At 45.3% G+C, this 64,458-nt stretch overlaps 2 protein-coding genes and 1 non-coding gene across 3 annotated transcripts; 1 reads left to right on the forward strand and 2 right to left on the reverse strand.

Annotated features, from left to right (window-relative positions):
- Nucleotides 1–499: 499 nt before the first annotated feature.
- On the reverse strand, nucleotides 500–574 carry TRNAI-GAU (transfer RNA isoleucine (anticodon GAU)). The gene has a single exon. It is a non-coding gene; the product is annotated as a tRNA-Ile (tRNA).
- A 3,792-nt stretch (nucleotides 575–4,366) lies between these two features.
- Nucleotides 4,367–48,810, forward strand: TTLL9 (tubulin tyrosine ligase like 9). Its single transcript, XM_063089932.1, has 15 exons — nucleotides 4,367–4,401; nucleotides 9,854–9,925; nucleotides 14,569–14,661; nucleotides 20,366–20,477; nucleotides 21,207–21,392; nucleotides 29,923–29,991; nucleotides 30,694–30,768; nucleotides 31,928–32,018; nucleotides 33,676–33,716; nucleotides 34,567–34,654; nucleotides 41,132–41,190; nucleotides 42,023–42,219; nucleotides 43,721–43,834; nucleotides 45,078–45,202; nucleotides 48,734–48,810. The coding sequence occupies exons 1-15, from the start codon at nucleotides 4,367–4,369 to the stop codon at nucleotides 48,808–48,810; spliced, it is 1,434 nt and encodes a 477-aa protein (XP_062946002.1).
- A 1,717-nt stretch (nucleotides 48,811–50,527) lies between these two features.
- PDRG1 (p53 and DNA damage regulated 1) lies at nucleotides 50,528–57,311 on the reverse strand. The gene is made up of 5 exons (XM_063111313.1): nucleotides 57,136–57,311; nucleotides 55,243–55,318; nucleotides 54,102–54,176; nucleotides 52,046–52,126; nucleotides 50,528–51,444 (listed from the first exon to the last, which is right to left on the reverse strand). Exons 1-5 carry the CDS (start codon nucleotides 57,220–57,222, stop codon nucleotides 51,362–51,364), a joined length of 402 nt encoding a protein of 133 aa, XP_062967383.1. The 5' UTR covers nucleotides 57,223–57,311; the 3' UTR covers nucleotides 50,528–51,361.
- Nucleotides 57,312–64,458: the final 7,147 nt, after the last annotated feature.

Below are 64,458 nucleotides of genomic sequence, written 5' to 3' on the forward strand. Positions count from 1 at the left end.
AAGGTACTCCATGGGGTTCTGCAGCTGTTTTCCCTGTGCCTGTAGGATATATGTCTACTAATGAAGTTGCTGGGTTGTGAGTGTGTGCATTTCCAACTTCATGAGATATTGCCAAATTGCCTTGCAAAATGTGAGGGTATGAGCAGCATATGAACGTTCCTGTTTCCCCACATCCTCACTAATATTTGGCCTCGCAAAAACATTGATATATGTTTTTATTTTTATATATAGCTGATGTATTTCAAATCATGTAATTGCTTAAATTTACCTTTCTCAATTGGTTTACTGGTCACTTGAATTTCTGAATATTCTCTATTCATATCCTTTGTTCATTTCTTTTTCTTTTGCAAGCGTGGAGGTGTCTTTTTCTTAATGATTTGTAGAAGATTTTTGAGCACCAGCTCATTGTTATATACGTTGCAGGTATTTTCTCCTAGTCTGTAGCTTGTTTTTTTTTTTTTTTTAAACATTTTATTTATTTTTTTACTTACTTGGTGTCTGGCCAGTACAGGGATCTGAACCCTTGACCTTGGTGTTATCAACACCATGCTCTAACCAACTGAGCTAACCAGCCAGCCCATGTAGCTTGTCTTTTGAGTTTACCATGACTTTTGTTATATGCCAGTTTAAATTCTGAGGTAGTCACAGATCAACTTTTTTCTTTATGAGTAGTCCTTTATTATTGCTTATCTTAGAAATCCTTCTGCACCTTGAGATCATAAAAATAGACATATACATCTAAACTATTTATCATATTTACTCTTTAATCCACTTGAATTCAGCATGTATTTTTCAGCCCTATGGAAAGTGAGTTTCTCAGTGCCATTTACTGTGTCCTCCATTCTTTCCCCACTGATTTATGATGTCACCTCTATTATACATCAAATTTACACACACACACACACACACGTGTCTGTTTCTAGGCTTCTCATTGTTTTCCACTGCTATTTGTCTCTCCTTGAATCACAATAGGACTTGATGGCACAGAAGTGTCTCCCTGGTTTTGACAAGATCCCTCAAAAATCCTGACTGGATTTTGGGAAAACATGTATTTCTAATATTAGTCTTGTCATCCATGAACATGGAATAACCTTCCATTTATTCAGGCCTTATTTAATGTCCTCCAATCACATTTTTAAATTTTCTCTATCAGAATAAAAACTCCACAGGGGCAGGTGCATTGTTGGTTTTGTTCATTGTTGTATCTTCAGAGTCAGGAACAGGGCAGGACACAGAGTAGATGCTTAATAAAATTTTATTGTTTAATGAAATGTCTTACATATATTTTGTTAAGTCTATTTCCTACATATATTTTGTTGCAATAATTTTTTTTTTTTTTTTTTTTTTTACAGCTGGCCGGTTGGGGGATCTGAACCCTTGGCTGTTGCTATAAATTTTTAATTACAGTTTCTAATATGCTGTGATTGGTATATAGACATTCAAATGTTATTTTTGTATTAATTTTTTAAAAAGCTCTTTCCTTTGTTCTAGTAATCTCTCTGTAGATTCTTTTGGATTTTTAAATGCAGAGTTCTGGTAGACATCTGTCTCAGAAGAAGGGAAGAATGGATATTGTATAGGCAACAAGCAGCATCTTCCACACTTCTAACTGTGTGAGGTAAGAAGAGGCAAGTACACTGGCCTTGGCAGGTAGAGCAGAGTTTGTGAATCTGAGTTCAGTCAACTATATGCTCTTAGCAAAGAGGACTTTGAATCTGAAGGAAATAGTACAAGTAAACAGGTGTCTTTTGAGAATTCACATGGCCAGTACTGGCACTAGCAGGGGTATCTATTGAATAGAGGTGCTGGTACCAACAATAGCAGCCAGTGTTCAGTGCCATTTGCAGCAGTCATATCAGTAGTGGTGTCCAATGTCCTGCAATAATTTGCGAAAGCATTCCAAACAAAGTTTCTGTGAACCCTGATTTTGACTATAGTTTTTGATCAGCTAGACTCCCTAGATTCCTGCCCCTTTTAAAATTCTGATTATCTGAATTTCCTGTCAATTCTGTGACTCATCTAATATCCCACCAATGAATTTCATTTCTAGTTTAATCAAAGATAGTTTCTGTATTTTGTAATCAAAAACGGTGAACAGTACAGCTCTCAAGCAATCTGCAAATGACAACTTTGTGTCTTCCTTTCCAAATCTGATACCAGTGATTTATTTTTATTTCTTGTGTTATTGCATTGGCCAGTATTCCCAGTTTAATGTCAAATAGTAGCAGAGATAATTAGCATTCACACCTTTCCCTGACTTTGGTCAGCATGCTTCTTAAATGTCACCATTAATGGGGAAGCTTGCTGTTGGATTTTTTTCTCTTTACTCGTTTTTTTATTGAGATAAAACTTACAAATAATGAAATGCATAGATCTTCACTTTTCAATTCAGTCAATTTTGATGCATGCTATACACATGTAACCCACATCTTTATTAAAAGATGGAAATCTCCATCACCCTTCTGTCATTCCCAGTCAGCCCACCCTCAATTACTTAAAACTACAATGAGCTATCACTGCAACAGCAAAAATGAAAAAGATGGATAAAACCAAATGTTGATGAGGATGTGCAGCAACCAGAACTTATCATGCACTGCTGGTAGGAATGTAAAATGGTACAAACACTTTGGAAAACATTTTCATAGTTAAGCATAACTTATATACCAATAATACATGAGGTTAAGCATATACTTACCATCTGACTGTGCAGTTCTTTTTTTTTTTTTTTTTTTTTTTTTACTGTGCAATTCTAAGAGACAAGAGCATTTCCCGGTAATCACCAATCTGTTTTCTGTCTCTATGGATTTACCTATTCCAAACATTATACATGGAATCATACAATATGTTGCCTTTTGTATCTGTCTTCTTTCATTTTGCATAATGTTTTTGAGGCTCATCCATGTATCAGTATCAGTACTTGGCATGTCAGCATGTATCAGTACTTCATTCCCTTTTATGGCTGAATAATATTTTATTGTATGTATACACTATGACTTGTTTATCCATTCATGGACATTTGGTTTGTTTTTACCTTTTGGCTATTGTGAATTGTGTTCTATGAACATGCATGTACAAGTGCTTGAGTACCTGTTTTTAATTCTTTTGGATATATTTCTAGAGTTTATTGTGTTTTCTTTCTTTTTTTCTCCCATAGTTTGTAACTATCCATTTAATTAATTTCTTATTTATCCATTCAATAGACATTATTGGCCATCTGCCAAGTCCCAGGCATCGTGCTAAGCTCTGGGAACACAAGGGCCCCAAACGAAACAAAACAAAAACAAGAAAACCCACAACTCAGTCTTTTCTTTCTTGGTGCTTGTCTTCCTTGGGGTTAGACATTGAGGACTTAAAACAAAGGAACCTGCTTAGAGGAGTGGGTAGTCAGAGAAGGCTTTTTCTGAGGTAAAATGCAAGCTGAAATCTGGGCAGAGAGGGTGACAAGAACCACCAGCTAAGGGAACCTCAAGCTTAATAGAGATATGTGTGTCTATGGGAGTGTGGGGATGAGAAATAAAGGTTAAACTAGTAACTGAAAGAAGGTCGGAGACTGGAGTGGGGAGAGCAGGGGGCAAACAGCAGGACAGAAGAGGCTGGCAAAGTCCTCAGGCGCCAGATCAGTAAGAGCCTTGTTGGTCAAAGTGAGAAATTCCATCCAGTCCTTATATTAACGGTGATGGGGAGCCATGGAAGGTTATATGTAGGGGAGAGACATAATCTGTTTTGTGTTTTAAGGAGCTCTTTGGCTGCAGGGCACAGAATGAATTAGAATGGATAGGGCAAGGGTGGGCACTGGTAGACTGGTCAGGAGGCTGCGGCAGGGGTTGAGGTGTGTTCTGGCACACAGTTGGTGCTTAAGAATTAGAAAGTGACTGGGAGAAAGCAAAGCTGACTGATGGGGCGTGTTACCGACTGTCCAACCGACTACGTGACTTAGTGAGGGACCTTCCTTGAGTAAGGAAACTTAGTACCAAGCTAGCAACTTTTCAGACGCAGCGCTGTTAGGTCCAGGGAAGTGTAGTTAGGGTTAGAGTTAGGTGCTGGGTGGTAGGTGTCCGAGGCACGCAGGCAGCCTCTGGCCAGGGGGCGGAGAGGTGGGGCTGGAAGAAGGTTGAGGTACCTGAGGGGATAGTCGCCCAAGAGACTCCAGGCTCTCGAATGCACCTGAGCCTGCGTACTCCGCTGAGAGGAGTGTCGTTGGTTCATCCAATCCAAGAGGCGGATTAGCCCTTCCGTCGCCTTGGCAACGAGACGCACAGAGTAGCCCCGGCCACTGGGAGTTTGATCGGGCTCTGGGGAATCGTGTCATGTCGCGACTGAAGGTAGGAGTGGACCCAATCCAGATGCTTTCATCGTCCCTAGAGAGATGACGGGAAGCCGCAGAGGGATTCGGAACTGGGGGTGGGTGGGTGGGGGTGGGGGTCCTCGAGGAGGGACTCCGGATGAAGGGAGAAGAAAACGTCGAATTCAGAGGAAAGACTACAAGTCCCGGCATGCCGCGCGCCACCCGCGCTGCTGCGCATGTCCCGCGAGCTCAGCCTGCTGGCGGGAAGTTTACATCAGTCTAGGATTTTACGCAGAACTCAGCGGTTTCTGTAACCCTGGAGGAAGCTCAAAATTTCAGATTTTCTGACCTGGAGAAATCCTAATAGATCTATTCATCCCGCCACTCGCCTCCCTATATTTATCCATCCATCATCTATCCACCCCCCAAAACGCTAATTAGTGCCTTTTCCGAGACGAGCTAGGGAACACAAGTGAATCAGACAAGACCCTGCCCTCTAGGAGGGCACAGGCCAACTCCTCCTTTTTGAGTGCTAAAAATGAGGCCCAAACACGGGAAATTAGTTACTCTAGAATCCAGCTTCCTCATCCCAACTGGCTTCTTATCCCGTGTTTCACCTTTCATGAATGGCACCTCCTTACTTTAATTCTCCCTCATAACCAAAAGCAAGTTTATTTGCTCTTAAACTTCGCCTTTTTACTACAAATCATTATTCATGTGATTATTTGTTCAATGTCTGTCTTCCCTGCTAGACTCTGAGATCTCGTCTGACTTGTTCTTTCCTGTATCCCTGGCACCCGGCACAGAACTGACATACAGTTGATAACTGTTAAACGAATGACTATTGTTGAACTCCCCAGCTAGTTGCTCAAGCCAAAAACTGGTACTCTGTCTCGACTCCTCTATCTTCCTCACCGCCCATGTCCAATAAGTCCTCCTTTAACTTTAAAAATATATCTTGAATTTATTCTTCATTCCACCTCAAGTACCGTTATTCTGATCATGATCTAATTCTCAATTTTAAAAAAATCAATACTCTTTAAACACACGGATCAGGACACATATCACTTTTTAAATTTTATTTATTTTTATTTTTAAAAAGATGACCAGTAAGGGGATACTAACCCTTGACTTGGTGTTGTCAGCGCCACGCTCTCCCAAGTGAGCCACGGGCTGGCCCCATATCACTTTTTAAAATTACTATTAGAAAAACAGAAAATAAACGTGCTGAAATAGTCCCTTCCCATCAACCTGACTGATTCCTTTGAAAGGAGGGACAAACTGCAGTTGCTGAAAGATGGACATACTCTTATATACGGTCTGTACTGTGAATATCAGGCTGTGGCAGACCCATGTTGGATGAGGGGGGAAAGTAGCAGACTGCTTCTTTGTGACACTATGTATTTTGTTCTGGTTGCTGGAGAGGGAGGCAAAGGTCATATATATCATGACTTAGGACTTTGTGGTTTCTTTCAAATGACTCAGTGGAAATGGGAATATGAGTTTATTTAAGCAAGAACATGAATGTTGGTCTTAAGAGAGTGTGCTAGGATATATTGTGTGTATCCTCACAAAAATATGCCCAGAGAAGGCCAGAGGTCAGAACAGTATGTATCCTAATCTTTGATCTCACCTCCTCAAGGTTGTGGTTCCCAGGGCCTCAGCTCCCAGGGATGGTGGAAATTCTCCAGAGGGATAAGGGGGAAGTGAGGAATGGGATCAGGGCTGAAGGAACAAGTTGAACAAGGAAGCTAGTCTCTGGTGAAGTGATCAAAGGCCAGCCTTTGACATTCTTACAATGTGTAAGCTGCTGTGGCAAACTGGTTCCAGTATGGATGTCCCCACCTGGCAGGTAGGACCAGGGAGCTTGAAGCAGGGCTTGTGGCATAGAGGCAGGAATGAAGGAAGCTGGCTGTGTCATGAGCAAATGCTCCCCTGATTCAACACCAACTGCTGCCATTCATGGCCTCCTTCCATTTTTGTATGGAGCAAAATAAGACATAAAATTAAAGTTCTCTGTAGCCCACAAAAGCAATTGAGCCATCTCTGAGTCATTTTCTCTATAAGACCACTTTTTAATAAGTCTTGTAGCCTTGTCTTCTAAATGCACTGTTTTAGTTATTCGGGGGAAATATTCACATCCCTGGACTATTTTTCAGGAGTTGAAGGAGTGAGGCCCACTGAGTAGGGAGTTTGTACTGAGACCTCTCTATACAGCTGGAATCTTCAGAGGACCCCACCCATAATAATGGTGTTAACTAGAACAAATTTACCCTTCAGCAACGGGAGAAAACTAGGAAGCTAGTCAGACTTACTGTGTGCTCTAAGTAGGGAGGAGATGGGGGGGGGGTCCCAGAGGAGTCTCTCCTGAGAATTCTTAACCTTGGATGAGCCCTCAGGCTACTCCGGGAAATGCTAAACCAAGACCTTACCATAAAATTTATTGTTCTTGAGTGTCAAGCAGAAGTAAATGTTAAACATTTCTGAAGAACTATTATTTTGACCATGATAATGATTGCATTATATAATAATTATGTAATAAGAGATGCTTTAAAAGAAATAAAAATGAAACACCTATTCATGATAACCCTCAAAAAACTAGGGAATGAATGGTAGGAAATACATAGGTAGAACCTATAGCTAATATCACTCTTGAAAGTGGAAGTAGAGAATGCTTTCCCCTTAAGATTAGGAGCAAGATAAAGATGTCTGTTCTCACCACTTTCAGTCAAAATTGTACTAGAGGTTTTAGCCAGTGCAGTAAAGCAAGAAAAATAAATAAAAAGCATAAATATTGAAAAGGAAGAAGTAAATCTGCCTTCATTAACAGATGACATAATTGTATACAAAGAAAACCCAAAGGAATCTAAAATACCAGAACTAATGTGTGTTAATTTCCAGTGGCTGCTGTAACAAAATACCACAAGATTACTGGCTTAAAACAACAAACTTACTATCTTAAAGTTCTTGAGGTCAGAAGTCTGAAGAGGGTCTCACTGGGCTAAATTCAAGGTGTTAGCAGGGCTGCATTCCTAGGTGGAGTATCTAGGAGAAAATATGTTTTCTTGCCTTTTTCCATTTCTGGAGCTGCCTCTATTCCTTTGCTCATGATCCCCTGTCATCTTCACAGACAGTCTTTCTCACATTGCATCACTCTGACACTCTGACGCTGACTCTTCTCCATCCTTCCACATTTAAGGACTCTTGTGAGCACATTGAGCCCACCCAGATAACCCAGAATAATCTATTTTAAGGTCAGTTGATTAGCAACCTTAATTCCATCTGCAACCTTAATTACCCTTTGCCATGTAAAGTAACATAAGAGGGTACTTCAAAAAGTTCATGGAAAACTGGAATTATAAGATAATATGAATCTTTCCATGAACTTTTTGAAGAACCCTCATATTTACAGGTTCTGGGGATTAGGACATAGACATCTTTGGGAGTGACATTATTCTGTCTGTCACAATTTACTGTCATCAAATAATTAGAAAATGAAATTTAAAAATACTGTTTACAATAGCATCACAAAATCAAATACCTATGAGCAAGTTTAATTAAAAGTGTGCAAGACTTCTATACTGAAACTAAAAAGTATTGTGGAAAAAAATTTTAAAAAATTAATGGAGAGATAGACCATATTCATGGATTGAAAGACTCAATACTTCATGATGTTACTTCTTCCCAAAATGATCTGTAGATTTGCTGCAATTCCTGTCAAAATCCCCACATGCTTTTTTGTAGAAATTGGCAAATTGATTCTAAAATTTATATGGAAGTGCAAAGCACCCCTATTACAGAGACAATCTGGAGAAAAACAATGTTGGAGGACTTACACTACCAGATTTCAAGATTTACTAGAAAGCTAATCTTACCAGCCAGCTGTCAAAAAAAAAAAAAAAAAAAAGAAGCAAAAGAAAAAAGAAAAAAAAAATGTGATAATGTCATAAGGATAGGCAAAGAAGTAAACAAAATAAGAGTCCAGGTATAGATTCACATACATATGGCCAATTGAATTTTGACAGATGTGCCAATGCCACTAAGGAAAAAAAAAAGTGCCAACAGGGGAAGAAAAAAATTTTTCAACCAATGGCTCTGGAGCAACTGGGTAAAAATAAGGAAAGTGGAATTGAAAGTATGAGAGAGGATTAGAGGTATAATTTTAAAAAGACTAGAATAGCTTGACTAATGCTGAGAGAGTTGGAGGGACTTGAATAGAAGAATGGAATAAGATTTCACTTCATTTTCAGAGGATTACTTCTGCCACTTTGGTAAAGTGATATCCTCCATTCCCCTCCACTGCTAGGATGATGTGGTTAGCAGCATTCAAACATGGCCCCAAGGCTCTCACTTCTGGGGTACATGCCTTGTATAATTCCCTCCCCATGAGTATGGGCAGAGCTTGTGAATTTGATGGTATTTTATAGTTACTACCATGATCACATTATATGAGACTCTATCATTGCTGACTTGGAGGGAGGAAGCTTGGAAGCCAGAGGAATGTGGTCCAGGTGGCCTGTAGGAAAACAAACATCTAAGTTGTGAACGGCCTATGGGGGCCACGTTGCAAGGAACTGCAGGCAACCTCTAGGAACTGAGAGCAGTCCCTAGCTGACAGCTAGCAAGTAAGCAGGGACCTCAGTCTGCAACCCCAAGCAACTGAATTCTGCCAACAATCTGAGCTTGGAAGAGGATCTCAAGCCTCAGATGAGAGCCATATCCCCAGCTACCACCTGAGTTGTAGCCTTGTGAGACCCAAGCAGAAGATTTAGCTAAGCTGCGTCCACACTCCTGGCCCATGGAAACTGTGAGATAATGAATTTGCATTACTTTAAGCCACTAAGTTTGTGGTAATTTGTTACACAGCTATAGAAAACTAATACAGATGGCAGGTCTCTTCAGCTGCAAAGGTCATTTTTATTTATTTACTTTTTGGTGGCTCGCTGGTATGGGGATCTGAACCCTGGACCTTAGTGTTATAACACTGCATTCTAAACCAGCTGAGCTAACCGGCTAGCCCCTTGGACTAATTTCCATTTCTCTTTTCATATGTGCCTTAGGGATCAGTCTTATCAAAATGGAGGGCCAAGCTGTTTTGGACATGGTTGGAGCACAACAGTACCTACTAGCCACTGAAAATGTGAAAGGTCCATTTCTGATGAAAGGAATGAACGTTGCTCTGAGTCTTTGACCCAGCAACCTCCTGGATCCTGGGTCTAATCAAACACTCAACGTTAGAGTAGAAGGTACAGATCCTTCTCACAGAGACTGCTGAGCTGAGCTATCAAAACTGGGGTTTAGGGTTGACCTTTGTAGCATTGAAAACCAGGCATTCACTATACTGGTCACACTTGTGAAGCAAACCTACAGCAAGGTGGGCTCTTGGATACTTGGGAGTTTATTCCAAGGATAGCAGGTAAATTCTGGACCAATTTGCTGGCACATGGTGACCAATGAGTTTGGAAACTTCATGTCTCAGGACCTATGCATTGTTGAGTCTGATTGTTTGAGCATTTTGCTATCTGTAGTAAGTTAAGCTGAGAAGTCCAGGTTGATATACAAAACCAGTTACGTCCTTTTCCTTTTCTCATTGCAGAATCAAAATTACAAGGGCCATGGATTGTCAAAGGGAAAAGAGCGGTGAGTGGTCCCTGCAATCCAAAAACCACAGAACTAATGTTCTTCCTTCTTTCCCTCTCTTCCTCAATCCATCTCTCTTTTCTTCACTAATGATAATGATAATAATAATGGCAGTAGTAATAATGATAAGCAATTGTTGAGCACTAACCATGTGCCAGGCCCTGGGCTAGTAACTTTACCTGTATTTTCTCATTGAATCCTTCCCACGATCCTTTGAAGTAGATACTACTATTGTGTCCATTTTACAGATGGAGAAGCTGAAGCCCAGAGAGGCTAAATGACTTGCTCAAGGTCATATGATGAGTTAGTGGCAGACCCGTTGGACTCCAGGGCCCACCATCTAACTATACTCACCTGCCTCCTTCAGCAACCCTGTGCGGACTTGATGAGTCCAATGTCAACTCTGTCCTGATCCTCAGTAACCTCGATGCAGAACTCAGCACCTCTTTGGATTCCCTAAACAGAATCCGTTTGTACAAAGCAGGAGTGAACAAAGTAGACTTTACTGAAGATTTTTTATGGAGAGTTAGGAGAGATAGTTTTCACTGCACGCATCACAGCAAATATTTTAGATATTTCTATTCTCTATTTCTCTGGATATTTCTTTTCTCTCTAAGGTCCCTCTCGGCTATACCACCACTGAGCACAGCATGTGTGGTCTTGACCCTTACTCTCATGCAGTATTCATCTTTGCCTTCTTTCTCTCCACACTGACTGTATCCCACCAATTTCAAAATTCTCACTCTCTTATGCAGAACGACTCTGCTCTGTTCCAGATCCTGGCCCTAAACTTACATGCCCACCCCCACCCCAACAAAACAAAGAGCACTTTTGTTAACAGGACCCATCCACCTATTTTATTAAGGGCATATATAGTAGTTTCCCCTTATCCTCAGAGGATACTTTCCAAGACCCACAGTGGATGCCTGAAACTGCAGATAGTACCAAACGCTATATGTACTGTTTTTTCCTATATATACATGCATACCTATGATAAAGTTTACTTTATAAATTGGGCACAATGAGAGATTACTGGACCCCAGAAAGAGAGTTGGGGACCCCGAGGAATACGTGGAACATTCTTCATGACCCACAGCTCTAGGGGATTATACTATGCATTTTTACCTAATCACATTCTACCTTGGATCAATATGATAGCACTTCATGTATAATGTAAGAACCTACAACAGCATGCTTTTGTTTACTCCTCTCTGCTTCTTTGTGTGGCTATTTTTTTTTTTTTTTTTTTTTTACTGGTAAGGGGATCGCAACCCTTGGCTCGGTGCTGTCTGCACCACGCTCACCCAGTGAGCTAACCGGCCATCCCTATATAGGATCTGAACCTGTGGCCTCGGCACCATCAGCACCTCACTCTCTCGACTGAGCCATGGGGCCGGCCCTGTGTTGCTATTTTTGTCATATATTTACTTGTAAATATATTATAAACCCTACATTACATTCCTATTATATTTGCTTTAAATAGCTAGTTGTGTGTTTTTTAAAACTTTAGACACGGAAGAAAGTATTTCATGTTTACCCCACGCCTCATTCCTCCTTGCAAGTCTGAATTTCCATCTGGTATAATTTTCCTTCACCCCAGAGAATTTTCTTTAGTGTTTCTTATAGTGTGGATCTGTTGGCAATAAGTGTTCTCAGCTATTGTTTATTTGAAAATGTCTTTATTTCACTTTCATTTTTTAAGTAAAATTTTACTGGATGTGGAATTCTAGGTTGACCTTTGTTTCCTCGAAGCACTTGAAAGAGGAAGCTCCTTAGTCTTCCAGCTTAGAGAAGTCAGCTGAGGCTCCTGTCGTCTCCCCAGCCCTACCCTCTTCCGTCCATCTTAACTCTCCCCACCCCCAACACACACACCCAGTTTGTAATGTGTCATTTTTTCCCCTGGCTGTTTTTAAGATTTTTCTCTGGTTTTCAGCAATTTGACTATGGTTTGCCTTGGTGTGTTTTTTTGTTGTGTTTATTTTGCTTGGTATTAATTGGGCTCCTTGGATCTGTGGTTTGATAATTTAACTGAGTTTGGAAAAACTTTTAGCCATTGTTTCTTCAGAAATATTTTCTGTCCTGTTCTCTTTCCCATCTCTTTTTCGGACTGCAATTACATGTACAAGGGTACTACAAAAAGTTCATGGAAAGATTCATGTTATCTTTTAATTCTATTTTTCCATGAACTTTTTGAAGTATCCTTGTATGTTAGACTGCTTGATATCATCCCAGTGTTTTCTTCCTTTCTGAACTATGCCCTTTTTATTTCTTTTTATTGCACTGGCCAGGACTTCCAGTACTATGTTGAGTAAGTGGTGAGAGTGGATATCCTTGCTTTCTTGCTGATGTTAGGGAAAAGCATTCAGTCTTTCACCATTAATTATAGCATTACATAGAGGTTCTTTTTTTTTGTTTTTAATTGGCAGCTGGCCAGTACAGGGATGGAACTCTGGACCTTGGTGTTATCATGCTGTAGCCAACAGAGCTAATGGGCCAGCCCTAGCTAGAGGTTCTTTAGATGCACCATGTCAAGTTGAAGAAGTTCCCCTCAGAGAATTTTTATCATAAATGATTGTTTAGGGCCGGCCCGTGGCTCACTCGGGAGAGTGCGGTGCTGATAACACTGAGGCCATGGGTTCGGATCCTGTATAGGGATGGCTGGTTAGCTCGCTGATTGAGCGTGGTGCTGACAACACCAAGCCAAGGGTTGAGATCCCCTTACCGGTTATCTTTTAAAAAAATAAATAAAATAAAATAAAAAATAAAAATAAATAAATGAGTGTGTTTAGTTTTGTCAAATGCTTTTTCTGTATCAGTTGATATGATCATGTAATCTTTCTTCTTTAGTCTGTGTATGTGATGGATCACATTGATAGATTTTCTAATATTGAACCAGCCTTATCTACTGGTAAACCATTTAATTATGGTGTATACTTCTTATATATTGCTGAATTCCATTTGCCAATATTTTGTTAAGGATTTTTGCATCTAAATTCATAAGGAATATTGGTGTGTAGTTTTCTTTTTGTGTACTGTCTTTGTCCGGTTTTGATACCAGGTTAATATGAGCTTCATGAAATGAATTCAGAAGTTCTCCCTCTTCTATTGCCTGGAAGAGTTTGTATAGAATTGGTACTAATTCTTTAAATGTTTGGGAGAGATCTCCAGTGAAATCATTTGAGCTTGGAGATTTCTTTTTGGACAGTTTTAAAATTATAAATTCAATTTCCTTAATAGTTATAGAGCTATTCAAACTACCTATTTCATATTGGGCGAGTTGTGATAATTTGAGCTTTTCAAGGAATTGATCCATTTCATCTAAGTTGTCAAATTTTGGTGTGTAGTGTTGTTAGTAGTATTCCCTTATTGTCATTTTGATTTCTGCAGGGTCTGTAGTAGTCTCTCCTGTTTCATTCCTCATATTGGTAATTTTGTCTTTTCTTTGTCAATTTTGCTCACAAATAGATTTGTCAATTTATTGATCTTTCCAAAGAACTAGTCTTTTGTTCACTTTCTCTGTTGTTTTTCTATTTTTGATTTTATTGATTTCTAACTCTCCACTAGGCCTCCTTTGACATCACCCAGAGTGGGGGGGGCACCTCATTATTGCCAGGTGGGGGAGGAAGTCCATGCTCCACCCATGGCATCCATTGACACAGCGGGGGTGGGGGCATCATTACCACCTGGTGGGGATGAAAGCCCCGGCTCTGTCTTTGGCCTTCTCTGCTGCCATCCAGCAGGCGTGTTGAGATGCCTTGTTACAACCTCAAGGGAAGTCTAGACTCCCCACCTGGCCTTTGCTGGTGTAAGTGGAGGTGGGCCACAGATGTTTTTCATGGGGTTTGGCTGGTGTAGAGCAGTTATTGTCTGTCTTCTGTCTTGCTAGGTTGTTCCTTTCTTGGGCCTTTGCTAGAGAGAGCAGGCTTTTGTTGGAGCTTTTTTGGTCTGTGCCCTTTAGCATTTCTGGATTGCTGGGTTTTTTTTATCTCCATATCTGGGATATATGGGGCAAAAAGAAAACCTAAGAAACTCACCATCATGTTGTTCCTTTGGTCCTGGGTTCCTAGCCAATCTACTCCTTCTCTACCTTTCAGCCTTCTTATATTTGTTTTATTTTTTTATTTTAAAAAAATTGATTTTAGCAGCTGGCTGGCACAGAGATGAAACCCTGGACCTGAACCTTGGTGTTATCAGCATCATGCTCCAACTGACTGAGCTAACCGGCCAGCCCCTTCTGTTTGTTTTATGTCAAATGTCTTGGGTTTTTAATTATATTAGTAGGAAAAACAGGGAAAAGTACATCCGCTCCATCTTCCCAGATGAATGCCAGGAAAGGATATTTGCAAATACTTAGCATTTAATATAAGGATTAGTCATGGCACATGTAAAGCAACCAGACTGTGCCTGGCACATAGTAGGCACTAAGAAAGATGGTTGTTATTTTTCAGTGGTTCAAAGATTCTGTAATTTTCAGTTTGATTATTTTAAGTGTAGTCATGCTATGCAGCTAAATTCCGAAATTCAGTAATTGGCATTTCCAGGTGTTGGGCTTGACCTTTCTTCCTCCTCCTTTTTTCCTATCCCTGGGCTATTCTAGAGAAATCATTGATCCTGAGCAAGTGTTGTGTTTCCTTGTCTTGCAGAGAGCAGAGAGCACCAGTCCGGTTCAAGACTACTCTTGTGAACACTCTCATGGACGTTCTTCGCCACAGGCCAGGATGGATGGAAGTGAAGGAGTAAGGTGCCCCACCCCCAACCTCGTCCCTCCTTCCTTTTGTCTCCCAGGTGCTTGTCTCCCTTTGTTTTTCTCCTAGTTCCCCTGGGTGGTCACTAGAGTTGTCCCAAATTGGTTATGACATTTATGTAGCCCTCACAACATGTCAGGTGCATTACTGATGCCATCTCTGTCTTATTTAAGCCTTACAACCATCCAATAAGATATAACTATGTCCAGAGGTATTAAGCCAATTGCTTAAGGTCACACAGCACATAAGTGTCAGAGTGGGATTCAAACCCAGTTCAGCTTGACCATTGCACAGTGTCCTATGGCTCTTGGTAGAAACAAGGAATGCAGCCACCACAGACCCACTGGCTCAAGTCCTCCAGTGATGGGTCCAGGTCAAGCACTGCTCTTCCCTGGCCACTTCCTAGTTCTGGGACCTAGAATAAGTCACTTGACCTGTAAGCCTACGTTTCCTTTATACAGGGTTCTGGGACAAACAAGCGTACATGGTAGGTGCTAATATTAGTTAGGGTTAAGGTTTGGATGATGAAACGGAGACCCAAAGTAAAAGAGGCTCCAGCAGGCTAGAAGTTTATTTACCTGTCCCATTGAGGTCCATATGTAGGAAGTTCAGAGATGGTAGGGGAGCTCCCCAGAAACGCAGGGCCCATCTGCTTCCGTCTTTCCACTCTGCTATCCCTTGACTGAGGCCTTTGTCCTCAGGGTCCAAATCGGAGTGCCAGCCTTACCTACACACTCCAAGCAGCAGTAGGTTGGAAGGAGGCAAGAAAAGGCGTGCCCTGCCCTGGAGGGACACAACCCAGAAGTCCCTCAAGTCTCACTGGCTGGAACTTAGCAATGTGGACACACCTAGCTACAAGGGAATCTGGAAAATGTAGTCTTTATTCTGGAAAATGTAGACTACGTTTTCCCCTGTAAAGATTGGGAAATCTATTATTGCAGAAAAAAGGGAGAATGGATACGAAAGGTAAGGGACAACCAGTTGCCTTGCCACTGGTGCTCAGTAAATATTTGTCACATAACAATAGCTAAGCCTGCTAGGCACTCATTAGCACTTTACATGCATGATCTCTTTTAATCAAGCCAACAGTTCTTCCAGGTAGGTGCTATTGTCATCCCTATCTTACCAGTGAGAAAACTGGGCACAAAGTAGTGAAAAATGCCATGTTCGAGGTCACTCAGCTCATAAGGGCTGGGGCTAGGATTTGCACCTAGTCTGTCTGTCCATGGAGTCCACAGGCTCATCTCCACCCCATTCTAGCAGCCTCACAGTGAATAAAGGCACAAATGAGCAAATGTTATGAACCTGTGATTCCCACTGCCTTGTGCTGGAGAGACAGATTTTAACTAAATCATCTCATAAAAAATTAGGAGTTGGCTGTCCATGGCAAGCTGTGGTTCTGGTGACCCAAGACAGCAGAGTCCTCTCTGTGGGACTTGGGGGAATATTACAACAGTGGTGATAATGATGATGATGATGGCAGCTACCATGGATTTGTCTTCTTGGTTCTCTGTTGGTCGTGCTAATATTAGAATGAGTTTCCTTCCCTAGATCCAGAAGAACTAATATAATGAAAGGTGAGTGGAAGGAGCTGGGGGGTGAGTTACAAGAGAGTGAGGTGACTGGCAGGTGGGGGTGGTGTATGGGAAAGGGCACTGTCCCCACGTGCTGTGTGATCTCAGGCCACTCCCTGCCCCTCCTCAATGATCAGGTGGAAAAGGGGCTGAGGACTTGTCTGATGCTGACAGTGTGGGAGTCTATGAAGCAGGATGCTCCATGGCTGACCCCAGATTGCTTCAAGAGTCGTTAAATCACAAAGTGCCCAGAGGCCAGGGCCTTCATTCATCCCTTCCCAATGTGGCTCTTGAATCCAAGGCCTTGTCCTTTAGGACCTACCTGGGGTCTGGTATTTCCAGACAGAATCAGGTCTCAGTTCAGACTGTTGGCCTGTCAGATCAGAGTTTAGAACAGTTGTGGCAAGAGCTGTCCCTTCCCTTGCTTCCTGCTGAGAAGACTGTCATGAAGGCTGGAACTGCAGCAACCACATTGTGACCCAAGGTGATGGGCAGGAGGACAACATTTTAAGGATGGCAGGATGGGAAGGTAGAAGGAATCTGGATCCCCACTGGCGTTATTGAGCAGTTTAGTGTCTTCCTGGGTGACTTAAGAACAACTTGACTGCGACAGACATGAAGATGGTTTGTGAATGAATGAATTTTCAGTCTCAGAATAGGATCCAAGGTCTGCATTGCAGTCTACAAGCCCTGCTTGATTGGGTCCTGCCCAACTCATCCGTGTCATCTCCAACCTCTTTCCTTCCACCTGACTTTTCTTCACATCCTTGAGCACATCATTTCCAACTTCAGGGCCCCAGTTTCTGCTCTTCCCTCTGCCGGACCCTCTCCCTGCTGCTCTTGACCTGGATGGTCCTCCTCACCCTTCAGATCTCAGCTGAAAGGTCACTTCCACGGGTGGCTTCCAACACAGGTCCCTCAGCCACCCTGCCTCATGGCGTCTACTGGACTCCTCTGTGGCACATTTCACAGTTCCTTATTATAGTTATTCATTTGTTCTCTTGTCTATTGTTAATCTTCTCTACAGGACTATACACACCTGGCCAGGTGTTTTGTTTCTTCATGTATCACTGGCACCCAACATTGTCTGTGACATGGAGACCACCTCAACACATATGTGTTGGATGAATGAAAGAATAAGTAATGCCTTATTTATTCATTCATCCATTCAATATCCAGATTTTTCACTGGGGCTGGGGAAAAAGTGATGCATTGGTCCAGATCACACCCTTGTATTGCTTAAAAGTCGCTACTATTTTCTAATGAAAACAGAGCCTCAAAAAACAGCTCTTGGATTGACTAACTTCCCTAGTCTTCCTGGTCAGGTGACAGATGCCAGGGTAGTGATGGCAGTAAAAGTCCAAGTTGAAAGGAGATCTAGAGATCGGTTTTGCAACCCCATCCTTTATTTTTTGAACATTTTTTATTTTTGGCAATTTGAAAGAAATATTTTATTACTACATTTTTAGACCTGACTATTTTAACAAAGTGCATGTCAAACTAATTTTTCCTTTTTCTTCTTATTTTTAATATTTCCTCTAGTTCCAGAACATTTTTATCATCCCCAAAAGAAACCCTGTACCCACCAGCAGTCATTTCCATTTCTCCCTCCCTCCAGCCCCTGGCAACCACTAATCTACTTTCTCTCTATTTATCTATTCTAAACACTTCATGTAAATGGAATGGTACAATATACAACCCTTTGTCTGTCTTCTTTCTCTCAACATAATGTTTTCAGGCTCATCCATGTTGTATCATGTATCAGTACTTTATTCCTTTTTATTGCTGACTAATATTCCATTCTATGGGCACTTCACATTTTATTTATTTGTTAATTAGTTGATGGACATTTGGGTTATTTCCACTTCTTGGCTATTATAAATAATGCTACTGCGAACATTTATGCACAAGTTTTGGGTGGTTGCATATTTTCATTTATCTTGGGTATATACCTAGGACTGGAATTGCTGGGTTATATGGTAACTCTATGTTTACCTTTTAAAGGAACTGCTAGACTGCTTTCCAAAGTGGCTTCACCATTTTACATTCCCACCAACATGTATCAGAATGCCAGTTTTTCCACATTTTTGCCAACGGTCATTATTCATCTTTTTTTATTTTAGCCATCCTAGTGGGTGTGAAGTGGTATCTCATTGTGGTTTTGGTTTGCTTTTCCCTATGGCTAATGATGTTTTTAGTATCTTTTCATGTGCTTTTTTGGCTATTTAAATCTTCTTCGGAGAGATGTCTATTCAGATTCTTTTCCTATTTATGAATTGAGTTCTTTGCCTTTCTATTGTTGAGTTTTAAGAGTTCTTTATGCACTTAGATATGACTTGCAAATATTTTCTCTCATTTTGTGGATTATCTTTCCACTTTTTTCCCCCCACTCTCTGTCCCCCAAAGTTTTTTTTTTGGTTTATTGTTCTTTGATGGCTGGTACAGAGATCAAACCCCAGACCTTGGTGTTATCAGCAAGGGGGGTGAAGGGAACAGCCCAAACACCTCTTAATAGGAAAATGGAGAAATATATTGTGCTATGTTCACTCAATGCAATGGAATGTGGCAGTTCAAATGACCGAATTAGACTCGTGTATATTAAATGGATAAATCTCCAAAGCAAAAGGTTGGTGAAAAAATTTGTGAAAGAAAACAGGTAAGAGTGATTTTAATCACAGAGCTTGGACTCTGGAGCCCAATGAGCTGAGTTCAAATCCTGCTCTGCCACTAACTAGCTGTATGAATTTGGGCGAGTTTCTTAACCTCTGTGTGCCTGCCTCGGTTTCCTCATCATAAAATGGGCATGATAACAGAACCTAACATTTAGGTCGGCTATGAGAATCGATGAGTTAATATTTGTAAAGTACTTAGAATAGTGCCTGGGACATGGTAAGCCATTAGTATAACCAATTAGAAAGTTTAAAAAAATATCAAACAATGCCATGTGCTGTGTATAGATATACACTTATGAGGGTACTTCAAAAAGTTAATGGAAAGATTTGTATTTTATATATATATATATATATACTTTATATATATATTATATATTTATTATATATAATATTAACATGTAATATATTAATATTAATATTTTATATTTAAGATATTTAAAATGTAATAAAAATATAATATATATATTTATAAAATTTTATATATAAATTTACTGTATATTTTATATATATATATATTTTTGCAGCTGGCAGTTATGGGGATCAGAACTCTTGACCTTGGTGTTATAACACTGCACTCTAACCAACTGAGCTGATGGCCAGCACCTGTGTTATATTTTAATTCTATTTTTCCATGACCTTTTGAAGTACCCTCATATATACATAGCAAAACTATAAAGATACTGCATGCAACAAATTGAGGCTGATGGTTTCTTTTGGAGCAGGAGAGAAGTATAGAATTAGGCAGAGATATACAGGGGGCTTCAGTTATATCTGTAATTTTTTACTTGAAAAGAATTGGAAGCAATCACGGTGGTGGTATTTTGCTTCCTCTTGCATCTTTTCCAAGCACCTCCTCCCTGCACCCCAGCTCTGGTACCCAGATTTGGTAGGTTAGTCTGGTTTCCTGCCCCTCTCCCTGGCATGGTGGTGAAGAACAGGGCAGAAGTTGGAGTCTGGCAGAGCTGGGAATGAGTCCTGGTGCTGCCGTGTCTTTGGTGAGAAAGGCCATTGTCTTAGAGCTCTGGGATAATCAGTCACCTTTTGGGGCTGGTCTGAGGATTTAGTGAGAGGAGAGCTCTGTGAACTGGAAAGGGTGGCCAGTAGCATGATCAGGTGAGGCTGGCTGGTTTTCACGGGCCACAGGGAGTGGTAGGGACTGTGGTCTGGAGAGGGCATCCCCTGTCCGAAGCAGCGGCAGCTCCTGAGTCCAGCCGATTGGTGCCAGGGTGCATTCTGGGCTCAGTGTGGCTAGACTACTGCTCATAGTTCAGGGAAACCAGCAACCTGGATTTCTGTAGGAACATTTCCCTAGTTTTCATTCTGGTCTCCTGATGGACACACTGCTGTGTACCCTTTCTCAAGCCCCCTCACCTGCGCCTCCCTGGGTCACAGATCCCCCCCAGCAGTGCTGAGGTCCTCAGGTCATGACCTTTGTCCCCCCACCCCCAGCGAAGGGGAGTGGGATTTCTACTGGTGTGATGTCAGTTGGCTCCGGGAGAACTTCGACCACACCTACATGGATGAGCACGTGCGGATCAGTCACTTCCGGAACCACTATGAGGTAAGCTGGGCAGGCTGGAGGGGACTGAGCCAAGCAACTCATGTCTCTGGGTGTGCCAATGAGCAGGAGCTGCTTTGGGGAGTACAAGGACCAGAATGGAAAGTGTAAGGGAATTTGGGGTACATGCCAGGTGGGGAATATGTGAACTAAATATATGACGACCTAAATGGTTTGAGGGTGTAAGGTCTGAGGAGCAGGCTGTCTTGGGAAAGGGACTTGAGGTCACAGACTGGTTGGCATTTCAGCACTAGACATGTGAGAAGCAGGCCGGTTTAGGGGAGCAAGGACCAAAGGAGCACGATGCTTGGCGGATTGTGGTGATTTTAGGGTGGGGGCACATTGACAAGTTTGGGGTCTAGAGATGGAAAGAAGGTTTAGGAGGAACTGAACCAAAAAGATGGGACTGAAGGAACCAGTGGTGGGAGATGTTTAAGGTCAGAGTGGCTTAGTGGTTAAAAACATGAAGTTTGGAGGTGGGCAGGCCCGGGTCACACCCCGTCTGTGCTGTCCGTTGGTTGGATGGTTACCTTTCCCAGCCTTAGTTCCCTCGCCTGTGAGGCGGGGATAATTATAGACTAGAGGCTCTCAGTCACTCTTACTCGTACTGTTATTTTGTGGGCTGCAGAATGGAGGCTGGTGGCGAGAGGAATCAGTGGGATGGTTGTTGGGGAAAGGGAGAGGGCAGTGAGCAGGGGTGCTGATGGCCGGCCCTGCCCATCCTCCTGCCAGCTCACCCGCAAGAACTACATGGTAAAGAATCTGAAGCGGTTCCGGAAACAGCTGGAGCGTGAGGCAGGAAAGCTGGAGGCAGCCAAGTGTGACTTCTTCCCCCAAACCTTTGAGATGCCATGCGAGTACCACCTGTTCGTGGAGGAGTTTCGCAAAAACCCAGGAATCACCTGGATCATGAAGCCTGTGAGTGCCCGGTGCCAGGGGCGGGGGATGGCAGGGCTGGGGGTGGGGGAGGCTGGAGGGCGGCAGCGGGGAGGAGTCCGGGTGCCAGAGCAGGGATCCTTCATGGCCCATCTCGGGACCAGACTGGGCCTGGGAATTCAGCCTTAGATGCACTGCTTGCCTTCTGCACGTAGACCCAGCAGCTATGACTGCTGGCACACAGTAGGTGCTAAGTGTTTACTGAATGTACAAGTGATCCTAAGGACACAGGGCAGGGAAGCCAGAGTGTCTCCTCCTGACACACAAGAAAACAGTGGCCAGGCCCTGCCAAGTACTTTACCCGCATTACCCCAGGCCTCATGATGACCCTTGGAGGTATTACCAGACCCATTTTAAAGATGAAGAGCCTGAGGCCTGTGTATTCAAACATTCCACAAACACTCATTGAGTTAGGTGCTGGGAATACAGCCCTCAGCAAGTCAGAATGGTCTCTCCCTCCTTGAGGGCAGACAATACGCAGAGGCTGCGTGCGCGTGTGCGTGGTAACAGCTATGCTGAGTGTTAGGAGAGTGGCGTCAGCAGAGGGAACCACAGGAGGATCTCCCCAGCCAGGCAGGCTTCTCTGAAGTGAGAGATTGGACTCTGAGGCCAAACCCTTTGGTTCAAATACTAGCCATACCACTTACTAGCTGTGTGACCTCAGGCAGATCACTTAACTTCTCTGTGCCCCAGTTTCCCCATCTGCAAAGTGGGATAACTGTAGTACCTATTGCATGGTGTTGTTGGGTAACTAAATAAGTTAACAGGTAAAGCACATAGTAAGTACTCAATAAGTGATAGTTGTTGATATTATCATAAGAATTAGTACTGAGCTGCAACCTGAAGGATGCATAGGAGTTGGCCTGGAAAAGAGTGGGCATAGGGAAGAGCATTCTAGGCAGAGGGAACTGCATGAACAAAGGCCTGGCATCAGGAGGTAGCCCTTCAGGGATCAAGAAACTAAGTGAAAGACGAGGGTGGCAGAGCACCTACCAGTCACTCAGCCCTTCCTCATGCCAGGGCCAGTCTCTCACCACAAAGCCATGTGCCACCATAGCCTCGAATGGCATCATCAAAGCCCCCTTATGTTTTCCAGGCTTGAGAATGTGCCAGGCCTCAGGAAGAGAGGTGGGGGGAGGAGGGAGCAGCCCTTCCTTGCAGAGCTGAAGACTGGAACCTGGTGTTGGCTGATGCAGATTTAACCAATGGCACAGGGGCTTGAAGGAGGAACCGACTCGGGGCAGACAAAAACAACAGATACTCCCAACGGGGACTGAGCCAGGACACATCCCAGGACATATCCACTTCTCCCTGCTTCTTTCCCAGGCCCCTCCCGCCTCTCCTGTGTCCCAGAAGGAAGGCACAATGAGGAGGGCTCTGGCTGGAGCAGAAGGAATTAGGCATATGAACGCTGTGACCCACCAGGGGCGGATTCCAGCTCCCAGCATTATCCTCCCAGACAAATGGTAATTTGTGCTAATTGGGAACAGCAATCGCATATTAAGTTGATTCCTTTCCCAGCCCACGGCCTTTGTTGGTGGCAGACACAACGACGGCTGTAATTAAGAGGAGGAATCTTGGCTCTGCGTGCGCGCTCGCCCCCAGTAGCAAGGCACCCTGTCTGGAGCGGGGTGTGGAGAGTGGGTGCTCCTAATCAGACTGGCCTGGGCTCTAATTCTGTATCCACCACTTACGAGCCACATGAGCCTGAGCAGGTTACGCAACCCCAAGTCCCTCCAAGTCCATTTCCTCATCTGTAAAGTGGAATTAATGAGTGAATCTACCCCACAGGGTTGAGAGAATTCAATAGTTATACATGTTAAGTACATGAATTATGCAAATTATATACAGGGTTGGCATTAGGTGACCAATCATTGGCCATTGTATTGTTATTTCTGAGAATCCAGGAAACACCCTCTCCTCTCCCTGCCTTTGGGAAAGTACCAGGTCAACGTTTCTCAAACTTTAATGCGTGCACGTATCATCGGAGATCGGGTTAAAATGCAGAGCCTGAGTCAGCAGGTCTGGGTGGGATCTGCAAATCCATGTTTCTAACCAGCTCTCCAGGGAAGCCAGCGGCGCTCCTCCACGGATCCGCTCTGAGAATGGAGGTCATAGAGCAGCCGTTCTCAGACTTGAGTGTGCAGCAGAATCTCCTGGAGAGCTCGTTAAAGCACCCCACCCCCAGTGTCGGAGTCAGTAGGCCTGGGTGGGGCCTGAAGATTTGCGTTTCTAACAAGTTCCCAGGTACACCAGTCAGGGTTCTCCAGAAAAGCATTAGGGTATGTGTGTGTGTTTAAGGAATTGGAGCATGCAATATTGCGGGGACTGGCAAGTCTGAAATCTGCAGCGTGGAAACTCAGGCAGGATTTCTATGCTACCGTCTTGAGGCAGAATTGCTTGTTTTTCAGGAAACCTCAGTTTTTGCTCTTAACCCCTCAACTGATTGGAAGAGGCCCACCTATGTTATCAAGGGTGATATCCTTTACTTAAAGTTACTGTTTGTAGATGTTAATCACATCTACAAAATACCTTCAGTGCAACATCTAGACTAGTATTTGACCAAACACCCCTGCACCATACCCTGACCAAAATTAACCATCACATCAAGTTATGAGAGTGCTACTGGTCCAGGTGCCATACTTTCAGAACCGCTGGGTTAGAGTATTAGTTCTGGGATGTTATTTGGGTTCCTTTGGGGAGGAAGGAGTGTTAAAAAAATAGAATGTTACCTAAATTTGGAGCATAGAGGGGAGAAAGTCCCTGAATCCCTTTGCTCTACCCATAAGGCCTGTCTTTCTGCCCCAGTCAGTCCTTGTCTACCTCCAGGCAAAAGTGTTCACATAATTGCTGTAGCCGGGCCAGTCGCAGGGCAGCACTTGGCGTCTGTTCTGCATGGTTCCTTGGAGTCTGCTGAGCCTTCGTCTTCCCCTCCAGTGTTGGCAGAGCAGCCCAGGGAGGGGTCAAGTTATGTCGTCTTCTCTACACCATCCTGTGGGGACCCTCTTCCATCTCAGAGCTTTGCCGTCACTCTCAGGGAATGGAAGAGCAGGCCCTTGGGTCAGGCATTTAAAGTCCAGTCTAGTAATCAAACTTTTTTCCACATAAGCAGCCTCACCTCCAAGCAGCTCAGGCCTGCTGGGTTGGTGGGGAGGTGGGCAAGACATAGACCATGGGGACCACTTGTTCCTCCAGCCTCCCTCGTGGTGCTCGAGGCAGGTGCTGGGCTGTCAGGGGACCTCCGTCAGTCTGTCTGTGTGTCCCTGAGATAGTGTAACACTTCACACAGGGTGGAGCGTCCTAGGCGTCCACTGGGCTGCTCTCAGCGGTGGGGGTCTCTGTCCAGTCTGCAAGACAGGAAGAGCCACATGTTAACATTTGGTGACGCTAGTGTACCCCAACCAGAGCTTCTTGAACTTTTTCACTGAAAACTTTTAAGAGTTGTGATGCCTTGGTCAGTAAATATTAGAAAGCCCAACCAACAGGTGCTTAAACAAGAGGGCAGGAGTTCTAAAATGTTTTTATACCATGGGCCTCTTTGGCATCTGCTGAAATGTACGGACCCCATCACAGAACAGTGGTCCTTTTTTCTTTAAAACCACTTTATTGAGATATAATCGGCATACAAAAAATTGTACATATTTAATGTACCCAAACTAATGTGTTTAGAAATTAGTATACATCTGGGAAAGAACAACGGCTTTAAAAGCATAAAATAGGGACTGGCTGGTTAGCTCAGTTGGTTAGAGCTCGGTGTTGTAACACCAAGGTCAAGGGTTTGGATCCCTGAACTGACCAGCCACCCAAAAAAATAAATAAAAACATAATTCATTATAAAAGAAAGCAATTATATTGAAAAACAGTTATCAAAACTGTGTTAGGGGCTGGCCCGTGGCTCAGTTGGGAGAGTGTGGTGCTGACAACACCAAGTCAAGGGTTAAGACCCCCTTACTGGTCATCTTTAAAAAAAAAAAAAAAGACCGTGTTAGCCTGTGTCCTCCAAGAAACAGATGCCAAGACAAGATTAAACATGCCAGAGTTTTGCTGGAAGGAAGGAAGGGAGGGAGAGAAGAAAGGAAAAAACAAGGAGGGAGGGAGCTCCTACTGCTAAGCGGCCTAAGGTCCAGCAAAGCCACAGGAAGGCCTCAGGCCAAAGTTGGCTGTCGATGGTGTCCCCTGTCTCTCAGGATGGGTCAGTCTTCATATGCCCCCTGCTTGGACATGGCTGATGGGCTGGGAACAGCCACTGGCAAGGAGGCCTGGTGGGCACAGCATGGAACTCAGCACGCAGCAGCTGGCACTCTCCGTCAATGACTGTCCTGTAGCTGGAGGCCTGCAATGTGCATTCTCACAGCCTCCACACAAACGATGAGAAATGTTTTGTGCTGTAGTGATATACGTGCTTTCATTAACAATTAAACAGAGTCTAACAGCAGGCCCCATAGCTACCACGATTTCAAAGGCATGAGGAGCATAAGCAATATTTTGAGATGCCCACAACAATTATAATGTGATATAAAAATAACCGTGACTTCTTTTGATGGCAAAGTCACAGGCATGGCTAATATGTCTATGATTTGTTGCCTGCATTCATAGTAGAAGGAAATGCAAAAATCTGGTTAGGGCTGAGTGAAAATAAAGGTGAATTTTTTTTTTTCTCATTCAAGTTCACAGACCCTGGGGAACTTCTTTTATTGAAGAAAGGTTGACCCCAGGTATGCTTATCAGGTGGCTCTGCACCATCAGTTCCCAGCCCAGCAGCTGGCCACTCCTCTTAGTCACAACATGGCTGCTGTGGCTCCACCTTCACCTCCTCACATCTCTAGCTGCCTTGGGAATAAAGGAAAGCTCTGGTCTTGTGGCCCTTTTGAAGAAGACACAAACTCTTCCCACAGGTCCCTGCAGCAGCCTTCCCTTGGCATCCCGCTGGTCCATGCCTGAACCAACCACATGGCGGGGGCATGGGACCACCATGAGGGCTCAGACGTCCCCAGAGGGCAGGGCCGCTGGGAGGAGTTGATCCCAGTGGGGATCTGTTGGTGGGGAAGAAGCAGTGGCTGCACAGGAGGCCACCGACTGCATTCAACACCCAATGAAGCCACCCAGTGAGTGCCACATGATGAATGTGGCCCCCAGAGACAGGCCAGGGGGTGACAAAGGGACAAGGACAAGGTGGTCAAAGGTAGTACAAAATCAAAGTGATGGTTTATTTTAATAATCTGTTCAAATATTATTTTCCAACCAAAACATATCTTTTTATAAAAAGCACAATGTAAAAATGTTTTCCTCCCAAATTGTCGAGTAAGATAGATACTCCCAGAAGTAGCATCATGTTTGTCATGTGACTTTGTGTAACCCCTGACACTCTGCAAAAGGTACGATGTCCCCAGGTTTGTGCAGCACAGATTTTACTATCCTGGATTTGTTACCTCTGGCTGGGTGGCCTTGGACAATGTGCTTGGCTTTTCTGTTTATTGGTTTCCTCGGCTGCAAAGTGGGGGTAATATTAATGCCTATGCCATAGGGGATTTTTTTAGAGCTTTAGTGCAGTAATGCATGTAAGTCCCTGTGCCTGGCACAGAGTAAATATCTAAGTGTTAGCTGCTGTTATTACCATTGTTATGAACCATTCTCCTAAAGTTAGTGTTCCAGTTATCTGTTGCTGAGTGACAAACTACCCCCAAAATGTAGTGACTTGAAAGAACAATAGTATCTTATTTAGCTCAGGAGCCTCCAGTCTGGGCAGTGCTTGACAGGGAAGGTTTATGACCCAGCATTGGAATTCACATGTCACTTCTGCCTACGCAGTCAGTCGAGACAGTCCTAAAGGCTCACCCAGATTCAAGGGGAGGGGACATTGACTTTACCCCTTGATGGGGTTCTGGAGAACATACGTGACGGGAAATAGAGTGATTGTTTTTGGAAACTACTGTCTGCTTGAGCTAGATATTAGGTGATTTTAGTCTTAACCACCCTGATACATTAGCATATAGGAAGTTTATTTTTCATTCTTTAGGATTATTCCCTTAGGAGGGCACCTCTTGGAACAGGCATGTCAAGTTACTAACAATGGTTTAAACAATAAAGGCATTTTATTACCTCATATAACAAGAAAGCTGGAGGTAGGCAGTTCCAGGTCTAGGGATATGTTCAACGATGCCATTAAAGGTCCAGGCTCCTTCTTTTTGTCCACTCTGCATCCTCAGTGTGTTGGCTTGTTGTCATCTGTTGGATATGAAATGGCTGCTGTTGTTGTGGGCACCACCTCCGCAGACTGTAGAATTCGAAGAAAGAAGCAAAGGAGACAGGCATTTCTTATTTCTTCCCATTTCTCTCTCTCTCCCTCTCCCCCTCCCACCTTAATTTTCTTTTTCTTTTGGCAGCTGGCTGGTATGGGGCCACCTTAATATTTTTAATAAGGAGGAAGATCTTTCCCAGAATCTCCAAGCAGATGTCTTCTTAGGTCTCATTGGCCCAAACTGGTCACATGGTTTCCACCAGCTGCAAGGGAAGCTGGGAGAAATGGTGTCTGGCCTTTCCAGCCTCCATCATGAGAGGTGGGCTTTGCCAGTACAGAAAAAGCGGAAGCAGAGTAGCTACAGGGAAGGCAACCAATGGGGGTGGGGGTGGTCCCTAATCAAAAGGTATGAAGCTTAAAAAACACTTTTTAATTGAAGTTTTATAAAACATAGATGACTGCCCAAGTTATAGGGGTACAGTATAAACTTTCACCAAGTGACCAGTACCTAGACCATAAGCAGAACATTACCGGCTCCTCAGCAGCAACCTCTCCCCGCAAACCCCCTCCACTCACCACCCTCCAAGTCACCAACAGCATAGATTTGTTTGTGTGCTTTGATACTTTATTTTTTAATTAATTAATTATTCTCCCTTTTTTTTGATGCTTTTGTATTTTATATAATTGGAGTCATTATGTCTGGTTTCTCTCCCTCAACATTACATTTATGCGATTCATCCTACCGATGTGGGTAATTGTAAATTGTTAATTGTCATTGTTGTATCCTATTCCATTGGGTGAATCTTTAACCACTCGGGAGTTTCGAGGTTGGGGCTATTATGAATAGTGCTGCTATGGATGTCCCTGACCCTGTCCATGGATGCACACGTGCACACATTTCTGTTGTGTAGATACCTGGGGAGGAATTGCTGGGTGGTATTATAGGGGGCAACTATGTTTAGCTTTTGTGGATGCTACCAGTTTCCAAAGAGTGTACACTTCCAGCAGCAGTGTGTGATGAGAGTTCCAGTTTCTCCACATCCTCATCAGCACTTAGGATTGTCTGTTTCTAATTTTAGCCATTCTCAGGGAGTGTGTAGTGGTATTATAGTGTGACTTTCATTTGCATCTCCCTGGTGACTAATGAAGTGGGGTGCCTGCTCATATGTTAACACGGGATAATCTTCTTTCATGAAATGTCTGAATCTTTCACAAGGCTGTGAGTTGTTGGGAGCCCTCAATGCACACTGATCAGCTGCTTTCCAAAACTGCTGTTCAGTGGCTGCCCCTGAGCCACCATCAGTGCCCCATAGTCTTTTGGGCACTCCATCTTCTGGGCACATGCAGCCCTGAACTAGGGTGCACAGCACGGCAGCAGAGGAGAACAGAGGGAAACGAGAATTTGCACTTGCTGGGCGCATTTATGCTGGAGAAAAGATGATTCAAGTGGACCTGTTTAGTGGCTGCAGATAACTAAGAGCTGTTCTGGCATCCAGGAATCAGATTTGTTCTAGGAGGCCCTAGAAGCCAGAGTCAGACTGGCAAATTTTAGTTCAACACAGGTTAGGCTGTGAAAGTTCCTTGAGATCTGGGTTAGTGCTATAGCAAAATGCCCAGCACACAGTAGGCACCTAATATATACCTCTTGGGTGACTGCTTAACAAAGCTGTCTTGCAAAGAGATGGGCTGTGTTTGGAGGGTAGGGAGAGGGCAGTGAGCTTCTGCACACTGTGGGTGTGCGAGGCCAGGCAGATGACCGTTGTAGAAGGACCGTTGCAGACCACTTCTCACAGGAGAGACTAATGCCTTTGGTGAGGACCACTCTGCAGGATGTTAAAGATTCTCCAGCCCCTAGCTCTGTGAAGCTATGAATTATCCATGCTGGAGTTCAGTAAAGGCAGACTGATTTCAATATTAGCTGAAGTAAAACCTAATTAGGAAGGCAAATTGGTTTCCAAAAAAAGAATTGGATGATATGTTCCCAGGACTGTTCGAAATGGGTTTTTAATTGTCTGTTCTTTTGCATTATTCATGCAAATGTATGTCTTTGTGAGCTAGTTTCTCACTTTCCTCTCTCTGTCCCTCTCCCTCCGGCTGTACTTAGCACCTTCTCTGTTCCAGCCCCTTCAGGGCTGAGCTGAGCCATTCCTCTAGGGATAGCCCGGGGTCCACAGGGCAGACGGAGACAGAGGAATGCTGTGGAGGGGCCCCAGGCACAGGGGCCAACAAGGAACCATGCAGAGCCGAGAACTGGCCTTTCCTCACTCCCCCCAGGTGGCCCGTTCGCAGGGGAAGGGCATCTTCCTCTTCCGGAGGCTGAAGGACGTCATGGACTGGAGGAAGGTGAGCTTCCTCTTCTCCTTCCTCCCGAACCCCTCCTCCACCCTTGCCAGAAGGAGGGGCCCCTCCTTCCTTCCCTCCAAGTTGAGAGGCGTTCAGAGGACTGGCAGAGAGGCTCTGCCCACAGGCCTGTCCCTAGGAGCAGGGGTCTCTGAAGCCAGATTGTCTGGTTCAAATCCTGACTTTGCCACTCCATAGAGGTGTGACCTTGGGCAAATTACTTTACCTCTCGGTGCCCCAGTAAAAGGGGATAATAATAGTAGCTGCTGAGGACACAACAAGCTAATAAGCATATACCCCAAGAACAGTGCTTGGCACTTGGTAAGTGCTCAGCACATGTTCTTTATCTGGGGCTCCTGCTCCCCTAGCTGGGGAGAGTTTGGCTGATGGACTGTCCCTCCAGGACTTAGACTGAGCCTCAGGGGCAGCTTCTTCCCTCCCCCCACCTCGTCCTTGTCCCAAGTCACGGCCATAGGAATCCTGGTTCAAATCCCGTCTCTGCCACTCAGCAACGGCGTGGGCTGGGGAAAATGACCTAAGCCCTCTGAACATTAGTGGTGATCATGGTGCAGGGTGGGTGGGAGGAGCAGGATGATCCAGCTTCTGCAGGACCAGCACCTACTGCAGCCGCAGGCTCACAGCAGGCGCTCAATGAATGCATCTCCCCCTCTACTCGTGTCCTGATTCCTTCTGTGAAACTGTCAGGGCACTGCTGGGAAGAAGCTCACCAGCATGGAGGCCCAGCCCACCCAGAGTGCAGTCAATCCCTCCAGCAGCCATGTGAGTAGAGGTGGGGGTGGGCTGGGGTCCCAGGATGGCAAGGCCTGGCTGCCAAGGAGGGGAGCAATGGTGGGTGGTGAAGATCTGCCCTGGAAGCCAGAAGCCCTGAGTTCCACTGCTCCCTGCCACTGGGCTGGTGTGTGACCCCACCAAGTGTGTGACCCATGTCTTTGGACCTTGTTTCCTTACAAGGTTACTCTGAAGGGGACAAGGGGTGAGAAAGGACTTTGCAGACTGTGAGATGCTGTGCATGTATGTGAGGGCACTGCTCTCTTCCTGGGCTGGGCTGGCAGGGAGAGAAGGGAGAGGTGTGCCCTTGGGGGCCCTAGGGATGGTCTAGACTGCACTGTCACAGAGCTTTCTACGGTGATGGAAATGGTGTGTACCTGTGCTCTCCAGTGCCGCGACCACTGGCCACATGTTGATATTGAGTGCCTGCAATGTGGCTGGTGTGACTAAAGGACTGGATTTTTAAAATTTCACTTCCTTTTTTAGATTTTGGTAAAATATACATAACATAAAATTTACCATTTTAACCATTTTTAAGTATTCAGTTCCGTAGCGTTAAGTGCATTCACACTGTTGTGCTGCCACCACCACCATCGATCTCCAGCACTTTTTCATCTTCCCCATTTGACACCCTGTGCCCATTAAATGCTAATTCCCTACTCCGCCTCCCCCCAGCCCCGGGCAGCCACCATTCTACTTTCTGTCTCTGTGAATTGACTACTCTAGGCACCTCATATAAGTGGAATCATAGTGTTTGTCCTTTTGTGTCTGGCTTATTTCACTTAGCACAATGTCTTCCAGGTTCATCCATGTCGTAGTACATAACTTCATTTACTTTTTATCAATTTAAATGTAAATGTAAATAGCCACATGTGACCAGTGGCTGCCCTATTGGGCGGGACAGGTCTAAAGGGTAAATGCTCAAATTCTGCCCAGACTGTGTGGATCCACATCCCAGGTGTACCACTGACCAGCTGTGTGACCTTGGGCAAGTCACTTTCCTTCTCTATGCTTCAGTTTCTCATTTGTAAAATGGGAATAGCATTAGTACTTACCTGATAGGGTTGATTTAAGGATCCGATGAGATGCACCATGTAGAGTGCCTAGTAGATGCTCAATAAATGTTCATAATTGTTGTTATGACAAGTAGGACACGAGAAGTTCTGATGACCAGAAAGATGAGATTCCCGTGGAGAACTATGTAGCCCAGCGTTACATTGAAAATCCCTACCTGATAGGAGGTGAGATGACTGTCTCTGCTCCCTGCCCTTCCACTGAACAAGTCAGTCAAACAGTCAGTCAACAAGCCTTGACTAGCAGCCTGCCCAGTCTGACACCAGGCATGAAAGGATGCCAAGGTGAGATCTGTCCTGCACTCTGCCACCTCCTAGCCGTTGCCCCTACAGTTTCCTCTGGCTGGCATGCCCTTCTTGCTCCCTTCTTTGTTCATGAAACTTCTCCTTCTTTGAGAACCAACTCATTCTTTCATGTATTGATCCAACAAATACTTATAAAGAGCCTGCCTGGTGCCAGCCACTGTCCTGGGTGCTGGCTGCCCACCCTGCTCTCATGGATCTTATACTCCAGATGGGCAGACTGCAATAAACCAGAAAACCATAAATAAAATAAAATAATAAAACTATCCCACACAGTGGTGGGTGTTATGAAGTAAATCAAGCAGAGTGATGGGACAGAGTGATGTGGGGATCAGGGATTACCCCTCTGAGGAGGTGACATGTGAGCTGAGACTCGAATGACGATTAGGAGCCACTTGCGTGTAGATTTGGAGGGAGAGGAATGCAGGGAAAGCAACCTGCAAGGGCAAAGGCCTCAAGGTGTAATGGAGCCTCCTCTGAAGGCTTGGCAGGTTTCCCCAGGCGCACGTGGTCTGTGGACTACAGACACGGCAGGCGTGTGTGAGAAGGGGCGTGATTCGGGGGTCTTGTCTGAGAGGGGCAGGCGCTGAGCAGGTGCATCATTGCAGTGGTGTTAATGCCATTTGCCTCTGCCCACCTCCTCAGGTAGTCACCATCCCTGGCGGGCAGTCCCTGGGTCTCTTCTCCCCTCTCCTCTCTTGGCTCCCAGCTTTTTGTCTCGAGCTGAGACCTTGCCCCTGAGCCCCAAATCTTGATGTCCAACAGTCTGTGACATCCCCTCTTGGGCATCTGCTGGCAACTCAAACCCAACATGCCCCAGATTCTACCCCACCCCCCAATGTGGCTCATTCCCCAGCTTCTCATCCCGGATAAGAGCCCCTGTACCCCCTGGTTGCTAAGCCAGGAACCAGTTAATATTCTGGGGCAACCCTCTCTTCCCTTCTCCTCCAGTTCTGCACCAAGCTCCACACAGCTTTGAATCTGTCTGGCCACCCCTCTCACTTCCATCCTGGTCCTGGTCACTGTCCTCTCCTTCCTGGACAGCTGCGCCGACCTCCTCACTGGTGTTCCACTGCTGTCCCTTCTGCTGCACTCCAACACATAGTCAGCGACATCGGACACCCTTTAGTGGCTCCCCATGGTTTGCAGGACAAAACCCAAAGGTGCCAACCTTGCTCACCTCGTCTTCCACTCTACCCTTGACCCAAGCTCTATGCCCCCCTGGGCCTCTGCCCATGCAGTTTCTCCTGCTCAAAGACCCTACCCCACTCTGGGCTAGGCACTTTCTCACCATGTAGGTCACCACTTCCCATCGGTCCCTCCATGACCACTGAGTCTCAGGCCTTACCCCAGCATTGACCGCCCCCAGGGACCCTCTCCTTGTACCTTGTCTGCTTTTAGTGGGAGCACCATGGAGGCAGGGAGTCATATCTCTGTCCATTGCTGTGCCCCCCAAACCTAGCATAGTGCCTGACATTCAATCAATATTTGCTACACAAATATTTCTTTCCTTGCCTGACAGGCTGCAAATTTGACCTGCGTGTCTACGTGCTGGTGATGTCGGTGAGTAAGTAAGGCAAGGGCTCTCTTCCAGAGGGGGTTCTGGGGTGCTGGGCTCAGGGGACATGGGGCAGAGGCCATTCTGGGGCACCTTGTGTGAGCTGGTCTGGTTTTATGTCTGCTTGGGAGAGCCCAGGGGGAAATTTAGGGGCAGGCAGACATACTCAGGTTTTACCATCTCAGATGCCCCAGCATGTGGATTTGCCCTCCACCTGTCCTTTGTTCATTCAGTCATCCGTGGTAACCACAGAAAATGTTCACTGAGCACCTACTAAGCACCAGGCCCTAGTGCTTAGCAGGTTTGATGTTATTTAGTTCTCCTATGATTCTATTATGATCCTCATTTTACAGATGAGGAAACAGGCTGACTGACTTGCCCAAGGTTACGCAGTGGCAGAGCTGGAATTCAAATCCCGCAGCCTGGCCCCAGAGCCTACTCCCTTAACCACAGAGTTGCTCTACCCCCTCCACCCATTCATTCATTCATTCATTCATTCATTCAGCAAATATCTAAACCTTCATGGTCCTGTGAAGCACTGTGCTGAGACAAGGATACGGGGGTGCCCGAGATAGGCTCAGCTCCTGTCCTGGAACTCACTGCAGGCAGGGTGTCACACGTGATGGTGGAGCTCAGAAGAGGTCTATTCATCTTGTTCCTTCCACATCCCTCTCCCTCCAGGGAAGGAGGGGTAGAATCAAAGGAGGTGACTTAGGGCAGATGCTTGAAGGACGATGTGGGAAAGAAGGTGGGGTATTCCAGGTGGAGGTCACAGCAGGGGCAAGAGCTAGGAGGGGTGAAAGTGCCTGTATGTCTTCCCTTTCCCTTTTCTCTCCCTGTCCCGCCACATCTCAGTACATCCCGCTGCGGGCGTGGCTCTACCGGGATGGCTTTGCCCGATTCTCCAACACCCGCTTCACGCTGAACAGCCTTGATGACCAGTGTATCCTGGGGTCCTGCCTGGCCACCCCCAACACACCTGCCTCTTCCTGTCATCGCACAGATGTTTGCTGAGTTTCTGCAGTGGTCTGGGTGTGGGGGACACGGCAATGAACAGACAGGCCAGGGCCATTCCTTCTGGGAACTTCCCAGTCTTGTGGGGGTGACCCGAGGGGAGCAGCCCAGCTCTGCTCCAAACAGCTCTCCCCAAACTGCTTTGCTTGATGATCACTTCAGTGATGCGCCTAACGTTCATATTTATTCATACTCATAGGATCGGACAGTTTTAGCCCCTTTGGAGAACGTTTGCATCCATTCTTGTGCCCTGTTCTTCAGTGCCTAGGTGTTGGCTCTCCCATTCATTCAAATGCAATGCCATTTTCACCCATCTAATCGGCAGAGACCGAAAATTTGATAACACGCCGTCTTGGCGAGGCTGGGAGAATACATATGTTGCTGCGGGGAGTGTCAACTCCCCAGAAAGCAATCTGGCAAATATTATCAAAAGGCAAATGCACACACCCCCTGAGTCAGCAATTCCCCTTCTGGGAATTTATCCTACAGGTGCACCCACAATAGAGAAAAAGACAGGCTCAAAGGTGATTCATTGCACACGTTTTTTGTGAGAGTGAAAGAAAGGAAACAATGAAATGCATGGCTCATTTATACAATGAAACAGTATGCACCTGTTAAAAAGGAACTGGGGAGAATGCTTTATGTACTAACATGAAACCATCTCTGAGATGTATGGGGGTGCTTCAAAAAGTTCATGGAAAGATTCATATTATCTTTTAATTCCATTTTTCCACAAAAGTTTCGAAGTACCCTGGTACTTTTCCCAATTAGCAATGTCAGAGAATGTTGTGAAAAGTCTGTTCCCATTCACGTTAAAAATTATACTTACATGTGTGTTTGCTTACCTGTACATACACATCTTTAGAAGGACAGACAAGAAACTGGAAACAGAATTTGTCTTTAGGAGGAGAAATAGGTGGGCAGGGACAGGGGTGGAAAGGAGATAACTTCTTACATATGTTTTTGTACTTTTTGACTTGAGCCATGAGACTATATCATCTGGTCAAAATACAAGCATCAAAAAAAGGATTTTCAGATTTTTAGGCCTGAGCATCAGAAGAAAAGGGGTAGACAATCCAGAAATATTTAGGGGATAAATCAGCAGGACTAGATTACCTGCATGTTGGTTGAAGAAAGAATTTGTAATGTAGGGAAATGTATAAAGTTGAAAATAAATATTTTCTGACCTGATTCTAATCCTCTGTAGTTTTCAGAGTTAATAGATTAGTGAATAGTGACTATCCTTTCATACTTTTACATAAACAGAACCAGACTTCCTTAAAAGCTTGGAGGACCCAGCCCATGTTTTTAGCCAATTCACAACTCTCTGCCTTCAATTAAGTGTGTGTCCAAGGTCATGCATTTGCATGTAAGACAGAGAGTAGGCCCTTCTGAGTATTTTTTACAATTTGTTTTTTTCTACTTTGCCAACTTCATTTCCAATATGTTTATTTTATTTTGCAATTCTAAGAAGCACCTATCATATGTAAGTCATCAAATTTATTTTAGTTTAGTCTTATTGCCACCTTGTTTCTTGTTAAAATTAAGTAATACATATACAGCACTTAGAACGGTGCCTGGTCCAGAGCGACCCCTCAGTGAATGTTAATGGTCCTCCCTCCCCCATTTAAAGGTCTTTGCACATCTCTGGGCATTATGGGGACTTATTAAACAAACCGAGCCCTCTCCCAGGGCTAGTCTCTATTTTATGAGGCTTCGGTTTTCACAGTGAGTGAATACACATCATTTTCCATCCTTTCTTTTAAATCGTTTTTAATTTTTTAATCTTGGAATATTAAAATAGAAAAGACTATGACAGAAACCTATGCATCTACCATCCAGATTTAACAGATATTAACATTTTGCCATATTTGCCACAGATATTACATACCAATTTTTAAAATAATAAGGTAACTTTGGATCACAAAATAATAAGAAATATCTTTTTAACCTGACTTTTATATATATATATATAGTTTACACACAGTTATTCAAATATATATACATATGTTTTGGGTGGTTTTTGGCAGCTGGCCAGCATGGGGATCTGAACCCTTGACCTTGGTGTTACAACACCATACTGTAACCAACTGAGCTAACCGGCCAGCCCTACATATATATTTATATGTACACAAAATACAAAAATATTTGCTGAAACACTATATATCAGTGAACAAGTAGAAATAGCTTAAGTCCCCATTGAGGGATAGTGAAATGAATTATAAAGCATCTACATTATGTTGTGCGTTTGTTAAAAACAACTAGATAGATCGCAACGTCATGAAATGCAAAGGTATCTAAGACTGACTATTAAGTGAAAAACAAAATGCAAGGTGTGGAAGTGGTGTCTATGATCCCATTTTTGCTTTTAAGAAAGTCTGGTTCTGTTTAGGTAAAAGTATGAAAGGATAGTCACTATTCACTAATCTATTAACTCTGAAAACTACAGAGGATTAGAATCAGGTCAGAAAATATTTATTTTCAACTTTATACATTTCCCTATATTACAAATTCTTTCTTCAACCAACATGCATTACTCTAATAATAAAAATAATAAAACATTTAAAGGGTATAGTTTTCAAAATAGAAGTAGTATAGCTCATTAAAGACAAATCAGAAAATTCAGAAAAGTACAAAAAAGGAAAAGAAAACTTGTGTAGTCAAATTTTCTAGAGTAACTACTTACCATTTTGGTGTATTTCCTTCCAGGTTCATCTGTAGAGGTTTTTGCTGTTATCGTTTGCCTTTTATATACTATTGATCCCATGGTATAAATATAACCTTTCTTCCATTAAACGTTATCATCAGTATTTTCCTTGTAGACAGTTTTTATGAGTTACAAAATATTCCACTGAGTAGACTTACTGGTTTACTAACCTCCCATGCTGCAGGCATTTGGGAAGTTATTCAGTTTCTTGCTATTATGACACAAGATACAAAGGAACATGGTTTTTTTGTAAACCTTTTACTGTATTTAAGATTTTTCCTTCAGATGTTGTCACAGAGGTATAAATACCGGGTCAAGGGCATCTGGTCAGATTGTTTTTCAGAAAAGTTCTTTATATTTATACCCTCCCATTGACACGGTCCATTTCACCCCAGCTCCCTAGTACTGGGGACAATCATGTTAAAAAGCCATTTCTGAAACAACTGGCACATCTGATGAAGCATATATGGATGACTTGATCAGAAAGCAGAATTTTGCTTAAGATTTTGCATCTCTTCCAATTTGCATTTTTCCCTATTTACATCTCTTTTAAGTTGTGTATCTTCTACTACTAGAAACTTTGAGCATTTTCCCAGATGGTCGTCTACCAATTTTCTCTTTTATGTTTTCATATTCTTTATTTCTTAGATTCCCATGTTTTATTGTTAACAATTTATGTGAGATTTTCACGTGATAAAAATATTAGACTGCAGCCAGTACAGGGACCGAACCCTGTGGACCGTGGTGTCATCAGCATCACGCTCTAACCAACTGAGCTACCTGGCCAGCCCCATTTGCTACAAATCTTTTCTCTAGTCATGTGCCTTTAATGTTTGTCTTGACATCTGATTATTTTTATTTTTACATGGCTGACTCCTTAGTTGACTCCATAGTTGTCCACTGACAGCCTCTGTGATTTCTACTGTCATTTCTAAGCTAAGAAAATTCTTTTCCCCCTAAAGATTTCACAACTAATTAGCTCCATTTCTCTATGGGATTATTTTGATCTTTTACTCTTTGCTACTTGACTGTTCGGTCCATCGGGACCTGATTTCAGGTCCACGTGTGGAGCGGGCGGCTGTGAGTGCGCTGACCAGTCACCCCTCCCGTTAGGCCTGTGTCTCCTCTGCCCCTAGGAAAGGCCCCGCTTTCTCATCCCTTGCCGGCAAGAGCAGCATGCAGAGAAGTGCAAAGTGCTGGGAATGACGCTTCCTTCATTCCTTCTCAAGCCAGCAACTCACTTTGCCTCTTTTCCTATTTTCTTACGACAGCTTTGTTGAGATAGAACTGACAGCTCACTCAGTTAAAGCAGGCGGGCGAAAGGTTTTTATCGTATTCACACAGCCATCACCATACTCAGTTTTAGGACATTTTCATCATCCCCATCCCTATTAGCCATCACTCCCTATTTCCCCTCAACCCTCCTCCCAACCCTTTGCCACCACTTTCTGTCTCTGTAGATTTGCCAGTTCTGGACATTTTATGTAAATTGACTCATACACCATGTGGTCTTTTGTGTCAGACTTCTTTCACTTTGCATAATGTTTTCAAGGTTCATCCGTGTCGTAGCACGGTCGGTACTTCATATCTCTTTATTGCTGAATGATATTTCATTATATGGATATACCACATCCAGTAACGTGGCTGTACCATTTTATTCACTGATGGACATTGGAGTTGTTTCCACTTTTTGGCTATTATGAAAAATGCTGCTATGAAAATTTCATGTCCAAGTTTGTGTGTGGACATATGTTTTCATTTATCTTGAGTATATACCTAGGAGTGGAGTTGCTGGTCACATGGTAATTCTATGTTTCACTTTTTGAGGAACTGCTAGACTGTTTTCCAAAGCACTGCACAATCGTACATTCCCTCCAACAGTGCTCAGGGTTCCAGTTTCTCCACATCCTCACCAGCACTTGTTATCTGTCCTTTTTATTGTTTTATTATATCCATCCTAGTGGATGCAGAGTGGTTTTGATTTCCATTTCCCTGAAGACTAGTGGTGTCAAACACCTTTTATGTGCCTGTTGGCCATCTGTAAATCCATTTGTTCAAATTCTTTGTCCATTTTTATTGGATTATTTGTGTTTTTATTGTTAAGTTATAAGAGTTCTCCCCCAGCCCCCCTTTTTTATGATCTGGCCAGTACAGGGATCGAACCCCAGTCCTTGGTGTTATGAGCACCAGTCTAAGCAACTAAGCTAATTAGACAGCCCAAGTTATAAGAATTCTTTATGTATTCTGGATACTAGTTTCTTATCAGATACATGATTTGCAAATATTTTCTCCCATTTTGTGGGTTGTCTTTTCATTTTCTTGATAGGGTCCTTTGAAGCACAAAAGTTTTTAATTTTGATAAAGTCCAATTTATGTTTTTTCCTTGGTTACTTGTGCTTTTGTGGCATAACTAAAAAGCTCTGCCTAACCAAGGTCACAACAACTTATTTCTATATCCTCTTCTAAGAGTTTAATAGTTTTGCCTCCTATATTTAGGTCTGTGGTCCGTTGGGAGCTAATTTTTGTCTAGTGTGAGGAAGGGATCCCACTTTATTTCTTTGCACGTGGATATCGAGGTGTCCCTGCCCAGCTGTTGAAAAGACGACTCCTCTTGCTCTCATTGAACTGCCTTGCTGCCCTTTTCAGAAATCAATTGACCATAAATGCAAGGGCTGCCTATTTAGTGGCTTGTCATTTGCTTATTCTTTTGAAATTGAGGCAGAAAAACTCTCAGAAAAATGTGAAAGAAAATAAGTCTTTGAAAAGCTTTAAAGAAGACATTCTAGGAAAGAGATACTGAAGAGGATACCCACCTTCTCCAGAGAGGCTGAAGCCACCCTGCCCTGTCCCATATGCCACAGACAGTGACCTAGAACCTCTACCTCCCCTTCCGATAAATGTCCCAAATAAGTCCTGGAGAAAGTTACATCTTATGGCCATTTCATGAGGTCTGGGGGATCTACCTTGCTTAGCTGTGGGGGAAGGGGGGAAGATGTTGAGGAACGGATGTTCTGAATGGCTGTCACTTAACTTCATCTGCGAGATGAGAATAGTTTAGGGAGAAAGTGAGATGATGTGTGTGAATGTGCTCTGTAAGCTGCAAAGTGTTGCCAACGTCACTGGTGGTGACGATGGTGATGATACCAGAAGGCAGACTCTCAGAGCTGGGACTTCAGAGGCCACCCTGACCCCACCACAATGCTGGATCCCTTCTCCAATATTCCTACAAAGTGGCTACCCAGCCTGAACCCCTCTAGTGTCAGGGAGCTCAGTATGTCCTGAGATAGCTGTTCTATATCTGGTTCTTCTTGTTAGAAAGTGTTCTCTCCCCTTGAGTTGAAAAATCAATAAAATCAGCTATCCCAGGCACTTTAAGAAACACTTTTATACAGTATTTTATGTGATCTTTCAAATAATCCTGTGAAGTCAGTATACTACTATGTTCCCCCATTTAACACGTGGGGAAACAGGCTCAGAGAGGTTAAGTGGCTTGCTCAGGGGCCCACAGCCAGTAAAGATGCAGGTGGGATTTGAACCCAGGCCTATCTGACTCCAAAGCCCGTGCACATGACTTCTGGGTCGACTTAATAGCCTTCTCCACCAATTTCCAAGCATGGGTCTAGTTCAGTCCCTGGGGCTACATGGAGTAGGGCTCGCCTTTCTTGTCCACAATGGCCCTTGACCACCAACCTCTGCCAGATGTTCACCTCACCAATGTCGCTGTGCAGAAGACGTCTCCTGACTACCACCCTAAGAAGGTGAGGAAGCCGGGTTTCTGCCCTCTATGGGTGCAGCCTTTTGGAACCTGGCTGGGGGGTAGGCAGGAGAGGAGAGTGACAAGGAGCCCAGGACAGGCCTGTCTGGGCTCATAGTTCACCAGTGAGGGCAGGCCCACCTTCCCATTTGCAGACCCAGAGTAAGAGTACAAGGGAGGCCCACATATCGTGTCTAAATATTTAAAAGTAACATTATTTAAAAATAACAAATCAAACTCCTAAATAAAATGTCTGCCCACCTTGACATCCTCAACTGATTGACCAGTCAATTGACTGATGTGTCATACACATATACTTTCTATCTATCTATATAATCTATATAATATCCTGCAAGGACATGTTCAAATATGGAATTCTCAGTCTTCTCAGAATTAGGGCCAGATCACGGGGGCACAGGAGAGCAGGCCTCCAGCTCACACCTGCTCCCTTCCTTTCCCTCCCCTGGCTTCATCCCACATGATGGCGGCCTTGTACGTACACATCCCTGCAAACAGCAGCCCGGTGGTCAGTCGTCGGCCTTGGATGTACACACAGTCAGTGCAGTCTGTCTTCAGGAAGGCAGGCCCGGGAAAGAGGCCTACACAGGCTATTTGGGCAGGGGTTTCTGGGGTCCTGGGTAGCCAGTCTTCTTGGACTTGCAGTCTTTGTCCCAGTAGGAGGGGCACACCCAGAGTTATCCTAATCACAAGACTCAGGGATGGGCCCTCTTGCCCAGGCCTAAGGGCAGTGCTGATGGGATCATTTAGGGTCCTGGCAAGTTGGGTTCCTGTTAACTGAGGTCCCCCTCTCCCAATTCGGCTGCCTGGGCTCCCAGGGCTGCAAGTGGATGATCCAGCGCTTCCGGCAGTACCTGGCGTCCAAGCACGGGCCGGAGGCGGTAGAGGCGCTCTTCAGCGACATGGACAACATCTTCATCAAGAGCCTGCAGAGTGTTCAGAAGGTGATCATCAGTGACAAACACTGCTTCGAGCTGTACGGCTATGACATCCTCATCGACCAGGACCTCAAGCCGTAAGTGGGTGGGTGGATGGCCCAGAGAGCCAGGCGGTTGGGTTTTGCACACTCTACAGCCAGACTGCCCAGGTTTGAATCCCAGCTCTGCCACTTTCTAGTTGTATAACATTGGGTGCGCTTCCTTTTTTGTGTGCCTTAGTTTGCCCATCTGTAAAATGGGTTGGTCATGTGCTTATCCCTTATACGGTTGTTATGAGGAATAAATAAGACATCATCTATAGGGCACTGAGCACAGTGCCTGGCACTAGGAGACCTTCCCTGACCATCTGCTGAGTAGATGGTCATCCTCCTGTAGCTCCAGGCAAGAAACCTGCCCTCTCTAAGTCTTGGTGCTTTGAGGATGCAAAGTGCCATGTAAGGGAATATCATTACAATGCTGGTCCCTGCTGAGAACTGAGTGCCCTCCCACAGTGCCCGTGGAGGAGGTCAAGCTGATAAGTAGGACAAGCCTGAGCTGGCAGGGATCACAGTGATGGCCTCACATGATACAACAGGATATGGAAGCCCAGTGGGGCTGTCAGGGAGTTTGAGGTCATACAGCAAGGCAAGGGCAAAGATGGCCCAAGGTCCAAGTACCTGGGCTGAGCTGCTCCCCACCAGCACTCCTGGCTCCAGGAGCCAAACCCCTACCCAGGTCACTGCATAAGTGCTGAGGAGCTTTCTGAACCCGAAGTGGTAGCTGGAGAGTGAGACCTAAGTCAGGCCCTGGTTTAAGGAAAACAGGTCCTGGCATCAGTGGGTCTCTCTCCTTTGCCCCTGCAGCAAAATGTGGCTGCAGGCATTAGAGTGGAAACTGATGGGGGAACAAGCTTGGGAGGACACAGAATATAGTGGAAAGGGAGACCCGAGTTTCCCACTGGCCTGTTGGGTGAGCCCTTCCCTGTCTGAGACAGCTTCCTGTCTGTGAAATGATGGGCTTGCACAAAACATAAGTTTGCAAGCTGGAGGTCCTTGAGCTGCTTTTGGCCTGCAGATACTTTGCATTTGGCCTTCAGAATGTAAATTTATTGAAAATCTCTAAAAACTGAAATATGTTTACACAAAAATCAGGACTTTTTGGATTTTCCGGAAAAATCAGATGATCTGGGCTCACGGTGCCGCAGGGCAACTCTCTCCTGCAGCTGGCGTAGCCACCCCTTTAGACATAGAATGCCCTTTCCAGTTCACCACATACTCCACCCCTCCCTCATGTGTCCCCACCCTTGACACAGCAGGATGCTGGCCATCTATAGGCAAACATTCACTAGGAAAAAGTTTTTCTTGTGCTCACATCTCTATTAGAAGAAGGAAAAGCAATAGCAGCATAAGGGCACCATAATCTTTCTTATACCTGAGCAGCTTCCGTCATTTACAACCTTTCTTTAAAGTGGAAAGGTGGAGGGAGCAGCCCCACCTGAATTGAGGGTGGGGCCCAGGCACCCCATCTAGCTGCTCAGTGAAATCCCAGGGGCCCCCGGGACCGAGTAACCCTAAGGGCCTCCACTGCCTGCCTCCCCAGGTGGCTCCTGGAGGTCAATGCATCCCCGTCACTGACAGCCAGCAGCCAGGAAGACTATGAGCTCAAGACCCACCTCCTGGAAGACACCCTGCACGTTGTGGACATGGAAGCCAGGTGAGGAGGGCCACTTGACCACTTACCCCTCTGTACATGACAAGTGGGGCTCCCACCAAGGGAGAAAGAGAACTCAGAACCTTGAGACTTGAGTGGCTCTCAGAGATGGCTCTGGCCTGCCCCACCGTTTTATAGATGGCGAAACTGAGATTCCACACAGGGTCGGGTCCTGGCCCAAGGCCTCAGCCTGTCTGGGGCAGGGCAGGGCCAACTACAGATTTCCAAGACTCAGTCTAGCAGTAATTCCTCAAAATGTTCTGACTGTGGGACCAAGGACCAGTCTCTTCACCTCTCTGAGCCTCAGTTTCCTCATCTGTAAAAAGGGAAACATCATGCTTACCTCTTAGGGTTTTTAGATTAACTTACCAAGATAAATTATGGGAAAGTGCCTAGCTCACAGCAAGTGCTCAGTAAGAGGCTATTTATTGTCATAACAATGTGTATATAATGGAAAAAGCCAGGGTCTAGCTTCAAGAATGGATGAATCCAGGTGCTCAGTCAGTGTTTGGTTGGTTTGTCTGTCTGTCCCTCCCTCTCTCTCTCTGTCTGTCTTTCTCTGTCTCCTTTTCCCTCTGTATTAGCTTTTTCTCAACTATTCCAGCAAAAGTTTAAGGGCTGATTCTCATTTCAGGGGACTGGGTCACATGCCCATATCTGAATCAATCAGTGTGACTCCAGCTGACCAGGTCTAGGTCTCTTGCCCATCTCCCAGGATTTGGGGTCAACCCCACCTGAGCCATGTGGGTGTGGGAGGGAAGAGTGGTTCTCAGAGGAAAAACTGAGGTGCACTTGTACTGAAAAAAGGTAAAATGGATGCTAAGCAGGCAGAAACCTCAGATGCTCGCTATTCCTACCATCACTTATTTATTCAACAAACATTCGAGCCCCTACTGTGTGCCAGGCTCTGTGGAACACACTAGGGACACAGTAATGAACAAGACAGACCTAGTCCCTGCCTTCATGGAATTTATGGTTTGGGAAGAAAGCAGACTTTGAACCAGAAATCACAAATAGGTGCATGTTATCAAGGGCAAGCGTGGGAGCCTTGGGGCAAAAACAGGAGACCACCCTTCTGAGGCCTGCAGGGGCGCCTGGGAAACAACCAGTGAATGATTGGACAATAGGAGGAATTCCAACAGCTTGGGTACCAGTAGGGCTAGGGGAGGGATCAGGGCCCTGATTTGGGTCTTAGGACTCCACCAGGTGCATGTTCATTAGCCCTTTGTGTCTCCTGCCTGTGCAGGCTCACAGGAAAAGAGAAGCGAGTTGGGGGCTTTGACCTCATGTGGAATGATGGCCCTGTCAGCAGAGAAGAGGGGGCTACTGACCTGTCAGGGATGGGAAAATTTGTGACCAACACACACCTTGGTATGTAGGGCCCGGTGGGGAGTGGGGGCCGGGGATGTGTCATGGGAGGTGCCAGGCAATGTAGGAGGCAGCTTGGCATAGCGGCTAGATTGTCTGAATTCGATCTGCAACTTACCAGCTGTGTGACCTTGGGCAAGGGACTTAACCTCTCTGTTCTTCATTTGTAAAATAGAGATGACATAGTTTCTACCTCAATGTGTGCCTAGAACACTAACTAGCACATACTGTCAGGAGGTGGATTTCAAAGGCTTAGGCGGGAAACAAACAAATGAAAAAACACATGTTGTTAAGAGAAATTAAGGACTTCAGGGTTTGATTTTAAAACTTGGTTTCTAAAAAGTGAAAATTTTCCCTGATTATAAAAATTATTCACACTCATTGTAGAATATTTGAAAACAAAAGAAGGAAAATTTTAAAAACATACAGATAAAACCATCTTTAACAATCTGGTGTATTTTCTTCCAGTTCTTCAAGAATGTATATATTCATACTTTTTCTTTTATAAAATTGGCATTGGGCTGCAGTCTTGAATTCCCAATTTTCCACGTGGTGTTTTCTATTCAAGAATATTAATAAGAGACCCCTTTTGGGGTGCACTTTTTAGCCAGGCCTGGGCTAAATATTTTACAAACATTTTGTCATTTTATCTTTAGGCAGCTTTTATTGCCGTTTTACAGATGAGGAAAAATGGTCGTCAGATGTTACATACCTTGCTGAAGGCCTGGGTCGTAAGTGGTGAGCCTGGACTTGAACTCAAGACTGTCTAATTCTGAATGGTAGCTCAGTTGGTTAGAGTGCAGTGTTATAACACCTAGGTCAAGAGTTTGGATCCCCATAATGGCCAGCTGCCAACAAAACAAAACAAAACAAATCCAAAACCTGAATGCTTGACCGCTAGACTCTCCTGCTCCTAGGTAAAGTTAAAAACAAGATTACCATATGGCTGCAAAATACTCAAGCTTATAAATTTGCCAAATGAATTTCTTATAATTGGGCATTTGGCACAATTCCAATTTTTTACATTTGTAAATAATACCATAATGAATGTCCTCTCACATAAAATCAACTGAAATTCTGGCTATTTCCTTAAAACAGATTCCTAGAAGTAGAATTACTAGGTCAAAGGGATAGACATTACAACTAAATTGCTTTCCAAAGATTATACAAATCTGCCAGTTTTGAATTTTAAAAAAATCTGTGCCAACTTGCTACGTAAAAAGTACTGACTCGTTTTAGGTGCATTCCATTGATTATTGGTGGTTTCAGTTTTTTAATTTGCATTTCTTCTTTTGTAAGCTGTCTATACTCTATTTTTCTATGGGCTGTCTAGTTTTCTAAATTTATAAAGGCTTTGGATGACTATGTAATGCTCTTCCAAGCTTTAATGTGTATACGGTCATCTGGAAACCTTGTTAAAATACAGATGATGATTCAGTAGTTCTGGGATGGAGCCTCAGCCTGCTTTTCTAACAAGCTCCCGGGTAATGCTCTATTATTTAACCATTGCTATGTAACAAACCCTCCATAGCCTAGCAGCTTAAAACAACTACTTTATTTGCTCATTATTCTTCGGGTCTCTCCTGGGGTCATGCATAGGGCTGCAGGCACCTGGTAGTAGTACTAAGACTTGGTGCCCTAGGATGGCCTCACTCACATGTGTGGGGGTTAACACCGGCTGTCAGCTGGGTTTCTCTTTGCATGTGGCCACCTGCCCTCCAACAGTCTAGCCCTGTCTTCTTCACACTGTAGTGAAGAAGAGTTCCAAGAGGCAAGAAAGACATTGCACAGCCTGTGCAGAGGTCCCACAATGTCATTCTGCTACAATCCATTAGTTAAAGCAATTTGCTAATCCAGCCCAGAGTCACGGGTGAGGAAATAGACTCCACCTCTTGATGAGAAGAGCAGCAAAGTCACCTTGCAGAGAGGTGTGCATATGGGAATGGAATCGTTGCAACCATCTTTGCTAACAATTCACCTCAGATGCCAGTGATGCTGGTTTCTGGACCCTGTTTGAGGAGCAAAGATGAAGAATAGTGCTTCTCCACCTTGGCTGCATATTAGAATCATCCGGGAGCTTTGAAAAATACTGATGTAATGTAATCTGGAAAAACCTGGTAAGAAAAAAAATACTGATGCTTGCCAAAGGTAAAGATATGGTTGGTCTAGGCATCACTATGAGGGAACTTCAAAAAGTGCATGGAAAGATTCATATTATCTTTTAATTCTATTTTTCAACAAACTATCTGAAGTACTCTTGTATTTTTAAAAGCTCCCAGTGACTCTAATATGCAGCCCAGGTTGAGAGCTACTGCTTTGGAAGTCTCTGGAATTGTTTCCAGAAGAACGTTTGGGTGGATGGTGGTAAACATAGGAGGAGCAGGTTGGGTCAGGAAGAATATTGATAAATTGAGTAAGGGTTGTGTTCAGGGACATCCAGGTAAAAAGATCAACAGATAACTCAGAGATGAGTCTAGAACTCCAAGAAGAGGTTTGCGTTGGACATGAAGATCTGGCAGTTATGAATGAATCAAATATAGCTAAAGCTAGGGTTTCCTGGAACTCAATTTGGAAAATCTGGGGTAGTATATAGTAGGCTGTCAGCTCAGTGAAGTCTTGATGGCTGGTGAGTGCGTAGGAGGCAGGGACAGAGTTTTAGGTGCTAAGAAGGATCACAGATACCACCTGGTCAGTATTTGTGGCCACAGAGATTCAGTCATTCAGACAGCACTTTTGAGTGCCAGCAATGTGCCTGGCACAAGATTAAACAACCATGAAGTTGCCTCAAGGATCAGCTCTGAGAGCAAGCAGGAAATGGGTAGCACCCCAAACAGGTTGGGAGAGGAGGCATTTCAGCAGCTTACATCAGCTTCTCAGCATGGACTGCCTGGGACACACTTCCGTGGGCCCAGGGGCCACTTGGGAAAACTCATTTCCTAGCCGACTGTGCCTGACACGTGGGTTGGGTAAGGGAAGAAAGCTAACGTATACTGGGCATCTATCAATTGCCAGGCACTGTGCTAGCTTTCAATGCATTTTCACTGTGCAAAACCAGGAGGAAAGGCAGTGTGGGGTTGTGGGTAAGAGCATGGCTCCGGTACCAGGTTCAAATCCCAGTTCTACTACTTATTGTGTGATTTGGGCTAAATGACCACCTCTCTGAGCCTCAGTTTTCTCTTCTGCACATAATTCCTGTGAGGACCCAACAAGTTCATCCATATTAAGTACCTGGAAGCAGTCCCTAGCTTGAGGTAAGCCCCTAGTCAATGTTAGCTTTTGTTGATAAATCCTTCTGTTCACTCCATAAGGCAGATAGTATTATCCTGGTTTACAGATGAGAAAATGGATGCTCGAAGAGGTAAATGACCTGCTTGAGGGCCATGGCAGTTCAGGAGAGGAGCCAGGATGCAAGTCACAGGCCATGCGTGGTTGCATGACTCCTCCTATCCCCTCCTTCCACCAAGTAGTGAGCACAGGCCCCTCCACTCACCCCAAGGACAGACCATCCCAGCCAACACCCCACTTCCCTTCCAGGCTGTGTTAACGATCGGAAACAACAGCTGAGGCAGCTGTTCCGTTCCCTTCAAATGCAGAAGAAAGCTTCCAGCTGATCCCCAGCCACTGGAAGGAAAGCAGCCCAGGAGGTGCCACCCAGGCCTCTCCCCACTCCCAGATTCCAGCACAGCAGCACTTCATGGCATTTGCCTCCCTCCCTCTGGCCTTCTGCCCTCCAGAGTTGAGTGCAAGTAAAAATTTCTGCATTTTTCACACTCCTACATTCCTAAGCCTTCTCTTGGTTTAAGAGGGACTCCAACGAGAGTGGGCCAGTGGGCTAACTGCTCCATGGGGGAACCTACCATTCTCAATGCAGTTTTTCTGGCTGCAAATGGCAGAATCTGACTGCCTACTTTAAGCCCAAAGGGAAGGTTTTTGGAAGGAAAATACTGGCAAATCCAAGAAGTGAACCAGCTGGCTTTAGGAAGGCCAGAAGCCAAGCTACTATGGACCTACTGCCTCTGGAGCATGGGCAAGCCCGACAGCCCCAGCCGTCGGCTCCAGGTATCACGTTTCCAAGAGAGAGAACCTGATTAGCACTTTGGCCTAGGAACCACCCTGCCAGGAGGCAGGGGCAATGTTCTGATGGAGAAATTGTGAACCTGGCAGTCATACCACACAGCACTTACCAAAGTGAATTCTGCAACTTTCTACTTTTTTATGTTTCTATTTTAAAATATGCAACACATTCGTATGTTTTAAAATTTACAAAAGTGTGCAGTCGTCCCTTGGTATCTGCAAGGGATTGGTTCCAGGACCTACTTGCAGATACCAAAATCCAGGGATGCTCAAGTCCCTTATATAAAATGGCATATTATTTGCAGATAACCTACACATCATCTGTGCACTGCTTATAACACTTAATGCAAATGTAAAGCACACATTTGCATTAAGTGTTATAAGCAGTGCACAGATGATTTAGAGTACAAGAGAGGATGTGTGTAGGTTATAAACAAGTATAGCTGTTATACTTTATCAGTTTTTAATTTGTATTTTTCCCCCTAATATTTTCAATCCGCAGTTGGTTGAATCTGTGGATAAGGAACATGCAGATAGAGGGCCAGCTGTACATTGTGTCATCTCCTTTCCTCCCAAGCTTGTGCCCCAACCCTTCAGCTGCTGTCCTGAGGGAACCACGTAGTGTATACACAAATTGTTAGCTTATTAGACACCTGTTCTGCCCCTTGCTTTTCTCACTCACTGTATCTTGGAGCTTGTTCCAAATCAGTGCTCAAAGAGCTTCCCTATTCTTGATTATAGCTGCCTAGTAGTATTCCACTCTCTGGAGCTACTGATTCCTTTAAATAGTCCCCTGTGGATGGATATTTAGTTTCCAATTCCACCTCCCTACTTCTCAGGGCTATCATGGGAAAAGCACACAGTAACTTCTACCAAAACTCAAGGGGGTGCAAAACTGTAGGTTTTGTTTAATCAAAACCCAAGTTTTTTTTTTTTAACATTTTCTGAATTAGTCAGCAATATTTAAGACAGAAGATTCAACTTAATCCAAATTTCTAGCTCCTCTTGAAAAAAACTTAAGATCTGGCCATACTATCCTGTGTTCCTATATAACTACCAGCTAGAGCCCAATGGAGTGAGGGGAACAGGTGAGGTGTGACCTTTCCATTTCGTCATTTGTTGTTATCACCTGCCTGTCTAATCCTGGTATCATTTCAAGGCAAGAACCACTTCCCCTTCATAGTGGTATTCTAAAAGGAGTAGTTTGCCCTCAATGAAGGACCGAATGAGGAAAAGACTAGAAGCTGCTATTCATCCATTTAGCTAACTTTTATTGAGCCCTCAATAAACACAAAAGGCGGTTTGCCCTTGCAGCACATTCACACTAGGATCTCAGATCACTGAAGACAAACGGCTCAGGCCCTGCTTTCCGAGGTGGTGGAGGAGCCATGTGCAGCACAAAAAGAGGCAGCCTCACTCTCCCATCCCCAGGGCAGGCAGGGCCCTCCTGACTAGAGCAGTCACAGGAGACTGATAAGCAGCAGCCACTCCTGGAAGCAAGCAGGAAAAAAGGGCAAAAATGGAGGCAGGAGCGGGGGGGGGGGGGGTAAGTGTGTGTCTCCTTCACCGATGGCTGCAGTGAGCCATGAAGCACCAAGATGCTGTCTTTAATTCAGAAACCACCATGAGCCTCCCACTTTATTCCAATTCTGCTACACACACTGCCTGAGGATGTCTCCCCGCTTCCTGAGAGGAATGCTGGAATGAAGGTCCCACCCCACCCTCTGCCTTCTCCCTGCCCAGGCCGTTGGGACAGCAGGCCGTTGTTGAGAAGTGCCTGTTGCAGTCATTCTCACACCCCCACACACCCACTGGTGGCTGCCAGGGCCTCTCAATAGGTCTTGTGTCCATCCAGCCCTAGTGGTCAGGCCCAGAAGACATGCACAGGCTGAAGGTTCCTTTCTGCCATCACAGAGCAGCCAAGTGCTACAGATAGAGGCTTTGTACAGGAGCCATGGCCAGATTCCTGATGCTTGTCCCCTTACAGGGCAGATTCTGTCCTTGCAGCTTTCAAGGTTAGAGGGTCCTGGGTCCCCATGACCCCAGGAGGGATGCTGGTCGCAGGTCCCCCATCTTGCTTTTTGAGTCTCATCCTTTCAAGATGACCTTGAGAGCTTTAAGCTCATCCTGGTTGAGGGGATTCAGGTTAAAACCTTTCAGCTCCGGTTTGCCTAAGAGGAGAAGACAATCTATCAGAAAGTCGGGCCTGCTGCTGCTCTGGAGCCAAGCCCTGGAAAGGGACTAACACAGCACTAAAGCTGCCAAATGTGGCCCTGAGGTCGAGGGACAGGCCTCAGATTCTGCACTGCACTGGATGATGTACATCCATCCACACCTGCTCCTGGGTCACCAAGAACCTGCAAAGTCATGCCTGCTGCTCAGACACCTCCAGATTTTTGCCAGACCCGTGACTGATCTGGAGTGCTTAGTTTACCAGAATTTCAGCTCTGATCTCAACCACCTGAGGCCTTCTCAGTTTCCTCAGTCAGAGCTATGCTGGTCCCTTACACCATGCCCTGGCATATAATGAGACATCACACCAGGCAGTTTCTGGTACCTGGAAAAGAAGCTGTGACGGGAATAAAACCCCACAAACCTCCCTGTCCATTCTGTCTCTGAGTAGCTGCAGACACCACTGCCCACTACCCACACCTCCAACAACACTCACATGCTGCCCAGGCCACTGCCCACCTCTGAGGGGCTTCCCACCCTTCAAAATCTGTGTTGATGGTTTTCTCCACTCCGGGTTTCCAGTTCCCCCAAGACCAATACCTTGGGCCTCAAAGAGGCGATTGACCTTCACTTTAAGTTGTTTCTGGAGTTTTTCAATTTCTTTATCCAGGTGGTCCTGATCTGAAAAAGTGGGCAACAGAGAATGAGGTTATACCACAGAGAGACTGACTAGGGATGGTGAAGCCAGCTTCTCCCTAGCCCCCTTGACAGCAAAAGCTCCTAGCACTCAGGAAGGAAAAGGGAACTTCAGAGATCTACTGAGGAAGGACTAAAGGTTAGAAAGGACATGATCTGCCCAAGACCACTCAGAGAGCCCAGGATACACCAGCTCTCTGACTCCCAGTTCACTGGTCTTTTTTTCATTATGCAAAGTACCCTGGGGTAGTCGGTGTGTGGGAAGGCAACATCAGGACTTTAGCCTACCTTCCCACAGTGAAATTATGGAAAATTCAAATGCAAGACCAAAATGAAGGACGTATAGACCTAGCCAATCCTAAGATGGCTGGAAAATGGATGGCTGAGGAATTTTACAAACCGAAGTCCATCAAGATAAGGGGTCTTAAAAAAAGCATGATTGTGAAAACATGTGGTCTAAACAATCAATGAGACAGCCTAATGCTCAAGCTTAACCTAAGTAACCACAGCAAACAGAAAAGGTTATTCTAACGTTATGGACTGCACCTGACAAGTGATGGCATGATGATAGAGGTGGCTATCAGAGCTTAATGACCAACTGACTAAGGTCACCCAACCACCTCCATCTGCTTACAAGTGACATTTTGGCTAGCCTGTCTTCCCCACAGACTTCCATGCTTTCTGATGGGGAGAAGCCCTGATAGCCAAATCTTGCAGCCTGGGTGATGGTTCTATTTCTCATTGTCTCTTGAGCTTGGCTAGCCTGTGTGGATCCCTAAGAACCCTGACGATGTCCCCAAACCCCTCTAGGTACAGCAACAAGACCACATTTGTGGGCCAACAGAGCAGAGGACCAGATCCTGAACCCAGGCAAGTGACCCCATCTGAAAGCTCATCTCAAGCAGCCTCCAGCCCACTACCCAAGTGCAATGACAACTCTTAATTTTATAACCATACTACTAGCTGTATGTTCTTCAACAGAACTGCTGGAAACTTCTCCTCCAGGCTCAATCTAGTTTCCTCCACTAGAATTTTGACTTCAAGAGGTATGGAGACAACCTCTCTTCAGGGATTAAGGTAACCTGGTCGGTCCTCTTGGCCCATATGCTTTCAAGGGTATAGAGGAGAAGACATGTGTAACCTTCCCTTTTCCCAGCCAGGATCCATTTACAGCCTAACTTTTTGGCTTTATGATGCTTCTCCAAAGAGCTTCCAGGATTCTTGTGGTTTTGGAGACCTGAGTAACATATGTTGAGTGTCCAGATTGTGGTAGACCCTAGAGGTTCACTGTCCCGAAACCTCCATATTCAACCCAGTCTCTACTACAGGGGATGTGAAAAATAAAAGCTTACTCTCCCAGGCTTCCTTGTAGCTACAGGTGGCCATGTGCCTTAGTTCTGGCCAATGAGATATCACCAGAAAGTCCCTGGGCAGATGGCCTTATTTCCAAAATAGAAGGCAAGACCATATGTGGAGAAAGCCTTTGGCCTTTCCTCCAGCCCAGCACACAGACATGAGGTCTGTAATGATGACACAACAACCCTGAGAATGAGAATATGCTAAGGTGCCACTGCTGAGCAGCTGTGCCAGTCCTGGAGCACACCCCTGGACAAAGAAAAAACATGAGAAAAATAGAACCATACCTCCTTAAGCCTCAATTTGTTGGGTTTCCTGTTATCTTTAACCCAGCTCGTTCCTCAGTGATAAATGAGCACTATGCTAGATACACATACTGTCTAATATCAACTTCTCAGCAACTGTGCTACATAGATGTAGCCTCTTTTAGAGATGAAAAAATAATTCACAATGGCAGAGCAGAGATTAAAACCCACATCAGTCTGAACCCTGTAACACAGCCACCCCTCATTAAGCTGCCCAAAGCTTGACTCTCAGTTCTGGGTTAATACCAAGGCAGGTGGAAGAGATAGCTGTGTCCCTGACCGATCCCAGCAGGCCTTACCTTTCTCAATCATTTCCTTCGTCTGAGGGTGAGACATCTTGATAAACATGTTCCCGAAGCAAACCATCACATCTTCTGAAATAGCAAATAGTCATTCCTTCAACAAAAACTATCTGCAAGGCACTGTCTTAGATGCTGAGAACACAGCAGAACAAGACAAAGTTCCTGCCCTCGTGGAACTTATGTCATAGTGGAGAGGGAATAAACAAAGACACGATTTGTCAGACTCTGAGAAGAGCTGGAGAGGAAAATAAAGCAGGCTAAGAGGGACAGGGAATGCTAGAGCAGGGTGGGACTTGTAACTTAGACCAGGTGGTCCTAGGCCTCATTGATTATGTGACATTTGGGCAGAGACCCAAAGAACGTGAGGGTGTGAGCCCTGCAGATACCTGGGGAAAGAGTGAGCCAGGCGGAGGAAACAGGAACAGCGAAGATCAGTAGTGTGCTTGGGGTGTTAGGAACAGCAAGACTAGTGTGGGTGAAGTCAATGAGAGAGAAGAGATGATATTGGCGAGTTCATGGGGGCTGGATTACATGGAGTATTGCCAGACTCTAAATTTTTACTCTGGTGAAATGAGAAGCAACCGGAAAATGTTACACATTCCAGTGTACCTAAAACTCAAACTTCTTCCCTTGGTCCCCAAGGCTCCCTTCGTTATGGCCTGGTCCTGTCCACCTCTCCAGCCTTGCTTTCTCTCCCCACTTGCATACTCTGCCATGGCCACTTGGCCTCAACTAAAGAGTCCCATCCCCTCTTTCCTCCTGGATATTCTCAACACCCACTCCATGTCCAGTTCCACCTTTAACCTCAGTTTTCAATTATGTATTTTACATTGTTTTTCTTATCTGAAGAGCACAAGGACAGGGCCATCATTTTTACATACACCCAGCACTTTCAGTGTCTGCCATCATTGATGAGCAAAGAACTAAGGGTCTGTCAGCGAGGTGAGCAGTTAAAATCCTGAGCCACAGTCTGTATCAGACCTTTAATACTTGCTCCCCCATCTCCACGGGCCATTTCAATTTCCCAGTAGGCTGAATCACCCACCTGTGGCTTTCTGTCTCTATCAGAGACAAGGTGAAGGCCTTAAAAGAGAAATGAATGGGCCTCCTGGGTTATAATGAGGAAGGCTCAACTTACCAGAGAGGCTAACATCCCTCTGCAGAGCCCTTAGGCCCTCCCGGTTCTGATTCCTTTTGGTGTCCAGGTCCACAATCTGAAAACAGGAGAAGGGAATTCAGCTACCTCTTGCCCCAAGCTGTCACTTCTTGACAGACCAGGGACTGAGGAGACAAGGCATCCTCCTGGGTTACTTCCAACCTCCTGCCTAAAATGGATTGATGTGTGAATGTATTTCTTCTCCCACTCAGCTTCCAGGTCCTTAAGATAATGCTTTGTGCAGGTGTCCTCCCCCCAGAGAAGGTGCTGGGAAAATGTTTGCTGACTACATGGATAATTTTGTGTTAACCACTGGAGTGCTAGTTCTCAAACTTTAGGGCTTATAGGAGTCACCAGGGGAATGGAAATCTCTCCTCTAGACATGGTGATTAAGCAGGCCTAACAAGCTCTATTTTTCGCCTCCAACTAATTCTGACCTAGTATCACAAGAAACCCAATAATATTAGACTAGAACGGCAGGGATGGGGCACTGAGATGGTGGCAACGCCACAATAGCTACTAAGGAAGTGAGGAGGCAGTACAGTATACTTCTTGAGAGCTGGCTCTGGAGCAGGAGTACCTAGGTTTGAATCCTGCTGCCTGCTATGATCTTCGTAATTTCATCTTCCTATTTACTCCTCTGAAAACTGGAGATATGAACAGTACCTACCTCAAAGGTTATCGAGGCAGAAATGAAATGATTTAAAACAAGTACCCGACACAGTAGGTACTAGATAAATTTTAACTGCTGTTATTCTTATCATCCAGCATACCTTGATGCAATATTTAATCTGACAGGCTCTTCCCCAAGGTTTCCCTTCTCGGGGTAAGGATCAACCCAACCAACTACCCAAGCATTCTAACCAGAGATGAGAGAGAGTCATGAACCATTCTTGACTCCTCCTGCTCCTTCACCCCTTTATGTAACCATCCTCACAACCGAGTCCATCTCCAAAATATATTTCTGACCCATTCACATCTCTCCATCACCACCACCTCGTCCAAACCCATCTCTCCTTTGAAGCATGGCAATGCCCCCTGCCAGCCTCCCTGCCTCCACCCTTGCCCTCCTATATTCTGTACTCCACACAGTAGCCAGAGGAATCCTTTTAAAACCTAAATCCAAGGTCTGGCCCGTGGCTCACTCGGGAGAGTGTGGTGCTGATAACACCAAGGCCACGGGTTCGGATCCCTATATAGGGATGGCCGGTTAGCTCACTTGGGAGAGGGTGGTGCTGACAACACCAAGTCAAGGGTTAAGATGCCCTTACCAGTCATCTTTAAAAAAACCAAAAAACCTAAATCCAATTTCATCACCCTTCCTCCCCACCGCAAACTCGCTTCAAAGACTTGGCGCTTGAATTAGAACCCGACTCGAACTCCCTGTACAGGTCTACGAGGCCCTCCATGATCGAGGTCCCACCTTTCCCCACGTCCCCACCCCCGCCCAGCCACAAGGCCTTCAGGCCTCTTTTCTGTTTCTTTTCTCCTCTCAGAGCCTTGACCGGGCCAGTGCACACAGATCAATGAAGGGGGCCTGGGAACTGCATTTTGAAAAGGTGTTTGGGGAAACCACCCAGAGCGGTAATGGGTCGGGATCCGGACAACAAGGTAAGGAACTGAGAAGGATGGAGAGAGGAATACCCAGCGCAGAGCAGGCGCTCCTTAATACCAACCGAATAAATGAGGGTCGCGCTGCGCTGTGTCAAGCGTTTTACCCACGTTATCTCACAACCTCCCCACGTCTGTCTTCTCGGAGCCGTTAAGCCACCAGCCCAGGTCAACTCACTGCGACCTCGCACACCTTTCTACGGCGCTCGCCGCCAGGCCTCGGCCGCCGGCCCCAGGCCCCAGCGCGGCCGACCGGCCTCCTACCTGCCGCTTGTCCGCCAGCACCTCCTCGGCGAGCTCTTCCACCTCGACCAGGTACCGCAGCACCCGCTCGGCCTCCGGAGACAGCATGGCGCCCACCAGCTCCGGCTGCGGCTCCGACACGCAACCCGGCTTAAACTCGGCTCTGCTCCGCGACGGTTCTGAGTCGGCGCCCCAGGCGCACGCGCCGCACTGACAGGGCTTCCGGCACGCCTGCGCAATTTTAAAAAAAAGGTGGCGGACAGGCTCCAACGCATGCGCGACAGCCGAACGCGAGAGGCGGGGCCTGGCTGGGGGTGGGGCTTAGCTTTGGGGGCGGGGCTGGAGCGCCCCCTGCAGGCCCAGAGAGCACAGTCCGCAGCGTTGCCTCTTACCCCTTCCTCCCTTTTTTCTAGTATTTCTTGAGCACCTACTACGTGCCAAGCAGTTTTAGGTGCTGAGGATGCAGCAGTGAACAAAACAAAATCCCTGCCCTCATGAAACTTCATCCTAGTGGAGAATACTAACAATTAATGACAAAATAAATAATTGCTATGACAGGTAGTAATAATGACTTTGGATAGATATAAATCATTGTTCTTCTGTTTAAGGAACACAAAGAAGGCCCTTCTGGCAGTGTGACTCATTTAACCTCTGACACCTTCAGTTTCCAATTTATAAAATAGGGGTGAATAGAAATCCCCCTCACTGCCTCTCCACAGGCTCAGAAGGAGGCGGGAATCATTTTTAATTCCATCTGACCTGTGTTTGTTGAGCCCCTGTGTTGGGCCCAACGTCCTGAGTAGTTGACCTAGACCCAAAGAAAGGCATGAAAAGCTATGTACGGTGAGCAATGAAGTGCTAGCTCAGAAAAGAAGTTCTGTAAATACTGGAGAGTGAATCCACATGGGCCGTGGGATCCAGGTGGACTTCCAAGAGGCAGGCAGGTGGAAATGGCTGCCATCAGAACCAGAGGGTTTCCTAGAGATCTGTAGTTGGAAAAGCCAAGGCTCAGAGAGAGGTGAGGACTTTGAAAAGGCAACAGCAGAACTGGTGCTGGAACTCTGACCTCTTGCCTCCCTGATTCCAGCTTTTTATTCTCCTCTTTTGGCCTCTTGTAATCATGCCCTCGCACACCACTTACTTTATTTGAATTTCACAGCAACATTTTTAAAGATGGAATTATTGCTGCCCTATTCCACGGCTGCAGACTGAGGCCAGGTAAAGGTCAGTGCCTCATCACACAGCGAGTCAGGAGGGTCTGGAAGCACCCTGGTCTCCAAACCACAGGGGCCTCTGGACCCTGAAAAAACCACTTCCCCAAATTGTGGCCCCAGCAGCACCTTCTCTCCATCTGGCCTTTGGCTGCCTTCAACTACCGGAAGCAGAGCTAATTTTCCCTGAAGCTGCCTGGTATCGGGAAGGAGGGAGATTCATTAAGGATTCCTCATTGAGGGTGAATTTGTCACCAAACCCAGGATGTTTTGTGTAAACACCTTCTGGTCCAGAAATGCAAGCACAGACCCTGTGAAGGAAGGGGGAACATTTGCTAAAGGAGAAACGAGGCTCACCAGACCGCAGCACTGGGTCTCCTCCACCTTGGGGCCCAAATAAGGCTGGACCATGTTGACTCTCAACCCCTGCCAGATGGGCCTGGAAGTGGGGGAGGGGCTGAGGGAAGCGCCCACATTATCAGCTTCTTGGCTGTGGCTGGCCCTTAGGGCCCACCCCAGTCCCTGGAAGTGTTGGGGAGGGGGGTCATAGTCACCCAAGACTTTGAGTCGATCATACTTAGGACTCTTGGAGATCACTCAGGTTCAGAACCATGTATTTCACAAATATTTACTGACTTCCAAGGCCCTGTGATAGGGATTCTGCCATGAGCAAAACCAGACAAGGTCCCTGCCCTCAGAAAGCTCCCAGTCTGGTGGAAAAGACAGACCATCAACATATGAACAAGTAAATATATCATATGCCAGGTGGTGAAAGGTGCTATGGATAAAAATAGAGCAGGGCAAGGTGAAGAAGAACTGATAGAGGGGCTATTTGAGATAAGGTGATCAGGGAGGGCTTCCCTGAGGAGGTGGTATTTGAGCACAATGTGGAGCAGGTGAGCAGGGGAGCTATGTGGATATCTGAGAGAGAACGGTCCAGGCAGAGGGAATAGCCAGTGTAGGTGGAACAGAACGAGCAAGGGGGAGAGGGTAGGAGATGAGGTCACAGAGGGGAAGGAGGCATTGGCATACAGGGCTGTAGAAGGAGCTGTCAGCGTCCCACCCAAAACTGACTAGGTCCTCCCTGGAGGTTGTCTGCAGACATTGCTGCCCCTGCCTGTGGCTTCCTGCATCTCTCAACTCACAGTTGAGTGAGGAATGCCTGTGAGTTAACGCCCACAAGAGTGAACTCCCACCAAGGACAGGAGTTAGTGATGGCATACCTCAGTGTCATTGCCTCTCTGTGGGAGACCCAAGAGGAGGCTGCTACAGTCATCCAGGAAACTCCATATCCCCCACTTCTCAGCGTGCTCACACCACCTCCCAAGGGTCAATAGTGTCCTCTGGGCCCCCACAGCTTCCTGGGCTTCCCTCTTCTCTGCACTTGCCACACCATTTTTTTTTTTTTCCCTCTAAACATCTCCTTCTCCAGTCATGAGCTCCTCAGGGCTGGATCTTGTCGGTCTTGTTCACTATTGTATCTCCAGAACCGAGGATGCGAGGATGGTGCCTGACATACAGTAGGTGCTCGATCAATGTTTATGGACTGAATGAGTGGACTCAGCATGAAGCAGAACTTTCTAAAATCCCAGTTATCCAAAGACAGGGCTGGCCAATTAGCCCAGTTGGTTAGAGTGTGGTGCTGATAACACTGAGGTCCAGGATTTGACCCCTGTACTGGCCAGCTGCCAAAAAATAAAACCAACCCAAAACAAACAACAAAATAAAGTACCCAAAGATGAACAGAGCTAACTCAAGGATAATTTGTTTCCTTTCACAGGAGGTAGGTAAGTTGAGGCTAGAGTGCCACATGGTCAGGATGTTGCAGAGGAGATTCAAGCTCTGGGTGGGTGATCTTTTCTAACTAGAAAACCTCCACCTGGTCACAATGGGGTATGTCCCCTTCTTTAGCCATTCCAAGCCTAGGCCAAAAGGGACATGGCTATTAGGGCTCGGGAGTTTGAGGACCAGAGCCAAAAAGAACTATGCCCCAGCTATACCTCTCGGATCCCTTTTTACCAATTTTGTGCCTTCAATGCCCAGCACCCACATCTCTCCTTAGGGAGGACTGTCCTCCGGCCACTGGAGCCTCTTGGGGGGGCTGACCCCCAAGCTGTAACCCATCGTCTGGGGCATATGGAAGTGCATCTTCCTTGCTGGGGTGAAGGTGGCAGGTGGGGGATAACTCTGAGATATAATTTACACTGCAGAGTTCCCCTGTGGGGTCCGCAGCCCTGCTTGGCTTCCTCTCTTTCCCTGTCCTCCCTGCCACCCCCCCCCCCCCACCCTTTATGGTCAAAACCCTCCAATGTGCTCATCTCGCTCAGTAAAAGCCAAACTCTTCACTGAGGCCCACAGGGCCCTACAAGGCCTGTCCTAACTCTCTGTGTCATCTCCCACCTCCTTGCTTTTCCTCAAACAAGCCAGACATGGTCCCACCTCAGGGCCTTTGCACAGGCTGCTCCCTCTGCCTGCACTTTCCCCAATGACTAGGGCTCCCTCCCTCACCTCCTACAAGTCTCTGCTTAAATGTCACCTTTTTTTTCCCTTTTTCCTAAAAGATGACCAGTAAGGGGATCCCAACCCTTGACTTGGTGTTGTCAGCACCACTCTCTCCCAAGTGAGCCAACCGGCCATCCCTATATGAGATCCGAACCCGTGGCCTTGGTGTTATCAGCACCACACTCTCCGGAGTGAGCCACAGGCCAGCCCAAAAGGTCACCTTCTCATTGAAGCCCACCCTGACCACCCTATTTAAAAATGCAACCCCTGCCACTCCCAGCACTCCTGATCAACTTCCTTTGCTCTACTTTTTCTTTTTTTTTCATAGCTTTTGTCACCTTCCAGCATGCTACATAATTTACTTATTATATTTCTTGTTAATCTACCTCTGCTAGAAAGGGGGTTCTGTGAGAGCAGGAATCTTTGTTTCATTTGTTACTGATGTATCCCAAAAGCGCCTGGCCCATAGTAGGTGCCTGATAAACGTTTTTGAATAAACAAATGAGAAGAGCCTGAATTCTAACTAATGCAGATACTCGCTAAGGCAAGGCTCTTAAAGGTGGGGGGGTGGGAGCAACAAATCCTGCCAGGCCTTGTTGACTAGGGTAAGGGGGTTGGACTTTGTTCTCAGACCACTGAGAAGCTATTGAAGAGTTTTGAGCAAGCACAGACATGATTGGATTCACTTTGTGAAAGACCCTTCTGGCTCTGATGATAGGATGGGCTGAAAGGGGCAAGTGTGGGACAGTCCTCTGGGTTGCAGGTGTTTGTGCTGGGAGTGGGAGGGTGAGGATGGGGGCTGCGGCTGCTCTGGGGCAGGAGAGAAGCCAGTTCCATGCCCTGATTCTCCAGGTAGCCTGGGTGGCTGCTCTACCAGCTCCGGCCTGTGAGTAGTCCTGGCTGGGCCTCCCAGCTGCTGACAACATGCTCCTGTCCTGCAGATGGGCTGTTTGCTCGCCTGGGTGGTCCCAGCTCCTCCCTCCACTTCCTTTGTGCCTTTGCCAGCTTGGCAGGTGGGAGGGAGGCCTCCACTCCCTCTCCTCCCCTGACCCAGAGAATAATCCCTTACATTCATGTGATTCTCCTCGTGCCCTTACTTCACCCTCCCACATCCCTGGGTAATGCAGAAATCTGATTCCCATTGGGCAGATGAGGACATTGAGGCCAGGAAAGGGAATGTGACCCTCCCAAGGTCATGCAGCCAGATGGGGACTCCAGATGGGGACGTGTCTCCCAACTCCCCATGCTTTAATTTTCATCAGGCAACAGATGGCCCCATGACTTGACTTGAAAAACATTAAGTGGTCCCAAAGAGAGTACAAACCCAGAACATTCCAGGCCTCCTTGAGCTGGCCTTTACTACTACCTTTTATACTAAATTCATCTATTTTAAATTCCATGAATAGATTCTTCTTATCAAAAATGAAAACATTACAGAGAACACTAAAGCTCCTTTTTTTGACACCCCTCCTCCCATCTCAGTTCCCTTTAGAGTACCAGTTTGGGTGTGTCTTTTCCGAACTGTATTATGCCTTTAAAGACATAGTTATGAACCCAGAGAACATACGTAGTGCTGTTGTGAATGTGGCAGGGTAGGAAGGTGGATGGAGGGCGTTGCGCACAAGGGTACCGCTCTGCAGCCTGTTTACTCTTGGACATCTTTGATTGGTATGTTCAGATCTTTCTCCTATTTTCTAACAGCTGCAAAACATTCTATAGTGTATAAACACTATAGTTCATTTGTTTATCCAGTTTTCTCAATTAAATTTTGCATTTTATTTTTCAACATTCTATAGTGTATAAACAATATAGTTCATTCGTTTATCCAGTTTTCTCAATTAAATTTTGCATTTATTTTTCAACATTCTATAGTGTATAAACACAATAGTTCATTTGTTTATCCAGTTTTCTCAATTAGGTCTTGCATTTATTTTTCATGCACTAACACACAGAGGGTTCATTTAATACCATGTCCCAGCTCTTAGCACACAATCATGATTTAGTCTGCAAAGACCCTTTCTTGTTTATACCATTTTTTCCTTTTCTCCTTACCCCTACTCAGTTTTGACCTCACTGAAACTCCCTGTACTGTGTTTGATAAAGGTCCTTAAATATTTGGGATTTCTTGCAAGATGCAATGTGTTGTGTATTTTGAAAATTCTTATTGAGGCACAATACACAGAGAAGAGTGCACAAATCATAAGCATACAGTCCATGAACTTTCAAAAGCTGACCACATCCATGTAACCCACACTCAGATCAAGCAACAGAACATTAGCAGCCCCCCAGGAGATCCCCTCCAAGCCCTCCCAAACCACTACCCCAGGGGCAACGACCATCCTTCTATCACCACACATTAATTTTGTGGGTTTTGAACTTTGTACAAGAGGAATTGCACAGTGTGTGCTACCACGCACTCTCTTCTTTTGCTCAACTTTTTGTCCATGAGATTTATCTATATTGCTGTGTATAGTTGTTGTAGATCATTTGCTCTCAGTGCCATAGTGTAGTCCAGTGTGGGTGGTTGCTAGCTTGGAGTCATTACAAGCAATTGCAGATATGATCATTCCTGATCATTCATGTTTGGGTTCACGTTTGTATGCACTTCTGTTGTGTGTATGTATACCTAGGAGTGGAATTGTTGGGTATGTTTAGTTTCAGTAGATATTAATAAACTGGGGATGTATTTTTAATCCACATAATCGTTATTGAGCTGTAAGTCATGTTCCTTTCCTGTTTTTTTGCTTTTCCTGGTGTATTCTGTGGACCTCTAGTTCCTTACTCCTGCAGCTCAAGAGAACGCCAGAGTTGCTTCCACCTCATTTCACTTGTCCGCTCCATTGTTTATGGACACCTGAGTTGCCTGTCTCTCCCCATCAACACACACAGCACCACATTGAACATCCCAGTGTGGTATTGCTTTGTCATAGGACATCATCACACTTCTTTTTTCATAAATGCTGCCACATTCCTCCCCAGAATGGCTGTACTCATTTATGCTCCTACAGTGACACCCATCCTCCCAACATTAGGCATATCCACCTTTCTGTGGCTAACCAGTGTGGCGCTGCTGTGGATTGAACTGTGTCCCCCAAAGTCCATGTATTAGAAACTTAACCCCCACTGTGACAGTGTTAAGAGGGAGGGAAATCCTATTATAGTAGTTGAAAGGTCAGGCATTGAAGAGGTGATTAGATTGTGAGGACCATGTGCTAGTAAATGGATTAATGCATTGATGGTTTGATGGTGGCCATGGACGTGGTTCTGAGGGCTTTAAAAGGAGAGCCAGTGAGGAGGTTCACTCTTTCTTGCTTCTGCCTTTCTCACAATGTGCTAACCTGCATTTTTGTGTTGTCACCACCAGGAAAAGACCCTCACCAGATGTGTTCCCTGGACTTTGGACTTCCCAGCCTCTGAAAGTGTAAGCAATAAATATCTTTACAAATTACCCAGTTTCAGGTATTTTGTTACAAGCACAGAGACGGACTACTATAGGCAGCTGTAGGCATCATATTTCCTGAAGCATTCTTTTGTGGAGGGACTTTCAGTTGTTTTCCATCTTTGTGGATCATAAGAAGTGCTGCACTGATTCTTTGGGGGCACGCCTCCATGTCCCCATCTTCGAGTTCAA

Source organism: Cynocephalus volans, chromosome 1, assembly GCF_027409185.1.
Source record: "Cynocephalus volans isolate mCynVol1 chromosome 1, mCynVol1.pri, whole genome shotgun sequence".
Classification (NCBI taxonomy): domain Eukaryota; kingdom Metazoa; phylum Chordata; class Mammalia; order Dermoptera; family Cynocephalidae; genus Cynocephalus; species Cynocephalus volans.

Excerpts from the sequence above, each read along its gene's own strand:
- TTLL9 (XM_063089932.1), top strand. The coding sequence starts at position 4,367 with ATGACGGGAAGCCGCAGAGGGATTCGGAACTGGGG. Across the intron at positions 43,835-45,077 it reads GTTGTGGACATGGAAGCCAG|GCTCACAGGAAAAGAGAAGC; the intron begins GTGAGGAGGGCC and ends CTGCCTGTGCAG. Across the intron at positions 45,203-48,733 it reads TGTGACCAACACACACCTTG|GCTGTGTTAACGATCGGAAA; the intron begins GTATGTAGGGCC and ends CTTCCCTTCCAG.
- PDRG1 (XM_063111313.1), bottom strand. The coding sequence starts at position 57,222 with ATGCTGTCTCCGGAGGCCGAGCGGGTGCTGCGGTACCTGGTCGAGGTG. Across the intron at positions 55,319-57,135 it reads TGCTGGCGGACAAGCGGCAG|ATTGTGGACCTGGACACCAA; the intron begins GTAGGAGGCCGG and ends TCCTGTTTTCAG. Across the intron at positions 52,127-54,101 it reads GAAGGAAATGATTGAGAAAG|ATCAGGACCACCTGGATAAA; the intron begins GTAAGGCCTGCT and ends CCACTTTTTCAG.